At 34.9% G+C, this 72,089-nt stretch overlaps 6 protein-coding genes across 8 annotated transcripts; 3 read left to right on the plus strand and 3 right to left on the minus strand.

Annotated features, from left to right (window-relative positions):
• The first annotated feature begins 22,892 nt into the window (after positions 1-22,892).
• Positions 22,893-29,690, plus strand: LOC123883760. 2 transcript variants are annotated; one of them, XM_045932650.1, is made up of 12 exons: positions 22,893-23,239; positions 25,392-25,475; positions 26,541-26,638; positions 26,742-26,828; positions 26,925-27,081; positions 27,218-27,427; positions 27,875-27,993; positions 28,092-28,289; positions 28,418-28,508; positions 28,599-28,764; positions 29,096-29,203; positions 29,304-29,690. In XM_045932650.1, the coding sequence occupies exons 1-12, from the start codon at positions 23,201-23,203 to the stop codon at positions 29,411-29,413; spliced, it is 1,467 nt and encodes a 488-aa protein (XP_045788606.1). In that variant the 5' UTR covers positions 22,893-23,200; the 3' UTR covers positions 29,414-29,690. The 2 variants fall into 2 exon arrangements, with proteins under 2 accessions (XP_045788606.1, XP_045788607.1); XM_045932651.1 differs by lacking the exon at positions 25,392-25,475 and having other exon boundaries at positions 22,893-23,233.
• Positions 29,691-31,822: 2,132 nt separating this feature from the next.
• On the plus strand, positions 31,823-36,096 carry LOC123883761. Of its 2 annotated transcripts, none has more exons than XM_045932652.1 (9): positions 31,823-32,052; positions 33,406-33,503; positions 33,607-33,693; positions 33,791-33,947; positions 34,121-34,606; positions 34,877-35,019; positions 35,140-35,302; positions 35,460-35,550; positions 36,043-36,096. In XM_045932652.1, the coding sequence occupies exons 1-7, from the start codon at positions 31,903-31,905 to the stop codon at positions 35,282-35,284; spliced, it is 1,266 nt and encodes a 421-aa protein (XP_045788608.1). In that variant the 5' UTR covers positions 31,823-31,902; the 3' UTR covers positions 35,285-35,302; positions 35,460-35,550; positions 36,043-36,096. The 2 variants fall into 2 exon arrangements, with proteins under 2 accessions (XP_045788608.1, XP_045788609.1); XM_045932653.1 differs by lacking the exon at positions 36,043-36,096 and adding an exon at positions 35,645-35,696.
• A 4,570-nt stretch (positions 36,097-40,666) lies between these two features.
• LOC123886606 (auxin-responsive protein SAUR32-like) lies at positions 40,667-41,017 on the plus strand. The gene has a single exon (XM_045935910.1). It carries the CDS (start codon positions 40,667-40,669, stop codon positions 41,015-41,017), a length of 351 nt encoding a protein of 116 aa, XP_045791866.1.
• Positions 41,018-50,452: 9,435 nt separating this feature from the next.
• LOC123886607 lies at positions 50,453-53,719 on the minus strand (the record flags this gene model as incomplete). Its single annotated transcript, XM_045935911.1, has 2 exons — positions 53,712-53,719; positions 50,453-51,476 (listed from the first exon to the last, which is right to left on the minus strand). Coding segments are annotated over exons 1-2 (1,032 nt in total), but the record flags the coding sequence as incomplete, so codon positions are not given.
• A 3,099-nt stretch (positions 53,720-56,818) lies between these two features.
• On the minus strand, positions 56,819-58,324 carry LOC123883762. The gene is made up of 5 exons (XM_045932654.1): positions 58,186-58,324; positions 57,597-57,647; positions 57,458-57,499; positions 56,994-57,343; positions 56,819-56,913 (listed from the first exon to the last, which is right to left on the minus strand). The coding sequence occupies exons 1-4, from the start codon at positions 58,206-58,208 to the stop codon at positions 57,133-57,135; spliced, it is 327 nt and encodes a 108-aa protein (XP_045788610.1). The 5' UTR covers positions 58,209-58,324; the 3' UTR covers positions 56,819-56,913; positions 56,994-57,132.
• A 6,090-nt stretch (positions 58,325-64,414) lies between these two features.
• LOC123886608 lies at positions 64,415-65,596 on the minus strand. The gene has a single exon (XM_045935913.1). The coding sequence runs from the start codon at positions 65,594-65,596 to the stop codon at positions 64,415-64,417; it is 1,182 nt and encodes a 393-aa protein (XP_045791869.1).
• Positions 65,597-72,089: the final 6,493 nt, after the last annotated feature.

Genomic DNA, 72,089 nt, shown 5'->3' on the forward strand with positions numbered 1-72,089 from the left:
GTTTAGGAATGGAGGCTAGACACCTCCCCTCTCTTGGATCACCCAAGCTTATGCTTAACCACTCTCACCTTAGATTGAACGATGATTCTTGGCCTCTAACTCTTCTCCTTGCTTGTGTTCTTCTAGCCAAACCCTAGCTTAGCTTGTTCTTGCTCTTGCTTCTAAGCTCACAAATTCTAACTTCTCATGAACAAAATGAATTGTGAGACTATTCCTTAGTTTGACTTGCTACTTATACCACTCTCTATTGGATCATGAACCAAGCCCAATAGCCTAAGCCCATTAAGCTCTCACACGCCCCAAGCCCACTAACACGACAAAGGTTTCGCTCACAAACTTATGTTCGCGATAAATAATCATAGGTCGCGTAAATAAATATTTAACACTAACCTAAAATATATGCAAATATATAAAATATCGATTTACTAAAAATCGGGTCGTTACAGAAAGTCTTGATATATCCTTAATGAAGATTGAAAAGGTATCAGATCATCCTTTATGATTCTCAAGGAGCGTCTGAGCATTTGTGAAGAAAGAGGAGCGTGCCTAATCATTATATATACGAAGACCAAGCTCAAGACTATGTATCTCATTTGAAAAATATTAGTTCACATATTGAGTCTTTGTTGAGTCTTTTATTGTTTGATTGTAATTCTAGCTTGTGGATTCTATAACACGAGTTAAGAAGTAAGTTTATTATTTTAAGGTTACTCCTAAGCTTTGAAGTACGGAGTTTACCGTGTGTGATTCACTTAAAGCTTTTAAGCAAAAGTGAAGTGTTGTCTTGGCAAGTTGTCGCCACATCATTCTTAACATTGTATAATCAACACAGGTTGTGTTGTGTGAGTGGAAGTGAGATGGGATCTCATGTCTAGGAGTTCCTAGGCAGAAGTTGCATGAGTAGTGTCGAGGTTATAAGGCGTAAACCAGGGGTTTGCTGGAGGTCTTAGTGTAAGGCGTAAATCCTAGGGTTTGCTGGAGGTCTTAGTAACTAGAGCTATTAGTGGATTTCCTTCCTGGATTGGTATCCCCCAGAGTAGGCAGTTGGCTGAACTGGGTTAACAATTACTTGTGTCATTTATTTATTTTTCTGTCAGTTTTTATATGTTATATAAGATGTGCCAACAATAGAAAACAACATTGTTCACAAAGTAGTTGTTGGGACATCTTAGGCAACATCATTCTAGTGATACCAGAATTTCAAGTTTAATTTTAAAAAGGTTCACAATTCAAACCCCCCCTTCCTTGTGAAAAACTTTGCTACTTCAATTGGCATCAGAGCTCTACCTCTAAAGGTTGAGCATCTAACAAGTGCTTAGAGGAAAAAGATTCAGGAAGGAAGTATGTCAAAACCTGCAAAGTTTATCTCAGAAGGTGGATCATCAACTAGGCCACCATTATTTGAAGGGAATGACTACTACTATTGGAAAGACAAAATGGAGCTGTTCCTAAGATCACAAGACAATTACATGTGGTCAGTGGTTGAAAATGGAGAATACACACCTTTGGCAAAAGACTCCATCACTCCAAAGCCTCAAGCTGAATGGACAACCACTGAAGCAGATAGGGTACTCTTAAATACTAAAGCTCAACTATTTATTAAAAGTGCTTTGTGCAGGGAAGAATATGATAGAATCATGCAATGTAAAAATGCTAAAGAAATGTGGGAAACTCTCAAAACTCACCATGAAGGAACCAGTCGTGTCAAGGAGACAAGAATTGATATTGGTGTAAGAAAGTTTGAGTTATTTGAGATGAAAGAAGATGAATCCATTGATCAGATGTATGGACGATTCACCATCATCATAAATGAACTCAACTCTCTTGGAAAAACATATACCACACATGAAAGAGTAAGGAAGGTACTAAGATGTCTACCTAAAGAATGGAGGCATATAGTAACAGCCATCACAGAGTCAAAAACTCTCTCTGAAGTTAAAATGGAGGACTTAATTGGTTCTCTTAAAGCTCATGAAGCAATACTTCAAGAGGATAAATCTCCAAAGAAAAAGATGATTGCTTTGGACTCTCAAACAAAAGAATGTCTTCAGCAGAAAGAAATTCTTTTCAGCAAAGACTTGCTTGATGAAGATAATGAAGAAGAATTTGCTCTACTCTCAAGGAGAATTCAAAGACTCATGATGAGAAGAAATCAAATGAGAAGAACATTTCCAAATAAGAGAAATAGTGCAAAATCTGAAGTTGACATGAGCAAAATTCAATGCTATGAATGCAATCAATTTGGACACTACAAAAGTGATTGTCCAAAACTCAAAAAACCTTTTGCAAAGAAATCAATGATGGCAACCTGGGATGAATTAGATGAACTCCCAGAAGAAGAAGAGGAACAAGAAGCAAACGTATGCCTTATGACAAGATCAGAAACACAAGAGGTAAATGCTGAAAGTTGTTCTTCTTGTCAAAAAACTGAACATCTGTTTGATAATTTATTTTATGATAGCTTAAGTCTAAATAAAAAATATGATCAGCTTCAGGAAGAAGTAACCAAAATTTCCAAAGAAAAGGATGAATATAAAACTGAAAATAAGACATTAAAAGAGATAATCAAAAACATGGAAATTGCTCATAATAGAAAATTAGAAGAACTTAGAGAAAATCAGAAGGAACAAATCAATCCTAACATACAAATAGAAAATAGAATACTAAAGGAAAATATTTCAAAACTTGAAAATGACATAACCAAATTTGTAAAGTCTACTAAAACCTTTGAAAATATTCTAGGATCCCAAAAATGCAGTTCTAGCAAAACAGGCCTAGGTTTTGAAAATTATAACAATAAAAAATTATACAAGAAACTTTTTGTTCCAAATAAACCCATATTCAAATGTTCATATTGTCATAAGAAAGGACATCTTGAACCCTTTTGTTTTAGAAAATCTAGACAACAAAATTATCATAGGAAATATTTTTTAGAACGTTCTCAGAACAATCTTAAAAAATCAACCTTTAAACAAACATATAGGAATTCTTCTTACCAACATAAGAAGAATCATTATAACACTAACCATCAAGGACCCAGAAAAATATGGGTACCTAAAAACATGCTAAAAATAAATGCAGGAATGTCTTTTCACAGTCAAGAAGAAGCCATGGTACTTGGACAGTGGTTGCTCCAGACATATGACTGGAGATAGACAAAGCTTTCTTTCCTTTGAAAAGAAAGAAGGAGGATCAGTTACTTTTGGCAATAATGAGACAGCTACCATCAAAGGTAAAGGTACAATTGGTAAGATAAACTCTGCTAAAATTGAAAATGTCCATTATGTAGAAGGTCTTAAACATAACTTAATAAGCATTAGTCAATTATGTGACAATGGTTTTGAGGTTATATTTAAACCTGATACATGTGAAATCTGTTGGATATTTGAATTGGCTTAATTTTGCTAAAACAAATATACTAACAAGATGTTGGAAAACATGTTACAACATCATATTTATTCAAGGAAATCTCGCGCATTTATGAGAGCATCTGCTATATATGGAAATCCACTTAAAGAGCACGCTTAATGGAGATTTGATCTGATCAGGAGCTTTAAGGATAAGACAAACTTAATGGAATAGCTGGATGACTTATCCTATCTTATAAAGTCCTTTAAACACTTTTGGAAAGTCTTGATATATCCTTAATGAAAATTGAAAAAGTATCAGATCATCCTTTATGATTCTCAAGGAGCGTCTGAGCATTTGTGAAGAAAGAGGAGCGTGCCTAATCATTATATATACGAAGACCAAGCTCAAGACTAAGTATCTCATTGAAAAATATTCGTTCACATATTGAGTCTTTGTTGAGTCTTTTATTGTTTGATTGTAATTCTTGCTTGTGGATTCTATAACACGAGTTAAGAAGTAAGTTTATTATTTTAAGGTTACTCCTAAGCTTTGAAGTACGGAGTTTACCGTGTGTGATTCACTTGAAGCTTTTAAGCAAAAGTGAAGTGTTGTCTTGGCAAGTTGTCGCCACATCATTCCTAACATTGTATAATCAACACAGGTTGTGTTGTGTGAGTGGAAGTGAGATGGGATCTCATGTCTAGGAGTTCCTAGGCAGAAGTTGCATGAGTAGTGTCGAGGTTATAAGGCGTAAACTAGGGGTTTGCTGGAGGTCTTAGTGTAAGACGTAAATCCTAGGGTTTGCTGGAGGTCTTAGTAACTAGAGCTATTAGTGGATTTCCTTCCTGGATTGGTATCCCCCAGAGTAGGCAGTTGGCTGAACTGGGTTAACAATTACTTGTGTCATTTATTTATTTTCTGTCAGTTTTTTATATGTTATATAAGATGTGCCAACAATAGAAACAACGTTAATCATAAAGCAGTTGTTGGGACATCTTAGGCAACATCATTCTAGTGATACCAGAATTTCAATTGGCATCAGAGCAGGCACCCTGTTCTGTTATGTTGGGTGAGCTCCAGGGAAAGTACTTTCTGGTACAATGGATAAAGAAGGAGGGTCAGTGTCTAAACCTCCTTTACTGACAGGTCCTGAGAACTATGATTATTGGAAATCTCGTATGGAGGCTTTCATAAAATCAATTGACAGCAGGACATGGAAGGCTGTGTTACGTGGATGGGAACCACCAATGGTTCTTGACAAAGATGGCAATAAAACTGATGTCAAGAAGCCACATGATGAATGGACTAAAGATGAGGATGATCTGGCACTTGGCAACTCCAAAGCCTTGTATGCAATTTTCAATGGTGTGGATGCAAACATGTTCAGGCTTGTTAAGAGATGTATTACTGCTAAGCATGCCTGGGAAATTCTGAGAAAAGCTCATGAAGGAACATCAAAAGTTAAGCTATCTAAGCTTCAGATGCTCAAAACCAATTTTGAGAATCTCAGAATGAAGGAGGAAGAAACCATTCATGACTTTCAGATGAATGTGCTTGACTTTGCAAATTCGTTTGATGCACTTGGAAAACCTATCTCAGATGAGGAGCTAGTTGGAAAAATACTCAGATCTTTGCCTAAAAGATTTGATATGAAGGTGACAGCTATTGAGGAGGCTCATGATCTTTCAAGTCTAAATTTAGATGAACTCATAGGATCACTTCAGACCTATGAAATTGGCCTAAACAGGAGGAATGAAAAGAAAGATAAGAATCTAGCCTTTGCTTCAAAAAGTGCTGCTGATGATTTACAAATTGAATCTGAAGGTGAAGAAAGCTTAGCTGAGTCTATGGCTATGCTTGGGAGACAGTTCAACAAGTTGATGAAGAAAGTGGATCAAAGGCACAAGCCAAATGGTCGATTCAACAACAACAAACAGTCCAGCTTTCAGAAAAAGACAAATGAAGATGAAAGAGGAGTGAAATGCCATGAATGTGAAGGTTTTGGCCATATCAGACCTGAATGTCCAACCTTTCTAAAAAGGCAAAAGAAAAGTCTTGTGGTTTCATGGTCTGATACAGATTCAGAGGAGGAAGAATCTGCCAAATTTGTTAATGCTTTAACAGGAGTTTGTGTATCTGACTCAGAATCATGTGATGAGGAGGTAACTTATGAGGAACTAGCTGCTACTTACAAAGATCTTCATAATAGAAATATAGAAGTCTGCAAAGCATTGGAGAAACAAAAGAAGATCAATGGCAAACTGCAAGCTGAGAAAAACGACTTACTCATGAACATTAATAATCTCAACATTAAGGTTGAAGATCAGAGTAGTCAAATTCGACAGTTGGAAATGGAGAAGTCTAACCTCCTGTGTAAAGTTGCTGAACAAGGTGAAGAAGTGACCAAGTTAAATGTTGACTTGGATCAAGTCACAAAAGTGGCTAAAATGATGACCAAAGGTACTGATGCCTTTGAGGAGATGTTACAAAGACAAAACTACGGGAAACCTAAGCCCATTGGTTTTGAACATGAAAGAGTAAAGCAACAGATGAAGTTCAACAATGCCACTATACATACTCCAATCAACAACACGTTTGTGTCAGGAGGATTGTCGCAACATCTTATGGAACATCCTGTGCCCAGGTTCTATAACTGGACATGTCATCATTGTGGAAGGAAAGGACATATTAGGCCTTTCTGCTATAGGCTGTACGGATATCCAAGGAGAGTTCATCAAGAACTCTATACTCCTGTCTTTCCTAATGTTGCAACAAGACAGGAATGGAGAGAAAAGAAGAAGATCACAGGTCTAATAGCTCATACATCCTTGAGAGCTTCTTCAAGAGAAACCTGGTATTTTGATAGTGGTTGTTCTAGACACATGACAGGTGTTGAACACTATCTGGAAGATTTGAAGTCATATGCAACCAGCTTTGTGACCTTTGGAGATGGAGCCAAAGGAGAGATCAAGGGAGTTGGTAAACTTGCAAACCAGGGCTTACCAAAGCTAGATAATGTGCTGCTTGTAAAAGGTCTTAAAGCAAATCTAATCAGCATAAGCCAACTTTGTGATCAAGGCATGAAAGTTAACTTCACAAAAGTTGAATGCCTAGTTACAAATGAGCAAGGAGAGCTGTTGATGAAAGGAGTAAGGTCAAGAGACAACTGCTACCTCTGGATCCCTAAAGAAGAAGATGTACCAACATGTCTTATTAGCAAAGAAGATGAGGTAAAGTTGTGGCACCAAAAACTTGGCCACCTGCACCTCAAAGGCATGAAGAAGGCAATAGCTAAAGAGGCTATCAGAGGACTTCCAAAGCTCAAAATAGAGGAAGGAAGTATATGTGGAGAATGTCAAATAGGGAAGCAGACAAAGATGTCGCATCCAAAGTTGCAACATCTTACCACAACAAGGGTACTAGAATTGCTGCACATAGACCTGATGGGGCCAATGCAAGTGGAGAGCCTTGGAGGAAAAAGGTACGCGTTCGTCATGGTAGATGATTTTTCAAGGTTCACATGGATTGAATTTCTAAAAGACAAATCTGAAAGTTTTGATGCATTCAAAGAACTTTGTCTTCAACTCCAAAGAGAAAAGAATTCTGCTATTGTAAGGATACGAAGTGATCATGGTAAAGAGTTTGAGAATGCAAGCTTTCTTGAATTCTGCATCTCTGAAGGAATCAAGCATGAATTCTCAGCTCCAATCACACCTCAACAAAATGGTGTTGTTGAGAGGAAGAACAGGACAATACAAGAGTCAGCCAGAGTGATGTTGCATGCAAAACATCTTCCATATCAATTCTGGGCTGAGGCCATGCATACTGCCTGTTATATTCACAATCGTGTCACACTCAGAACTGGAACTTCTACTACACTATATGAACTGTGGAAAGGCAGAAAACCAACTGTCAAACACTTTCATGTGTTTGGAAGTAAGTGCTATATCCTATCTGATAGAGAGCACAGAAGAAAAATGGATCCTAAAAGTGAAGAAGGTTTGTTTCTTGGGTACTCAACAAACAGCAGGGCCTACAGAGTTTACAACCAGAGAACTAAGGTAATAGTTGAATCTATCAATGTTGTGATAGATGATCTAACACCTGCTAAAACATCTGATACTGAAGAAGATGTTGCAACAACTTTGCCAACATCTGAAGAAGCTGTAGCAGAAAAGGAATCAGATTCAGATGATGAATCAACCATTCCTACACCTCGACCTGTGAGTAAAGTTCCTTCAATAAGAATACAGAAGAACCATCCCAAGGATCTCATCATAGGAAATCCTAACCAGGGAATTGCTACAAGAAGGACAAATGAAGTAGTTACTAATTCATGTTTTGTCTCAAAGGTTGAGCCTAAAAATGTAAAAGAGGCTCTCACTGATGAGTTCTGGATAGAAGCCATGCAAGATGAATTAACTCAGTTTAGAAGAAGTGATGTGTGGGATCTTGTTCCTAGACCCAATGGTGTTAATGTCATAGGCACAAAATGGGTGTACAAGAACAAGTCAGATGAAAATGGTGTTGTAACAAGAAACAAGGCAAGGTTAGTGGCTCAAGGGTACACTCAGGTTGAAGGACTTGATTTTGATGAAACATTTGCGCCTGTAGCAAGACTAGAATCTATTAGGCTACTCCTTGGTATAGCATGCATCTTCAAATTTAAGCTGTACCAAATGGATGTCAAGAGTGCCTTTCTAAATGGGTACTTGCATGAAGAGGTTTATGTGGAGCAGCCAAAAGGTTTTGTAGATCCTGCCAATCCTGATCATGTGTACAAGCTGAAGAAGGCGCTTTATGGACTGAAACAAGCTCCAAGGGCTTGGTATGAGAGGCTGACGAATTTCCTTGTTAGTCAAGTATATAGAAAAGGAGGCCATGACAAGACCTTGTTTGTCAAAGAATAGGAAGAGAAGTTGATGATTGCCCAGATTTATGTTGATGACATAGTATTTGGTGGAATGTCTGAAAAGATGGTGCAACATTTTGTACAACAGATGCAATCAGAGTTTGAAATGAGTTTAGTAGGTGAGCTAACATACTTCCTTGGTCTGCAAGTAAAACAAATGGAAGACACCATATTTGTCTCTCAAAGCAAGTATGCGAAGAATATGATCAAGAAGTTTGGAATGGACACTGCAGCACACAAAAGAACAACAGCTGCTACTCATCTAAAGCTAACCAAAGATAAAAATGGCATTGATGTTGATCAAAGCCTATACAGGAGCATGATTGGCAGTCTATTGTACCTTACAGCCAGTAGACCAGACATCACCTTTGCTGTGGGTGTTTGTGCAAGATATCAAGCCAAGCCAAAGATGAGCCATCTTGTACAATTCAAAAGGATTCTGAAGTATATAAAGGGCACCAGTGATTATGGGATTCTGTACTCCCAGACAAAGAATTCAACTTTGGTAGGGTATTGTGATGCAGATTGGGCAGGAAGTGCTGATGATAGAAAGAGCACTTCAGGCGGTTGCTTCTTTTTGGGTGATAATTTAATCTCATGGTTCAGCAAGAAGCAGAATTGTGTGTCTCTATCTACTGCAGAGGCTGAATACATAGCTGCAGGAAGCAGTTGTTCCCAGCTGATGTGGATGAAACAGATGCTGAAAGAATATAATGTCGACCAAGATGTCATGACATTATATTGTGACAACTTGAGTGCAATCAATATATCAAAGAATCCAGTTCAACACTCAAGAACCAAACACATAGACATCAGGCATCATTTCATCAGAGACCTTGTTGAAGAAAATTGTGTGGAACTCAAGCACATTGGTACAAGTGAACAGCTAGCTGACATTTTTACAAAGGCGCTTGATGCTAATCAATTTGAATTTTTAAGGGGCAAATTGGGAATTTGCCTGCATGAAGAAGCATAGCAGTTACTGCAGTTGTGGCGTGCAAAAGGAAACCGTTTTCTCTCCCATCAATCAATGCACGCTAATTTAGGGAAATCATTACAAACTTCCCTTAAATATATCATCACACGCATTCAATTACTTTTCTTCTAAATTCTAGTCTTTGTCTGCAAACCCTATTCTCACACTTCTCTCATCAAAATCCATCTATCCATCTTCTCAACCTTCAAAAATCATCGTCCAAACATGTCTGAATCATCACAAACTACAATGTCCGGTCGTTCTACTCGATCAAAAGCAAAGATCGAACCCTCAAAAATCATCAAGGATGCTGTACCGGTTACAACTGTTCGTGCTTCCAAACCCAAAGTTCAATCATGTGTTGCTGAGAAGAAAGGGAAGGGAAAATCGGTTGAAAAGAAGAAAACTTCAAAAGTAAGTGATGCTATCTCTCCATCTGATAATAAATCTGAGAAAGGAACTTCTAAAAGGAATAGAAGGGATTATAAATCTAAGTTTGCTCTCTCTATGTCTGATTTGGTTTTTGAGTCGAATGTTAACACATCCGAGAAAACAACTGAAGTAGGATCTCAGAACCCTAAATCTGTGTCTGAAGTTGTTGAAACAATTATCTCAACAACTGGTAACCCTAGTCAAGAAAAATTGGGATCTGAAGCTGAAAAGAGAGATCTTAATTCTATGCCTGTTGAAACTGAGATAGAAGACACTCCTACAGAGGTTGAAACAGAAACTGCTAATAAATCACCAACAATTGCTGAGATGGTGGCTGAAAAATCAACCCCTGTTGTTACTGAAGAGGTTGTCATGCAAGATGTTGGGACATCCTTGAATGAGAATGAAGGTGATGAAACTGTTGAGGAAGAACCTGTGAAAGCTGCTACTGAAAAAGATGTTGAGACAACTGACACAACATCTGAGTCCACAGATGAAGAAACTGGAACTGCTGATGAGGGTACTTCTGATAATGAAGGGGACACTCAGTCTGAAGAAAGCAACCAGTCCATACCCACAGAAGAACCAGAGGTTGAAGCTGACAAATCTGTAGAACCTGAGAAAGAAAAAGAGAAAGATGTTGTTGATGTTGATGATTATGTCACCACCAAGACTGCTGAAAAATCAACTGGTGGTATAACTAAGAGATTAAGAAGCTGTACAGGGAAGCCTGTGCCCACTGCAACCAAGACTTCTACACCAAGAGTCAAAACAAAAGGTGTTGGACCAGTCAAAGGTTGGAGCAAAGTTCTCTCTCCTCCCAGCAAGAAGAAGGAAACCCTGAAGAGAAAGAAGGAGTCATCTAGTGACTCAGACTATGATGTTGCTAACATCTCATCTGCCAACCCTAAGAAAGCTACTGTGAAGAAGGCTCCTCAAGGTGTTGAAGAAGCCCCATGTGATAACATATCTTTCCATCGTGCTGCCTTTGCACTGAGATGGGACTATATTTACCAAAGGAGATTGGCTGTTGAAAGGGAACTGACCAAAGATGCTCTCAAATGTCAAGACATCTTTGACTACATCAAGGAAGCTGGTCTGATGAAGACAGTCTGTGACTTCAGTCCCTGCTATGAGCTGCTGGTGAAAGAGTTTCTTGTAAACATCCCTGAAGAATGTGATAATCCACTGAGCAAGGACTACCACAAAGTTTTTGTCAGAGGTAAATGTATCAATTTTTCTCCTGTTGTGATCAATAATTACTTAGGAAGATCTGTAGAACCTAAGGCTGAATTAGAGGTTGCCAATGATGTTGTAAGTGCTGAGATAACTGCTGGTAAGGTTAAGGTCTGGCCCACAAAGAAGCTGATACCCACTAGTAAGTTAAATGTCAAGTATGCCATCCTCAATAGGATAGGGTCAACAAATTGGGTGCCAACCAAGCATGCAACCAATGTTGCTACAAACCTGGGTAGATTTATATATGCTGTAGGAACCAAATTTGACTATGACTATGGAACCTTTATTTTTGACCAAACCATTAAGCATATTAGATCAACTGCTGTGAAGATGTCAATAGCATTTCCATCTTTGCTATGTGGAATTATCTTGGCCCAATATCCAGACATCAAAGTTGTGACTGACACACCTAAGAAGAGGGAATCTGGTTTTACTTTTCATCATAAGCTTTTTGGTAATCATAATGTTACTGACCATGTTGGAACATCTGCTGCTGGAGCTGATGTTATGACCAAAAAGGAGATCATTGCTGGTTTAAAGGTTCAATGTCAGGAGATAGATAAACAGCAGTCTGAGCTTGAGGAAAGGAAGAAAGTGTTCTTGCGGATGATTGAAGGCTTGGAAGCTGATGAGGTCCCTGTCAAAGCTAGTGCAAATGTGGCTGCTGCAGGTGAACAAAACAATGCAGATGAGGATGAAGGATATGATACTGCTACAGATGCGGATGAAGCTTCTGATAGCAGTGATGATGAATGATTTTGTAATCTTTTTATGTTTTACTGAACTTTGTTATTTGGTTTGTGGGTGTTTTGTGCCTTGGATTTAGCACCTTCTAAGTGCATGGTCTGTACTTTAAATTCTGCACTTTGGATATTTTACTTTCCTATTTTGGCACATGTTGTGGCTAAAAAGGGGGAGTAGCAGTAAGCAAGTATTCAGGGGGAGTAAAAATTTTACCCTGAGATGATGCACAAGCTGATGAATTCAGGGGGAGTTTGCTGCTGAATGGATGCTGCCCTGATCGGACGAACATGTGCTAGAAGATGTGCTCCCATATGTCACAACAACTTTGATGACATATGACATATGATATGATTAATCATTTGCTCTAAAACCACGTTTTATTTTGCTTGCTCGAGGCTATTTGATGATAACTCCGCTGCTGCTGCCTCTGATGCATATATTTTTCACTTATGTGAAATTTTGTTTAAATGATGCTCTAACATTCCTTCTTTTGTGTGACCATGGTGATTTGAAGGATTGCGCTTCTTAATCTCTCAAGGGTAATGGCCTGAAATTGTTTTAGCCAAAAATTGCCAAAGGGGGAGATTGTTGGATATTTGAATTGGCTTAATTTTGCTAAAACAAATATACTAACAAGATGTTGGAAAACATGTTACAACATCATATTTATTCAAGAAAATCTCGCGCATTTATGAGAGCATCTGCTATATATGGAAATCCACTTAAAGAGCACGCTTAATGGAGATTTGATCTGATCAGGAGCTTTAAGGATAAGACAAACTTAATGGAATAGCTGGATGACTTATCCTATCTTATAAAGTCCTTTAAACACTTTTGGAAAGTCTTGATATATCCTTAATGAAAATTGAAAAAGTATCAGATCATCCTTTATGATTCTCAAGGAGCGTCTGAGCATTTGTGAAGAAAGAGGAGCGTGCCTAATCATTATATATACGAAGACCAAGCTCAAGACTAAGTATCTCATTGAAAAATATTCGTTCACATATTGAGTCTTTGTTGAGTCTTTTATTGTTTGATTGTAATTCTTGCTTGTGGATTCTATAACACGAGTTAAGAAGTAAGTTTATTATTTTAAGGTTACTCCTAAGCTTTGAAGTACGGAGTTTACCGTGTGTGATTCACTTGAAGCTTTTAAGCAAAAGTGAAGTGTTGTCTTGGCAAGTTGTCGCCACATCATTCCTAACATTGTATAATCAACACAGGTTGTGTTGTGTGAGTGGAAGTGAGATGGGATCTCATGTCTAGGAGTTCCTAGGCAGAAGTTGCATGAGTAGTGTCGAGGTTATAAGGCGTAAACTAGGGGTTTGCTGGAGGTCTTAGTGTAAGACGTAAATCCTAGGGTTTGCTGGAGGTCTTAGTAACTAGAGCTATTAGTGGATTTCCTTCCTGGATTGGTATCCCCCAGAGTAGGCAGTTGGCTGAACTGGGTTAACAATTACTTGTGTCATTTATTTATTTTCTGTCAGTTTTTTATATGTTATATAAGATGTGCCAACAATAGAAACAACGTTAATCATAAAGCAGTTGTTGGGACATCTTAGGCAACATCATTCTAGTGATACCAGAATTTCAAAATCAAACACTCATCTTCTGACAAAATTCTTTTCAATGGATCAAGAAAGAAAAATGTTTATATCATATACTTAGATGAACTCCCTGATGAATCATGCTTTGTGTCTCTTGAAAAAGACAAGTGGATTTGGCACAAAAGGGCAGGACATATAAGTATGAAAACCATTTCAAAACTTTCTAAACTTGATCTAGTAAGAGGATTACCAAAGATAAGCTTTGATAATGATAAGTTATGTGAATCATGTGCAAGAGGAAAACAGGTAAAAAGTAGTTTTAAACTAAAAGAATTTATTTCAACCAAAAGACCTCTTGAACTACTTCACATAGACTTATTTGGACCAGTCAGAACCACAAGTCTTGGAGGTAAGAATTATGGTTTTGTTATTGTAGATGATTATTCCAGATTTACATGGGTGTTATTTTTAAAACATAAAGATGACTCTTTTGAAGCTTTCAAAAATTTTTGCTTAAAAGTTCAAAATGAAAGAGAAACAAAAATTATCTCCATAAGAAGTGATCATGGAGGTGAATTTGAAAATACTTTGTTTGAAACATTTTTTAATGAAAATGGTATCTCTCATAATTTTTCTTGTCCTAGAACTCCACAACAAAACGGAGTTGTAGAAAGAAAAAATAGAACTTTACAGGAAATGGCAAGAACTATGATAAATGAATCAAATGTGGAAAAGTATTTTTGGGCTGAAGCCATAAACACTACTTGCTATATTCTGAATAGAGTAACTATTAGGAAAGTTTTGAATAAAACACCTTATGAAATCTGGAAGAACAAAAAACCTAACATATCATATTTTCATATCTTTGGTTGTTACTGTTACATTCTTAACATTAGAGATAATCTGGGAAAGTTTGATTCAAAATCAGACAAAGGAATATTCTTAGGATATTCTTTAACTTCTAAAGCATATAGAATCTATAACTTGAGAATTCAAACCATAGAAGAAAGTATGCATGTAAAGTTTGATGAGTTTGAAGAACAAACAACTATAATTGCTGATGAGGAAGAAGAAACTACAAATCAGAAAAAGAAAACTGATGAACTAGAAGAATCCTCACAAGCTCCTCCAAGAACATGGAAAATGGTAAATTATCATCCACAAGATCAAATCATTGGGAGTACATCAGATGGTGTAAGAACAAGAAGAGCTTCTCAAAACAAAGAAAATAATTTAGCTATGATTTCTCAAATTGAACCAAAATCCATAAATGAAGCAATCATAGATGAATCATGGATTGAAGTTATGAAAGAAGAGCTTCTGCAATTTGAAAAAAATGAAGTTTGGAAGCTAGTACCTAAACCTCAAGAGAGTTTAATCATTGGTACTAAATGGGTTTTTAGGAATAAACTTGATGAAGAAGGAAAAGTTATAAGAAACAAGACAAGACTTGTGGCTCAAGGATATAATCAACAAGAAGGTATTGACTATGATGAAACTTTTGCACCAGTGGCCAGGTTAGAAGCAATTAGAATACTACTTGCATATGCATCTCATAAATGTTTAAAACTTTTTCAAATGGATGTCAAAAGTGCCTTTCTAAATGGATTTTTAAATGAAGAAGTCTATGTTCATCAACCACCTGGTTTTATTGACCAACATAGACCAGATCATGTTTTTAAACTAACTAAAGCTCTTTATGGGCTTAAGCAAGCTCCAAGAGCATGGTATGAAAGATTAAGCACATTCCTTTTAAACAATGGTTTTTCTAGAGGAAAAATAGATACCACTCTTTTTAGAAAGGAAAACAAAAAGGATCTGTTAGTAGTTCAAGTTTATGTTGATGATATCATCTTTGGAGCTACAAATGAAACAATGTGTGAAGAATTCTCAACCCTCATGCAAAGTGAATTTGAGATGAGTATGATGGGAGAACTTAGATTCTTTTTGGGTCTTCAAATCAAACAACTTGAAGAAGGAATCTTTATAAGTCAAGAAAAATATGTCAAAGATCTCCTCAAAAAGTTTAAGATGAATGAGGCTAAAATTATGCCTACACCAATGCATCCATCAACTAGTCTAGACAAAGATGAAAAAGGAAATGATGTATCTGAAAAGGAATATAGAGGAATGATTGGATCACTCCTTTATTTGACTGCAAGCAGACCAGACATTGTCTTCTCAGTAGGATTATGTGCAAGGTTTCAATCATCTCCAAAAGAATCACATCTCACTGCTGTCAAGAGAATTTTTAGATACTTGGTGGGAACACCAGATACTGGTCTGTGGTACAAAAAGGGTTTACATTTTGATCTCATAGCATATTGTGATGCTGACTATGCTGGGGATAAATTGGAAAGAAAAAGCACAAGTGGAGCATGTCAATTTCTTGGAGAAGCACTTGTAAGTTGGTGTTGCAGAAAACAAAATACCATAGCACTTTCAACAACTGAAGCAGAATATGTGTCTGCTGCAAATTGTTGCTCTCAAGTGATTTGGATCAAAAACCAACTTGAAGACTTCTCATTAAGGTACACAAATATTAAAATTTTATGTGATAATACTAGTGCTATCAATTTATCAAAAAACCCTATTCAGCATTCAAGATCAAAACATATTGAAATAAAACACCATTTCATTAGAGATCATGTTAATAAAAAGGAAGTTGAATTAACCTTTGTGGACACTGAAAATCAATTAGCAGATATTTTCACTAAACCATTAGTAGAAGAACGTTTTAATTTTATTAAAGAAAAATTAAACATAATAAAAAATCATGTTTAAAGAACAGTCTTAGAACGTTCTTTGTTTTAGGTCTAAAAAACACTTGCTCATTTTTTAATTGAAATTAAATATTTGAAGATAATAGGCTTAAGAAAACCGATTGTACTCCCTACATGATTTAATTTACTGTATTAATTAAGTAGTCAGTACAATTAGTGTAAGAAGCTAGTTAGGTTTTACTTAGAGTTCCAAGACAAATAGTGTACTCAAGTACACCTACTCCTCTTTTAGCTTTCTCAAGGCAATCTCTCTCCCTCTTATCTTCCTCTCCTTAAAATCATACTCAGTAACCGTTCCTCCATCACTCATCCACTTCCTTCAACAGTTTTCTCCTTCATTCTCTCGCAAAAAACTAAAATGGCTAGAACAAAAAACACCGGACGACTCCCTGCTCCCATTCCTCCACCAACTGCTGAAAATGAATCACCATCACTACCACCTGTTCCACCACCTTCTCCAATCTCTGAAACCATCTCTGAACGATTCACAACCGCTCCCAACTCTGATACGGAGATTAACCAACAAAATCCAACAAATTCCTCAGTGGAATTAGGAAACACTGAGAAGATTATTGCTGAAACAATCATGAAACTCTCTCAGGAAGATGTGTCAAAATCAATTCCTCAATCCTCTAATCCTGTTCCAAAACCCTTCATCGTTTACACAAAATCCAAATCCAAATCAACCAAAATTCCTCAAGTAAGAAGATCAGCTATACTGTTATCTGGTAGTGGAACTAAGAAACCTGTCATAGACAACACCATTTATGAAGTAAATGATAGTGACTCTGAAGAATTGGAAACCACCTCTCTCACTCGTCACACCAAACCTCTATCCCAAATTATTGAACCTACCAAATCAACTCAAACCACCAAATCTGCTCCTATCAAATTAAGAACTCCAAGCAAATCTTTCCTTGATCATTTGGAGAAATATGTTGCTGAAAAAGGAAAAACTTCAAGCTCTGAAGAAGAAGAAGCTGAGAAGAACCCAGGAGTTGATGGAGAAAAAGGAAAATCTCCAGAAATTGAAGAACCAACCCTAACCCAACTACTGCCTAAAAATATGGTAATTCCTCTCATTCATTACTCTGAAAGAGAAGACTTTGATTTATTCTGGAATATGAAACCTGTCCCTAGCTGTAGATACTATGACTTTGCAAACCTAGCTAGTGGGGGTATTGATGTGATGAAGCTTACTGAATCACAGGGTTGGACTCACCTGTTTAGAATGAGAGAAACTGTATACCCTAGAGTAGTTCAAGCTTTCTATTTCAATGCCAAAGTTGATCCTGAGAATGATCAAATTAAGTCAACCCTTATGAATGTTGAAATCAATATAACCCCTGAGATCTTAGGAAAGTATCTCAATCTACCCATTGATGGAGCCAAGTTGATTGGAGACACTTGGTACTCTGAAGCTCAAGTTAATAAGGAGGATTTAATTCAGGAAATGTTTGTTGCTGAAGGGGAAAAACTACCTCAACCACCTGCTTCTTACCTAAAAACTGAATACAAAGTGTTATTCAATATGGTCCAAAACCATATCTTTCCAAGAATAGGTACACGAGAGAAAGTTTATGATGGAGATTTAATGATCATGCATCATCTGGGAACTAGGAAAAAGTTGAACCTACCCTATGTTATCATTCACAACATGATAGAAGTTGCATCCTCTGGTTCTAAGAAAATTACACTACCTTATGGAATGCATCTGACTAAGGTCTTTAGAGAATGCAAAGTAGAGCTCAAGAAGGAAAAGAGTTTTAACAACTCTAAAGTATTTGATTTGAAAAACCTGTCTCAAATGAAGAAAGCAGCTGATGTACCTACTGTAGGTGAGAAAAGAAAGAGAGAAGTTTTTGAAGCTGACAAAAATTTATCTGCTACTGGTATTGCAGAACAGTCTGAGAACGTTCTCAACCTTGCTCCCTCTGCAAATCAAAGCTTGGAACCCACTCCAACAATTTATGTTCCATTTGTTGATCTTGATGTCTCACTTGGTTTTGACTCAAGCTTTGGGTTAAACATCCAACCTACCCTCTCCCAAAATGCTGCACATGTCCTTGAAGGATTGTCCATCAATCCAAGGTTCACCAACAAAGCCCTATTCTCTCCACCATACTATGATTCTCAATCCAGCTCTGATTTTCTTAAGAGCTTGCTTAAAATTCTGAGTCCTGAACCTTCCCAACTTCAAATTCCCTTGTACTCTGCTGGTAATTCATTACCCTCCTTTCCACCACACTTTGGCTCACTAAAATCCTTTTGCTCCTCTGGTCAAAACATTGAAGATTCTACTCCACATACTGATAATCCTGCTGCTGCTGGTCCTAGCACCAGACCTAAGAGAACCAAAATGGAAAAGGATGTTTCCAAAACCAAAAGAGAAACCACCAAGATTTTGGAAGCCATGATGCAGCAGAACAATCTGCTTATGCATATCATGCTTGAACAACAAAATTATCGCAACTGGCTCTGTGACCATGTTTGCCCTCTTCTCAATATTCCTCATCCTCCAGCTAATCCTCCTCCACACATTCCTGAGTTTCCTCAGCCAGAAAATGATCCATCCTCTGATGCTTCCAGCCCTACTGTGTCTCCCTAAAACTTTGCAGTCCCTCCATGTATTGTGTTTGCTTATTATACTGTGTTTAATTTGGAACTTTTGATGACTAGATATTGTAGGAAGTTTTAATCTTAGGATAGAACTTCTGGCATTATGTAATCTAAGTCTTAGGTATCTGATCTTTGTTGCTCTGAATCATCTTTTGATCCTAATCCTGCTGAACACATGATTTGTAATGCTTATTTAAAGTTTAAATGATTAAGTATGTGTTATGATTCAGATTTTTTTTATCTAGCTCAATTTTATCTTGATAATTTGAAATTGAATGCATAAATTGAGGGGGAGCTTTTTGATAAAAACACTAGTGCTTTCATCATTTGATTAAATCAGAAATCATTTTTAAAATCTAAATTAAAGAAGTTTGTCATCATCAAAAAGGGGGAGATTGTTGAGGCAAAATCCACTTTTGATGTTTTAAAGATTACAAACATCTTTAATTATATTTTAAATGATTCTGATCATTTTGTTATCTAACAAGTGCTTTTGAGTGGCATAAGATTAAATAGATTCTAACAAACTACTTGCAAAGTAAAAATCCTGCAAAGCTGTTTCAAGACCATTCTGAGAACATTCATAGCAGACAGACTGCAGTTTTGCCTATAAGCACGTTTTGGAATAAGTGCTTTCTGGTTTTTCAAGTCAACTAAGAACAAAACAAATAAGCACTTTACAATTGATTTTTGGACCAAATCACTACAGGAGATAATCTCTTTTGGGATCAACAACATGTGATGGAATTTAAGTATATGCTTTCCTAGTCATATATCATGAAGAAAACCGTGAGCTTGATCAATTGTGGTATTGGCCAACCAATGAATATATCTGATATAATATCATAGACCAATCACAATGGAACAACCAGATTTGAACTATGAGTTGTATTGTACTTATGCAAAGTACACAAATGGAACATTCTTCAATGTGGTGTCATAGAAGTACTTTTTGTCTCATATGCTCATGTACTATTCCAGCTGGTTTTATTCTCAAGCTAAGGCTACTACTGATCAGCCCTTAGAGCTATTTAACAGCTGCACACCACAAGGAAGGAAGGATGAAGGTTCATCTCATTTGCTGGTGCAGTCAAGACTGTTTCAAGACTAATGCAAGACTGATCCTGCACACAGTTTTTCAAAACCATTTCCAACTGTCATGAGTCCTTTTCTGAGCATCCAAACGGCTATATCTGATACATGACAGTGGAAGGAAGTAAGAAACAACTCATATGTACTTGGTAACAGCTCACACATATTTGGATCTTATGGATCAAAGCCAAATGGAAATCAAGACTGTTCCAAGACTGAACAGAGAATCTGCAAATTATGCAGAAGTTGTCTGCTGCATGTAGAGCACTGAGTAACAGCTCTATTTTGCCCTCTAACTGATATACTTGAATGCCAAGCTTCAATCTCAAGCAAGCATCTATAAAAGGCAATCAAGTCCAAGGGAAAGAGCAAGAGTTTTCAAGCAATTAAAGTGATAAAAATTTCATTCAATCTCTTTAGCTCTAAGTCCTTTTGAAGTCACTCTTTTGTAATACAATCTGAGTACAAACCTCTTTAGAGTGCTTTCATCTAAGCTTCTCTTTTATAGTGAGTCTGAAATTAAGCTTAGAAACAAATCATCTATATTGTAATTGCTCAAGTCAATACGTGACTATTGATTGAGTGTTGTTTGGTCAAGGTGACTAGGAAAGTTCAAAGCTCTAGGAGCTTTGGTAAGTTGTTGATCTTAGGTCAAGATCAAGGTGAATGTGTAAGTCTTGGATCTATAATATTTAAGTGATTCTAGTGGACAAACTCACAGGTGGTGGGGACTGGACGTAACCCAAAGATTAGGGGTGAACCAGGATAACTCTTTGTGTTTATCTTCTTTCCCTTAAACTTTTATTTTCTGCATCTGTTTTTACACAGCACAGATCATTCTTAGAACGATCTCACTGAGCACAAAATTAATTTTATTACTAACCTTTTATTTTGTGACTTAAGTTTAATTTTAAAAAGGTTCACAATTCAAACCCCCCCTTCCTTGTGAAAAACTTTGCTACTTCAAACTCTTATGCTTTCCCCCTTCTTGAACCTTTCCCTTTTCCTTTTTTTTAGCTGCATCCCTTCCCATTGGACGAGCAATGGAACCAACAGGACTTGAATCAGCAGCATCACCTTCACGAGCCCTCTTAGACCCACTAATGTCTGATCCAGTATTTCCACCAACTTGAGACATATATCTTGGTTGATCACGAACCTTGAGCCATTCTTGCATTAAATTGAAGCTACTATTTCCATTATCTCCATATACAACATGAGCTTTTTCCAGAACATCATTCTCCGACCACCCACTTTGCTACATACGCTTAGCAGCATCATATGCTCCTCTCCATCAACCAAGTTTGGTGTTGATATAGTTATAATGATTTTTACACGCAACGTGATTATGTGGAGTATCAAATGAGCAATGTGTGTTGCAATATTCTGCAATTTTCCCCCAAAATGTCTCTCCTTTTTGATTTCTTCCAATTATTTGTTCCATATTTAATCCATCCACTAAGAAGCACTAATTTTTGCTCAGTGGTCCATTTGACATTTTTCTTCTTACTTGGACGAATTTCCTCAACATTTTCTTCAGTATAAACATTAGCACCACTCACGTTTCCGAGCGTCATTTGAGTTGAAAATTCAGGAATTTCAGTGATTTGAACATTTGGATTTTGGTTTGAGAAACGAGGATTAGCATAATGGGTTGTTAGGGAAGAATGATGTCCATAATGCATCATGGATATGTATTGTGGTGGATAGTTTGGCACAATTGAAGACATACCAAACATAGGTGCAAAACCATAATTTGATGGATTCTGAGGTTGTGGTTGGTTGTTCACCGGAAAATTGATTGAACTTTGGCTATGAAATGAATAATTATTTGTGTTTTGGTTGTTAAACGAGGAATTATTTTCATCCATTTCACAAGGAAAAACTAGAGAAAGAAGTGTAAAAATGAGTTTTTTTTTTTATGTTAAAAGAATATCAAACCATACCTCTATTTATAGAGTTTTAAAAATTATGAATTTTGGAATTAAAAATAAAAATTGAAAAAAATATGCTATCCAATAATTGCCCTGAAAATATTAGAAATTTAGAATAAATAAAAATATACGCACCAAATCAAAATATGACATATATACACATTTAAAAAAAAAACGAAAAATCAAGACCCACCTCCCTCTTGAGCAAGTGCACCACACTTGCTAGAGGTGGCCTCTCAGCTTGCGCCACGTGTCGCATTACTTTCCCACTCTCCCACTTTCTCTCTTTCCCCCTTTTCTCTATTTTAAACTGGTTGAAAAATTTCATCTTCTCTCCCCTCCACGTCATTCAACCCAAATATTAAACCCCACCATTGTTGATAGTCAACCCTTGTTTTGGGGTTTAAACCCCACCATTGTATATAGTCTTATTGAGTAAACTTTACATGGGTTCCACTATTTTGAAATGGATCTCACATAAAGGGGTGAGATTGATGTGAATTTTTGGAGTCACCAGATGGGCCAAGGACGCCAATATCACTTGGGCCACGCTAGTCCATGGAATACCGGTCCATGTCGCATAGTAAGTAATGGTCCAATATGCCCTAAGGGATTGATATAACAAAAAAATATGACGAAAATATCCACCAATATTTTTCCACCAAATGAAAAGTTTTTTACTCGTAGTATATCCTTCAAAGTACAATCAACGGCTTTAAAACATTGTTTATGCATCATACGTGCTTCATCCCATATGATTAGCCATTCACAACGAATTAAATCAACTAATGGTTATGATGATTGTATCTCACATGTCGAGAACCCATGAACATTTATAGGGATTGCAAACCTTGAGTGTTCAGTTTTTCCTCCAGAAAAACTAGTAATACAACTATCCCACTTGACACCAAAAAAAAAAATCATTTCTAAAAAATAAACTTTAAATATATATAGAGAAAAGACATAACATATATTTATATGTCTTAACGACACACGTTAATATACAAAATAAATTTTATTTTTTTCAATATAAAAAATTTCTTTTAAAATCAAAATCTTTATTTTTTTTTTCAATATAAAAAAATTCTTTTAAATTTGTAAACAAAAAAAAAATTCTTTTAAATTTAAATTTTTTTGTTTTTTTTGAAAGAGCTTAATTTAAAGTTAAAAAAAAAAAGGTCATTAAATAGTTGCATATATACTTTGTCAAAAAAAAATAGTTGCATATATACGTATAAGCCTAATTTAGAATTTAGAATTTAGAATTGGAAAAGAAAAAGAAAATTCATTTCACTTCCTATTTGGCTCTCTGTACACCGAATCCGATCTATACTCTCCTTCATCTCAAATGCATTCTCTTCTCCATTCCAATTGTAACAGCCTTACATGCAAAATCATGTGGTTTTTTGAGTTTCAATGGGTAATTAATCAGAAGACTCAATGTAGAAGTTAGAAGAAGAAGTTGTGGGCTAAAGACTCATGATTAAATTAGGGTTTTTAATTGGGAACCAAATGGAGAAGATGGAATCAAGTAGAAATCAAGAGGAGATTTGATTCAGAGAAAATGATGCATGAAAGTTATCATTCCATCAAACCCCAAAGAGGTGCAGGTTCGTTACTGCTATTTTTGTGTAATTTTTAGGGTTTTAATGTTAGTAGAGGCACAATAGAGTAGTAATCTAAGTTTTCTTTACTTAGGATTAATTCTTATAATTATAGAACTATAGGAAAGCGATTAAAATATTAATCATAGTTGAAGAGTAATTAGATTGCAACTAGAATAATGCTCATAGACAATTTTCCCCATTGAGCATTAGTTCCCTTAGTTTGGAAACTTAACAAGATAATTTTTTTTTTTTTGAAAACTTGGTATCCGGCCTTAGGACCGACTAATCCAAGGAGACCAATCCCACCGCCCACTTGCGGGGCCCATTTAAAGCCATAGTTTTTTTGGCTCTGTATGGACTTAGCCCACCGAAATTGGCACAAGGGGGAATCGAACCTGAGACCTTGAGATGAGCATACTCCAAGGATCCAAGCCAACACCACTATACCAACCCCAAGTGGGTTCTTAACAAGATAATGTTAGTTCAAAACATTAGAACTAATTGAAAAGAGAATCAATTTTATTAATAGAAAATTGTTAATTGATTAGAGAATTGGAAATAATGCTCATAGATACCCTTTTTCCCCAATGAGCATAGTTTCCTTTTAATTTATAACTAAAGGAAAGATAAGAATGAACCTTTGTGGTTAGAGAATAATGACATATTATTGTGAATATAAATATGTTGAGATCAATAATTTATCGATCTAGAAAGTATTAGAATTGGTATAGGCATAAGTATGAAAAGTTTACAAGTGCAAAGAAATACGAATGGTGAGTAGATGTCCGCGATGATATTTCCATCTGGATAGGCAAGGCTTCTGAGAACGCTCACGCTCAGTTGACTTGTAGAGTAAAGTTGACAAGATAATAATACTTGTGTGTTCATCTTTTATTTATTACTGTTGAATAGAAACTGAACTAATTATCTTATTCTATTTTATCTGATGATAGGCAGTTAGAAAATCCGGGTATTCGTGTTAGAAGGGTTGAGGGTAGTTTGAGATTTTATCTCAACCCACACTATTTTTTTCTTCAGATAAGACAGGTACATCATTGACAGAAGCTTTGGCACGGAGAAAAACTTTTAGATATAGTTATCTTTATAATTGTAAACTATCTTGTATATAAATAAAATAGAGATGTTTGAGTTGTAATTATAGTTTAGATTATTTCATGTAATCCAGTACTAGATATAACATTCTGTAATAAAGGATTATTCTTTTTAATTTTTTTTTATCAGTGTCCATTTTTAACATTCGAGCACGACTTCCAGATAGTTGGGGCCGACTCTGTTCAGTTCTGTCTCATTTTTTTAGCGGATTAGGTGGGATGGACAAACTAGTGGTGGCAGACTCGAAATCTCAACCCACCTCACAAATAAAAACTAGATTAAACCGTTTCAATCCGTTTTACAAACCCTAATCAGAGTCCACTATGGAACTAGTTCTATGTAATTAATATTACAAAGAAACATCTATATTTTCATTATAATAAAAATTATATATTTACCATATAATCCAAAAAATAAAATCATTAAATATAATTAATATTACAAATAAAAAATCTATATTTTCATTCTAATAAAAAATCTATATTTACCATATAATCCAAAAAATAAAATCATTAAAAGTAAACAAAATTCCTTTTATTCCAAACCAAAAAGACACAACTTTTCATTTTCAAATTATATAAAAATTTCAATTTTGTTGACAAATATCCATATTAATTTTCAAAATATTCACCCTTCCCTCCTCCTCATCATAGAAGGAGGGAAACCGAAATTTTGAAACCCATTTTTTAGACTTATAGACTATGAAGCACGGACACTGACACGTCGACACCGATAATTTGAAAAAATGACACAATTCAATGTAATTATAAGTGTCAGTGTCGTGTCGGTGTTTGACACTGACGCCTGTCCGACACCGAGACACGCTTAATCCGAGGAGTGTTTATGAATAATCATTCTTTTTTCCTTAAAAAAAAAACCCATTCTTTTCGTATTCTTGACATATAATTTTTCACTTAACTTCAAAACCCATTTTGTTATTCTCTTCTCTCTGAAAACCCTAAAATCTCTTCTCTTCTCAACAATGGAAATTGGTTCTTCTTCGGTGCAATTGAATGTGAACGAGGTTGATGTCAACGGACAGAAATTGAATCGGAACAACAAATGTGGAGCCCGTGCTGTTAGAAACAGAATCTATGATCCTGAAAATGGCACAAGTTGTCACCAGGTTGATTTTTTAAGCTTCTATGATTTTTTCGTTTTTTTTTTTCCTTCTGATTTTTTGATTTGATATTGATTCAGCTTCTGGGGTTTCTGATGATAACATGTTATTGATTCAGCTTCTAGGGTTTCTGATGATAGCATGTTAATGTACATAAATTATATTTGTTTATTTATATATTCAATAAAGCTTATTCTTCGAGGTTATATGACACGACATTGACATATGTGGTTGCATTTGATTATTCTATTTTCTCAAATTATTGTCAATGTTGATGTGTCAATATTGAGTTCGATGTCTGTGTTTGTTTCAGTGCTTGATAGGTTTAGATTGTGGAGTAATTTCTGAAGTATTGATCATTGAACCGAGGAAGTAAAATTTTGAGTGTAGGAACCACACGATCAAATTACTGTTAGTGTCGTGTTTGATGTTTATGTCGGAGCTTCATAGGTTTAGATTGTGGAATAATTTCTAATGAACTGCCATTGTTTGATAATGTGGTAGTAGATAATGCGTTGAATTGAGGAAGTAAACTTGTGAGTTTGTAGTAAGACTGATCTTCTGATTTTCTTGTGAATTGGATTAATTGGGTTTAATGCTGTTTAATTAATGAGCTAAAATTGGTTGAAGTGTTGTGAGCATAAACAAGTGTTGTAATTTGTTTGCATTGAGTATGCTGTTAGCTCAACTCTAAGTAGTTCATAATTTGTTTGCATAAACAAAGTGTTGTAATTTGTTTACATCAAGTGTTGTTAGCTCAATTTCTTTATAGGTTTACTTTTTCTGTGTGTTTCTTGTTATCTGATTTTTTGTTCATGTGTTTTTTAATCTGAGATGTGGTAATTTTGAAGAGAAGACAATATGAACATGGGCATATGACTAGTTATGTGAATTATATAAAAAATGAGAAGTCTTTTTCAAAAAAAATGAGAAGTTTGTTGATAGGCTGTAGGATGGCAATGTTTTGAGGTTTAATTTGACTAGCTACAATATGTCTATGACTTTGATTCCAATTTTAATAATGTCATATTGATGCTAACGTGTTTGCTTGCTTGGTTTTCCACATTGAAGTGCCGACAAAAAAGAAATGTTTTTTGTGCTGCTTGTAAGAATCCAGGAGCTGGGAAGCCTTGCCTCCTTAAGTTCTGCCACAGCTGCCTCAAGAATAGGTTTGGTTCACCTTTTTATTTTTAATTTACTTTTATTTTCAGAATTATTCCATTTTATTTAAGAGTACAAGGGTTAGAATAATTTATTGTGTGTTGAATTCAGATATGGAGAAATAACACAAGAGGTAGATCTGTTGAGTGACTGGATGTGTCCTAAATGCCGTGGCATTTGTAACTGCAGTATCTGCATGTAAGTTGCGATTTGAATGTGTTTTTTTGAGTTTTGTATTGTGGTTTTCATTTTTTACCATTTTGTGTTGGTTCTGAAAAAAGAGTGACTTTGTAGGAAACAAAGGGGTCAACAACCCACTGGTCGACTAGCTCGTAAATCCAAGGCCCTCGGTTTTACCTCTGTTTCTGAAATGCTATGTAAGGAGTCTTCTGAAGGCTTGGAACTGAACAATGCAGCTGATTTGCCGATTAAGGAACATACTTCAGAAAAGGTGCGTGGGTTGATTTTCTCCCCATTTTAGTTAACTTTGTTTAATGGTTAACACATTGCCTCTTCTTCTCTGCAATTCGGACTAATGATGGAAGAAGCGAAAATGTGTTGACTTTTATATTTGTTTTGTACTACAGGAGCTTGTAGCGGGCCTATCAGGGGAACCTGATGGAATTAATGCTTTAAAGGATGAACATGTGAAATCCAAAAAAGTGAAGCGGGAAATTAAGGAAGAAATTCCTTTTCCCACTTGCATGGAGTTGACAACAATACTGGACATCGAGTTCACACAAGAAGATGTCGGGAATGTTTTGCAGTTTCTAGAATTCTGTAGAATATTTGAAAAGGTATGCCTTCATTATGAATATTAGAATATTATGAAATCTTTGTTTGAATTGCAATTTACTGCTGCATCTAATAGTTGACAAACTGAATATTTCAATTGTTACAAAATCTTTTAATGCTGTTGATGGTCACAAACCATAGCTTGTTTATTCAGTCAACAATTAATGTATGTTTTCTTTTAGGTTTCGTTTTGGTTTAGTGTAGGTCTAACTTAACTTCTTGATGTTGGAGTCTAAGATCAAATTAATAAATGTCATGATATAAAATTGGGACTACTCTTCATTTTATTAACATCATGTAATCTAAAAATCAATGTTATAGATTTATTTTGCAATTTGTAAATTCAGTTATTTATACCTTTAAATGAAATTAAACTCTCTAGACAATAATGGTGTTACTATAGGTGAAATAGTTTTGGTTTACCAAGTTTTCTCACATTTGTTAATTAGGCTCTTGATATCAAGAAAGAAGAACCCGGAGCTATTTTAAGGGCTTTGCGAAGTGGACAAAACACCTTAGTGGTTGAGTTCCAAACGAAGCTATTAAATTTGATAGATTCAGAACTTGAGTAAGTTTATCCCAAGCTGTTAAATTAAGGGTGCGAGGGATTTATTTTTTATAGTATGCTTGTAATAAACGTTCTTGTTTTGGATCATTTTGGTGTAGGTCTTCACCCAAAACTGCAAGTGATGGAAAAAATTCATGGCTGAAGGTTCTGGAGGAGTTAACTATTGCATCTGATCTTGTGCTAAAAGACTTTCCGGTTGATTGGCTTAAAAAAGGCAATAGTGGATATTGCGATTTGGACATGTCGAACAAGCTCAGCCTTCTGAACTTTATCTGCGATGAAGCTCTGGGCACACCTTAAGTATTTCAAGTTTAAAAAGAAAATTGTTTTGCTTATCTTTATAACTTTTGAATTTGTTTTTTATTCCTGTGCCTTCTCAATAATAATCTTTTAAGTGGTTGGGTGCTTGGATTGATATGTTCAGGAAGCTAAGGAAGTATATGGATGAACAAAATGAAATATTTGCTGAAGAAAAGAAAGCAGCAAAAACAAAGGTTGCTGAAGCTAAGGAAAAGGTAAAATGGTTTGTTTTTTGTTTCTAGATATGTCCTACTGCAAACAAATTGTCACATGGTGTTCATATTGTGGCGTTCATGTATCTATAGGAAAGAAGTCTTAAACAGAAGTTAAAAGATGAGATAGCAAAACCTGTGATATCAAATGAGGATAGCCTCTCAAATTCAGCACATGCTGCTCTACTTGCAAAGATTAAAAGTGAAGCAGCTGAAGCTCGCGCGGAGTTGATTGGGGCAAAGGGCACAATGCCTAAATGTATGTTTTGACATTTGATATTTTCAATTGCTCTAACTTTAAGTCAACTTCATCATTCATGCATAAATTTCTTCGATCTGAATATCTGATTAGTATTTAGGTGGTTGTGTTAAGTTGAAAAGATTTGAAAAGTTTTCTGTAACAGTAAAAAAACAGCACAGGAAAATGAAAAAAACTTGAATTTTGGTTTTTCTATGATTGAATTATAGACTGAGCATTTGCTTTCTTATCATCCAAACTGGACTTAATTTGGTACATGCACACTCAGTTAGAAATATAGAAACTATGTGAATATAGTGGTTGACATTTTTCTTTTCTTTGAACATTGTAGGGAACCAATGTTGTGAGCCATTGAGAATTGAGCGTGAGTACTTAGATAACAATGGCAAGGCATTATGGAAACTAAGAAGCTATAATGATGATGTTTTCTTGTTACAAGGTAATTTTTGAAACAAATTCATTTAATTTTTGTGAATGATACCATAAAAGATTGAGGCTATAACATGTTTACTAATTTACTAATACATATCATAATACAGATGTGAATATCAATGATGAAGATGCTTCTGAAGTTGACGAAAAATGGTTTGTGTATGCGCCAGAGCAGAAGGAAGAGGTTAACAAGTATATTTCTTCTAGGAGAGTTTGATTACCAATTACATGATAGGGTTATTTAAAGCTTGTAAATGTAAGAAGGGTTCCAATCTTTTGGTGATGGAGACAAGGGTCCTTAGTTTTCAATGTAATTAGTTTCAATTTGTAGCTGGTTTCTATTATTTTACTGTAATTTTTGAAATAATTAGGATGTTGATTGACCAAATATGGAGGTGTAATGTTTTTCAATCAACATTGGTTGCCATTAAAATTTTATTATATTGCTGGTTTCTCTTTGCACGATGATTCCATTTTGGCTAGCCAAAATATAATTTTAGTCTTTGATGTTTGATCTTTGAGACTTGATGTTTTCTCTTCGGGCCCCCGTGTTTCTTTTATACCCCCAAATATTCCAATTTTGCCCTTGATAAAAACTTCGGTTCGCAGAAACCGAATTTTTTTTAGTACAAATTCAGAGTAAAATTCGGTTTTTATAAACCGAAATTTGTTTTCAAGGCAAAAAAAGAACTTCGGTTTCTATAAATCGAAGTTTTTTGCAAGGGCAAAATTGGAAATTCAGGGGGTATAAAAGAAACACGGGGGGCCCGAAGAGAAAATATCTTGAGACTTTGACATAGAATGTATTTTGATCCTTCATCTTTGCAAAGTTACACATTCATCTTATTTTCCCAGTTGAAACCTCCACATAATTTTTAAAAAAATTATAATGAAGATTGTAGTGTTAATAAAAATGAAGACTCTCAATTACTCATGAATAACTTTATTTAATTCCCGTAAAATCAAAATCACTCAATTCCAATTTTCAATTCTTTCAATTATTCATGAATAACTTCATTTAATTCCAGTAAAATCAAAATCACTCAATTCCAATGTTCAATTCTTTAGGGAGAATTTATTCATGAGTAATTGAGAGTCTGCATTTTTGGTAAAAAAAAAAAACTCTCAATTACTCATGAATAACTTCATTTAATTCCCGTAAAATCAAAATCACTCATGAGTAATTGAGAGAATTTTTTTTTTGTCAAATAGCCTAGTGACTAGAAAATTCACCTTCAGGTGAATAAGTGCAGTGTCTCGAGTTCGAACCCGGACTCCTGCACATATAGTGCAATGTCCTTACCAACTGAGCTAAACTCACGTGAACTAATTGAAAGAATTTTTATAAATAAAATATCAATACCTACTACATCCTGGCCCGAAGCCCCTTAAGAAGATGGTCAATGTTATACTTAACTCCTACAAATGAAAAAAAATCGCTTGAGTGGGAAGAATCCACTTAATGTGCCCCACAGATTTTTCGATGTAGATTAATCATTGGTAACAACTATGAAAACTTCATACTATGGGTCTATTAGAATTAATTTTTTTTTGAACTTATGTAAACTAGTGGCCTCTGTGCCTGTCTGTGTGGTCCAATTTTTTTATTATGTTAAGTTGTGTAAAAGATTATATTATAGATTTTTTATATATATCTTTTTATGAATTTTGTTGAATAAATATAGAGAAGATGTGTAAACTAAAAGAATGGAACAAATGAATAAAAATGCTAGTGTGTAGTTGATTTTGGAAGTTAAAAAGAGTAGTTTGTTTTGTAAGTTATTAAAGAAAAGTGCGAATAAAAAATAAAATAAAAAACTGTTAAGGGTATTTTTGGGTTTTTTTAAAAAGGCTACACAAAAAAATATTTTGTCTTTATATACGGTATAAATAAATAAGTTTTTATGTATTTTTCTAAGTTTATTAAGGTTGTTTATGAAAAAATAGTTTATAAAAATACATTTTTTGTTAGTAAAAACTTATAAATTAACATAAAATATTTGGTTTTTATAAGCTGTTTTGCATAAACTAAAAAAAAATAAACTAATCCAAACAGAGCTTGTAAGTTGTAACTCATTTTTTTTTCTTCTAAAAGACAACATTTTATTTCTAAATTTCAAAAAAGCTCATAAAAAAGGGCTAATGCTACGGTGAACCGCCTTCACAAATAGTCCACCGTGGACAAGTCTCTACCGAATATGAATTTTACGAAATTCACTCTTGGATTGAAAGTTTATATCGTATAGATCATCCATAAATTTTTTAAAATTTTTTGAAAATAATTTGATATGTTATTGAGACCCATCAAGATTTACGTTATTTAATAAACCGTTAATCTTGATATGTCTTAATAACATATCAAATGATTTTCAATTTTTCTAAATTTTTCGGATGATCTATATGATATAAACTTTCAATCCAACGGTAGATTTTATAAAATTCGTATTCGTTATAATGTTATTCGTGACTGATCCACCATAGACCACTTGATGAAGTGATTCATATTAGAATTTACTTAAAAAAAAAGCGTTCCAAATTAGCAAATTCGAAATTTAAGCCGAAATCTGAAAATCAAATTCTCAAACGTTCATCTTCCCGCCAACACCGTAAAAGGAGGGTTTATATTCTCTCTCTTCATTTCCAATCCAAAGTCAAATTCTCTCTCTTTTTTCTTTTTCAATCTTCTTTGTTTGTGTTGCATCAACAATGGAACTCGATTCATCTTCTTCACTACAGCTCAATCAGAGCAATGTTGTTGATGCCACTGGAAACCAAGTTAGTCGTAACAACTCACGTGGAATTAGTGTTATTGGAAACAGAATCTATGATTCTGAAAATGGTAAATCTTGTCATCAGGTTCGTTTTCTAACCTTCTATGATAGTACTAGTAGTTCATAATTTCCCTATTCTGCTTGATTCTGCTCCTAGGGTTTCTGATTGTACATATTTTGTATATTTATTTGTTTACTTAACTTAATATATTTTATATTCAATTAATCATTTTTTTTAGTTCAGATCTATGTAGCACCAAAACCTCAATATTCCATTTTACCAGATTATTGCACGGGTCGATGATGCGATAGTCTAATGTTCGGTATTTGGATTTTAATGCAGTTTTACACTATAGCAGATTGAGTTCGTTGATTTGAGATCAGATTGCGTAGATTTTAAACTCAGTTTTAAACATAATTTAAAATTGAATGGTCCAGAACTTTTACAGTGTCCTGCAGAAACAGTAGGAAATCTAGTTTGTTCCGATTAATGATTATGCAGTAATTTCTAATGAACTGTCATTGTTTTGTGTTGGTGCTTGATAGGTTTAGATTGTAATTTCTAATTAGTTGTAATTGTGTAATCTGGTAATTGTAGATAATGTATTGAACAATATTCTTTGGATTTAGTTACATTTAATTATTCCATTTTCTCGAATTATTACCGGTGTAATGTGTTTGTGTTGCGATTTCCAATGAGCTGTCACTGTTTAATGTGGTAGTAGATAATATGTTGAAGTTAGGAAGTAAGATTACAAGCAAACAAAGATGTGTGTGTGTGTGACTTGTGAGTGAGTGTAGGAAGGAAACAAAAAATTTCAACAACCGTGCGCTTGATGTCGCTTCTACTTGGCATGGCACCCTCAAGAAGTGGGACATGAATTGTTTTTTGTGAATTTTATTACTGAAAAGATTGATCTTCTGTTTTTCTATGAATCTGATTATGGAGTTTAATTATTGGGCTAAAATTGGTGTTTGATTTATTGTGTTGTCATTATAAAAGGCTGTCGGAATTAGTTTGCATTGAGTATTTTGTTAGCTAACGACCCATATACGATTGCATACCTTTTTTTAAACCCAAATTTAATGTGAAGAATCAAATCATTTCTTTGATGGGTTGTAGGGTGACGATGTTTGAAGGTTTATTCTTTGTGTGGATTTCTTGTTTTTTGATGTTTTGTTATGTGTTTGTTTGTTATTCTGAGATATGTTGATTTTTGGAGAGAGCATAATTTGACCATAGGTATAGGAATTATTATGGAACATTGGGAATTATATGAAAAATGAGAACTTGGTTGATGGGTTGTTGTAACTGCAGGATGATAATGTTTTGAGGTTTAATTTGACTAGCTAGAAACTGTATATGTCTTTAATTTCCAGTTTTAATAAAGTTCATTTGATGCTAACATGTTTGTTTGCTTTGTTTTCCACATTGAAGTGCCGGCAAAAAACAAGAGATTTTTCTGCTGGTTGTAAGAATCCAAGAAATGGGAAGCCTTGTCTCATTAGGTTCTGCCATAAATGCCTCTTGAATAGGTCTGGTTCACCATTTTGTATTTTCAGAATTATTCTATTTTGTCAAGGATACGAAGGTAGATTAATTTATGGTGTGATTTTTATTTTTGTGTGTCGAATTTAGATATGGGGAAAAGGCTGAAGAGGTAGATCTATTGAATGATTGGAATTGTCCAAAGTGCAAAGGCATCTGCAACTGTAGTTTATGCATGTAAGTTGTGATTTGAAAATGTGTTTTGAATTTGGTGTTGTGATTTTCATTCTGTACCATTTTTTGTGTTTGTTCTGAAAGAAGAGTGACCTTGTAGGAAAAAAAGAGGTCAACAACCTACTGGTATAGTAGTTCATACAGCAAAGGCCTCTGGTTTTAACTCCGTGTCAGAAATGCTTAGCAAGAAGACTTCTGAAGGTTTGGAATTGAACAATTCTGCTGTCTTGCCTATTAAGGAAGCTACTTTGGAAAAGGTTTGTCGATTGATTTTCTTTCCGTTTTTTCTGTAGTTGACACATAAGTTAATTTGTTTGATGGTTAATAAGTTTCCTCTTCATGTATGCAATTCAAATTATATGACAGAAGCAAAAATGTGTTGATTTTCGTAGTTTTTATGGTTGATTTTCATATTTGATATATACTACAGGAGCTTGTTGTGCATCTATCAGAGGAACCTGGGGAGGAAAACTCATTAAGTGGAAAAAAAGTTTTAAAGGTGGAAAATGAGAAAACCAAGAAAATGAAGCGGGGACAGTTAAAGGAAATATCTAATGGCAACAGTGTGGATGATGCTTGCCAAAACAACAAATTGAAAAAGCCTAAACTTTGTAATGGTGTTTCAGATTGCAAAGTGAAAAGAAAAAGAAATGCAAATGCTGAAATGGAACCAAAAGTAGAAGAGAATCATGGCATGATTCGTGGTCAAATCGATGGCCCTGTTGTGATGGGTGGTGGTGACAATGCTAGTGCCAAGTCTCAAACAAATCCAATAGTTTTGCATGCACAAAAAATTAAGGAAGAGGTTCCTTTGCCCATTGGCATAGTGATGATAAATATATTAGACATTGAGTTTGCACCAGAAGATGTTGGGAATGTGTTGCAGTTTTTAGAATTCTGCAGAGTGTTTGGAAAGGTATGCGTTATTATGAATATTAGAATACAGTTTGTTGTTCATGCAATCTAAACATTAATATCAACTACTTACCAATAACAGACCTATCAGAACTACTTACCATTTTATTAATATCATGCAATCTAAACATCAACCCTTAGATTTACTTTGCAATATGTCATTATTTACTCATTCCTTTAAATTGAATTAAATTTTCTAGACATAATGTTTTTACATCCGTTCAAAGTTGCTTTATCAAGTTTTCTCACATTTGTTCCCATGTATAATTAGGCTCTTGATGTGAAGAAAGGAGAAGCTGGAGCTATTTTAAGAGCATTGATACGTAAGCAAAGTTTGCGACGTGGACAAAATAATTCAGTGGTTGAGTTCCAAATCAAGCTGTTGACTTTGATAGTATCTGAGTCAGAAACTGAGTGAGTCTGTTTATCCCATTTGACTTTTTTATTTATTTCACTTTTTTTAAGGGCGAGAGTATTTATTTTGTATAGTATGCTTATAATAAGCTTTTGCTATTTTTGATCACTTTGGTGTAGTTCTTCATCCTTAACTGCTAGCGATGGAAAAGATTCATGGTTGACACTTTTGAAGGACTTAATTACTGAATCTGATCTTGGACTAAAAGAATTTCCGTTGGATTGGCTTGATAAAAAAGCTTATCATTCTAAATTTTATCTGTGATGAAGCTCTAGGCACAATGTAAGTATTTCAAGTTTAAACAGGAAATTATTCTTAGAATTTTCCTGTTACTTCATTGTTTGCTTATCTTTGTTTTTTTTTTCTTCGCTTGTGTTCTCAATAATAAATAGTCTTTATCTTGTTTAAAGTGGTTGGCTAATTGCTTTTATATGCTCAGGAATCTAAGGAGTTATATTGATGATCAAAATGCAAAAATTGCTGAAGAAAAGAAAGCAGCAAAATCTAAGGTTGCTGAAGCTAAGGAAAAGGTAAGATGTCACAAGGTGCTTTCTTTTTTGTTTCTGAAATGGTGCAATTGCAAACTGATGCATGTTGTTCATATTGTGTACATGTTATCTACATGAAAGAAGTCTTAAGCAACAGTTGCAGGATGAGATGGCAAAAGCTGTTATATCAAATGGGGCTAGCCTCTCAATTTCAGAATGTGATGCTCTTGTTTCAAAAATTAAAAGTGAAGCAGCTAAAGCTCATTCTGAGTTGCTTGAGGCAAAAGGCACAATTCCTAAACGTATGTTGTGATGTTTATGAGTTTTTCATATGCTCTGACTTTAAATCAATTTCATGCATAAATGTCTTCAATATGATAGTAGTATTTAGGTGGTTGTATGTACTTGAAAACAATACCTAAATACCTAATTAGGGAAATATAGGAAATAGGTGATATGGTTACTCTTTGTTTTGTAAGAATTCAATGTTCTGCTATTGCAATGGTTGACCTTTATTTTCTTTTAACATTGTAGGGAACCAATGTTGTGATGCAGTGAGAATTGAGCCTGAGTACTTCGACAACAGTGATAAGGCATTCTGGCAATTAAGGAGCTGTAATGATGAATATGCTTTCTTGTTACGAGGTAATTCCTAAAACGAATTAGCTTAACTTTTGTGAATGATACTATTGAGATTCAGGCTCCAGCATGTTTACTAATTCATATCATCATTCAGATGTGACAATCCATGATGAAGGTGTCGTTGAACTTGAAGTTAATGAAAAATGGTTTGTTTATGAAGCTGAGCAGAAAGACGAGGTTAATAAGTACATTTCGTCTAGGAGAGATTGGTTTCCAATGCTTGTTTCAGTATAATTGTTTTAGAGATTGGTTGCCAATTACATGCCAGCTTGCTAGGGATATTTAAGGCTTGTAAAATGTAATGAAGGATCCCAATTACCTTAGCGGTGAATGTAGTTAGTAACTTTATCATCCCAGATGATGTAGGTATGTCTCTTGCATGATGATTCTATTTTGGTGAAGATATAACTTTAGTCCTTGATCTTTTACATAATTTACTTTGATCTTTTATCTTTTCAAAGTTAATACATGGAACATTTTACATAGTAGTTTGTTTACTTAATGAATTTTGCAGAAATGAACTTATAATATATTTTTTTTTGATAAATTATTTATAATAAAATCTAGCACAAATATATACACAATATATTCTACTCACTTGCAAATTGCAATTGTTCTAAACTTTTCTTTTTCAAATAATAATTAATGCACTTCAAAATTTCTGAAGAGAGTATAAGAAGAAAGAGATTACCCTCTCTCTCAGAAGCCTATATTATTTTATTTTATTATTTTATTTTTTCAATTTTTAGCCTCTTATATTTAACAAACATTACAATTAATGAGAAATATGCTATTATCCCTTCTTTGGCTTTCTCTTTCTTTACTCTTTTTTCTTCCTTATCCATGAAAAGCAACCACTTTTCTTGCTGCAAAGTTGTTCATCTTTCTTCTTATATTCAGCCAAAGTCTATGGTTCACAGGTAACTTAGGTTGTGCACCATGCACAAGTCACCGAAAACACTATAACTAATATAAATTTTACAAAATTTACCGTTGGATAGGAAATTTATATCGTATAGATCATCCATAATTTTTTTAAAAAAAATTAAAAATTATTTGATATGTTATTGAGACCCGTCAAAATTAACGATTTATGGATTTTTATTCAATACCGTTAATCTTGATAGGTCTCAATAACATATCAAATTATTTTTCAAAAAAATTTAAAAAATTTATGGATGATCTAAACAATATAAACTTTCCATCCAACGGTGAATTTTATAAAATTCATATTCGTTATAAAAATATCGAACACTTGTGCAACATGCAGTTAAGTGGTGCATGTTAGACAAAGCCCTTATATTCATGCATCACTACTCTCACTGTTTCTTCTCTTGTCTTCCATGTTTCCACCTGCACATGCATTAATTCGTACCTCACATCAATGATATGTTTCTAAGGGAATATTCCTTCGTAATTGGCTGGATTAGATTAAGTTCTTATGTTTCTATGTTTCTTTTATTTTGATTTATGTCCCGTAACTTTTAATTTTGTTACTATGTGGTGATTCTATTTTCATTCTACCCTTTTGAATTAGCATAAGCCATTCTTTGAATTTCTGGACTTATGTTTAGTAATTGGGTGAATTAGAATAGATTTATGCTTTCTTTAATTCCTTCCTTTTGAATTCTGGTTTGTGATTCTGATTGGTGATTTTGTACTTCGGAGTGCAATTTCGTTTTGTCTTGATCTGTTATAATTTGTGATTTTACATCCTGCAACTTTGCTTTGAAATATTGGTTTATGCATTTATGTTTTGAGTGTGTATATTTTGGATTGAAAAGTGGAAAGAAAATCAGAACTTCTAATCAGTGATTAAAACCATGAATTAGGTGATCTTCAATCACAAAATTAATACCTAATTGAATAGTAATCATAGGAAATTAATATTGGATTAATTTGGGACTGTTTTGGGTTGTTTGGAACTTAAGAATCAAGCCTTAACGGAGTTTTTAGGAGATTGTCAACACAGCTTGCTGCTGTTCTGCCCAGCAGTGGTTTGGGGTAGTTCACTAGGGTTTTCGGACGCGGTTTCGACGTTGGTTAGCTTCTGGTCATTACTTTAGTTTCGAAGAATTAATTTGAGCAATTAACAACCTGAGTGTTAGGATTGGTGAGGGTTTTTGAGTGACTTGTTCATTAGGAAAGTTGGTATTTTGATAAAATAATAATGGTCTAATTGTTAGTGTTTGTCAAAGAGATTGTATTTAGTTTTATCTTGTACCCTTAGTTGCACATCAAAGAGATTGTATTTAGTGTTTGTCAAAACAAAAGTAAAACAAACAAGAACAATAATAAGCTGTGAATATACTGCAACTTGGCAGCAATGACATCAAAGTCAAATGTCATATAAATGGCATTGAATTCACTAACCGAGAATTCTCAGCAGTTGCCATTGATCGTTAATGGCATTGGATTTTCACACTTTCACAACTGGGAATAAAAGAGAGGAGAATATGAGAATTCCTAGGTCACTTTTCTATGAATCAGTAAGTGAATGAATTAGTAACTAGCTTATGTCCTTTTGGGTAGTGGAGAGGCTTATAAGTTATAACCTTTTGGTTTTTGAAACTTTAGATTTGAGAATTATGAGCTTGAGAATTTTGATTTGAGAATTGTTGTCATGTTGATTTGTTGTTGTCGTGTTGACTTTGTTTGATAATTTGAGAATTTGTCTTTGGTGTAATGCATTCATCTATGTGTTAAGTCCTTTGTTGTCGTGCAGTGGAAGTCCGATGTGTTTTACTCGGCTTTCAAATTTGTTGTCGTACAGAGGAGTGTTTTCAGGAATATAATTCTGACCTCCGACCTTGGTACCACATGTGTATTAGGAAGTTTTGGGAATTTTGTGTCATAAAGTATATTTGTGATTTGATTTGATTTTGAAGTTTAGTTACTTTGCTATTTGTACTTGTTATCCTGTTTTATGTGATTCTTTTAACTAGCATTTACCGATCGTTACGTAATTATTTATTTAGTTACTTTGCTTGCATTCATCTCACTTAATGAATATTAGTGCTTACCCTGTTACGTTTTATTTGTTGGCTTGACCCTACGATGTGCAACCATAGATTTTCAGGTATAGGGTGAATCTTAGAATTTGTGGTGGAATGCTTTACTCGTACTTGAGGTTGGCATGTAGACGCCTCTTTTGATACTAGTAACATGGGGAAATTCATCTAGTTTTATTTTCAGCTTCTTTTATTTCATAAATACTTTAAGGGTCTTACTAACTAGTGTCCCCGGAGCACTAGTTAAGGAACCAAAAAAAGAAATAAAATAAAAGTTGTGCATGGAAAACATTAAAATATAGACTTTTGTTGTATTGACTACACTATTTCCAAGTAAAACTTTCTAAATTTGAATCCTTAACAAGTGCCCCTGGGGCACTATTTAACATTTGTCATACTTTAATTGGGAACTTTGATGTATTTCTTTTTTATTTTTATTTTATTTCAAACAGTACTTTAGTCCCTCTTTAAAAATAATTCAGACAATTATTATGAGTTTTCAGTTTAATCGGAGTTTATATTTCAGACAATTTATTTCATTTCGGCTGTGAGCTTTTAAGTAAATAGGAATCATGTTTTAGTTTTTAGTAAGTGACACTCTCTTTTGAAAACAATCATTTTTTTTTAATAATAATTGGTCGGGAAATGAGGTTGTTACAAAAGATATTAATGATCAAAATTGTGTTTTGACATACATGCAGTAGTCAAACTGCAATAATTCTTATATTTTGAGACGGTGAGAGTATAAAATAATAATAAATTAAACAACTTTAAAAATTAGGTTTAAAGATATAAGATATAACAAAAACAAAAAATGATTTAAAAAAAAAAAGCAAGCGGAGAGGCAATTCAGAGTTTCTTTCAATTATTAATGATATTATTTTTGTTACGTTATCTTGTGCAAACTTTTACATGCATTAAGTTTGTTTGGTTCAAAAAGAAAGAAAGAAAATGGCATTCTACTTTTAGTTTGTTGAGATATTTATGCAACATAAAAAAATAATGAATATAATATATTGAAAATTCGAAAAATATCAAAGAAAAATAAATTTATTGAAATAAGTTATGATAAAATTTAATTAGTTTGTTGAGATTTTTTATTTGTTAGATGAATAGTTTGTCGAAAGAGATATATGTTAAATTGAAAGAAGAAAATCTATTTAAAAATTTGAGAGAGATATAGTTCGTTGAAAAATAAATTTTTTATTTTTAAGTTTTACTTGATACCAATTGGCTATACTATTGATTGATTAAGATTAAGATAAAATGTGTTTAGAAAAACAAGATTAACTCTATATTCCAATATTTACGGATATATTTTGTTTTCTAATTAAGTATTTATCATGAGCAATATCCCAATATCTTTTCACCGACTTTTCTTAGCTTAACTCTATTAAATCTCTCTCACTATATAATCTTCTGATCCTTGCCCTTTCCTCTTTTGTTATTATACTACACTTGTTATTATTTTTCTTTAGGTTAATATTGCTTTTTTGGTCTAAGTTATGGGGATTAGTGGTAATCATCACCACCATTTGAGTTTTCACATTCCTCGGGTACTCAATTTTCATCACCACAATGAAAAGAATAAGAACATTCTTCCAAAAGGGTATTTGGCTGTGTTGGTTGGTCAAAACGAAGAGCAACAAAGGTTGGTGATCCCACTATTTTACGTCAACCATCCATTATTCATACAATTGTTGAAAACAACTGAAGAAGAAGAAGAATATGAATTCAAGCAGAATGGACTCTTCACCATTCCTTGCAAAATCGACAAGTTTCACGAGGTTCAACGACTGATTGATATGGAGAAATCTCATCATCACCGTCACCATGCTTGGTGTTTTAAAGTTTGATGAGCATATTATTATTACTAGATTAATTGAGCATATTATTATGTATATAACATGACACTTTTATGTGTTTTTTTCTTAGTTTTCTCCAATGATGTTGATATGATTTAGTAACAAAAATGTTGGATCTTGATTTTTAGATTATTTTTGGGTATAATTATTTGATATCAATGGAAATTTTTTAAAAGAGAATCATATTGTGATGTCAATAATTTTTTTTAATACGGCAAAAACATTATTATAAATATCTTGAATCTTGAGTCTAAGAATACTCAAACTCTCAGAAGGAATGGCAAAGAGACATTACTACAGAATTAATCATGCAAAAAGGTTGTATTTCTTTTTTGTCAAGTAGTCTAATGACTAGAATTCCCTATCAACTGATTTATAATGTGATGTTCCTATCAACTGAACTAAACTCACAGAGACAATTATATTTGCTTTTCGACCAATAGCTCTAAAAGATGCATATTTTCTAGTAGTAGTTTTATTAAATAAATCTTGCTTATAAGCCAAGTTATTTGTGCTTTCTTTTCTTTTTTTTGAACAAAATGGGGAAATATTATAAATAATGGGAAATGGTGCATGTAGTTCTCTACACAGAAACTATTTACCTAGTCGATCGAAAGGGTTATCAATACACCACTCATAAAACAAACATGATGAACTAATTTATTTAGCCAATAATCACTTCCAAGAAACAAATTTAATGCTATCAACAATCTCGTCATACGTCACTACCTTGCCCAAATCACCGCATGCGAAACCATATTTTTATCCTTTGTTCCTATTCGTGCCCAAAGCACATAAGCTCTCAAATATAGAAAAAACGGAATGAGGTAGAACCAAGGTTATCAAAACCGGACCGGACCGGCCGGTCGGAGCGTGAACCAGTCATGAAAACGGTTCGGTTATGAGCAAAAACCGGATAGGAAACCAACCGGCAAAAAAACGCGTGAACCGGTTTTGAACCGGCGAACCGGCCGGCACAGTCCAAGCGGTTCTGCAGACTTTTTCCTTTTTTTTAAAACAAGGCAAAACGACGTCGTTTTAACGTTTTTTTTTTAATAAAACAAAATTTGAAACAACACAACACGTCGTAGGAATAGGAAATATTTGTTTTTCATCGTAGGAATTGATTTTTTTTTAAGGTAGTCTAATGACTAGAATTCCCCATCAACTGATTTATAATGTGAAGTTCCTATCAACTGAACTAAACTCACAGAGACAATTATATTTGCTTTTCGACCAATAGCTCTAAAAGATGCATATTTTCTAGTAGTAGTTTTATTAAATAAATCTTGCTTATAAGCCAAGTTATTTGTGCTTTCTTTTCTTTTTTTGAACTGCAAAATGGGGATATATTATAAATAATGGGAAATGGTACATGAAACTATTTACCTAGACGATCGAAAGGGTTATCAATATATACATCATTCATAAAAGGCTTAACTACACATTTGGTCCCTTACGTTTATTTTAGGTTTCAATTTGGTCCCTTACGTTTAAAAAGTATCAATTTTGTCCCTTACGTTTATTTTAAGTTTCAAGTTAGTCCTTTCCGTTAGTTTTGTCACTAACACCGTTTGAACAGTACACGTGTCAGCGTGTCCAAGTGCCACGTGTCAGTCCACGTATGCAAATTGACTGCCACATGTGACAAAATTGACGGAAATGACCAACTTGAAACCTAAAATAAACGTAAGGGACCAAATTGATACTTTTTAAACGTAAGGGACCAAATTGAAACCTAAAATAAACGTAAGGGACCAAATGTGTAGTTAAGCCTTCATAAAACAAACATGATGAACTAATTTATTTAGCCAATAATCCACTACAAGAAAATCTCAATTTAACAACGAAATTAAAAGATATTTATTGGCGGTTTTGACCCTCAATAAATTACTGGCGACCTAAACCCTCAATAACTAAAAAAAATCGCCAAAAAAAAAAAAAGCAGTAATATTAAATTTAGTGGCGGCCTAAACCGCCAATAAATAGTCCATAATTAAGGGGAAGGGAACCATTCCACTTAATGGCGGCTAAAACCCCCAATTAATTGTCTGTAAAAAAGATTTATAAAGAAATTTAGTAATGGCCGCCAATAATTATCGTTTCTCTTGGTCTCTTTCTCAGTTTTAAATCTCACCAGTTTCACAATACTGCTTAATTTGCTTATTTTACTTAGAAAACAAAAGCTTAACTATTTAGTGCTTCCAGATCTATTGTTCCACTTCCTTGAACTTTTTTGGCTACAAGATGTAAAATCCCACCCTTGAACTTTCTCATTCTCTTTCCAGATCTATTTCTCATTCTCTTCAACAATTCAATTTCAATTTTCATTGCCCCAGTTTCACATGTGAAAAAAATTAGCTTTTTTTTTTTTACGGTATGTTTGTGAAGAAATGAGTGTGAACGTGAAAATCAGATCTATGTTGCTTCTTCACCATCCTAATTCAAAATTCATGAACACCATTTCTCATATCTATTTCTAATCCTATGTCAAAAAAGATTTGGCTCTGATTCAAAAAGAAAACAAGGGTCACTTAATGTGAAATTGAGTTATGTTCTTGATTAAAAAACAAACCTTTCCATACAATAAGGAGATTTTCTTGAAAACTTAGGGTGGTGAGAAAATCTCAGATAACTTTGTAAGGTTTTTGGGTGGATAATTGCTCTTGTTCATTAGAGTTTTTTATCCCATAAAGTCCAAAAGTAAAATCACAATAATAATGAAAAAAAACCAATGAAGTAAATTAATAATAAAAAAATTAGTCATAACAGTCTATTGTATTGTACCGACTATAATATTAATAGGTGTTCATTTGTCTTTTCTTTTCAGCTATTTACTGGCTGTTCTAGGCACCTGTAAGGCTGTAATTAAAAAGTTGCATCGTTCACAATTTAGTGGCGGTCTTGGCCGCCAATAAGTTTTGAATTTATGGTGGCTTTGGCCGCCAATAAATTTCGTCATTCTAGTTTGTGGTGGTTCTGGCCGCCAGTAAATTTACCAACGAGTAATTTTCTGGCATACTTGGCCGCCAGTAAATAAACATTTTTTGGCGGTTTTGAGCACTTTGTGAGAGTTTTTGGCCCCCAATAAATGTTGTTTTTCTTGTAGTGATCACTTCCAAGGAACAAATTTAATGCTATCAACAATCTCGTCATACGTCACTACCTTACCCAAAAAAATCCTATCATTCCTTAGACCGTCACAATGTCCAAATCACCGCATGTCAAACCATATTTTTATCCTTTGTTCCTATTCGTGCCCAAAACACATAAGCTCTCAAATAGAGAAAAAAACGGAATGAGGTAGAACCAAGGTTATCAAAACCGGACCGGACCGGCCGGTCTGACCGGTCGGAGTGTGAACCGGTCATGAAAACGGTTCGGTTATGAGCAAAAACCGAATAGGAAACCAACCGGCAAAAAACACGTGAACCGGTTTTGAACCGGGTTGAACCGGCCGACACAGTCCAAGCGGTTCTGCAGAGTTTTTCCTTTTTTTAAAAAAACAAGGCAAAACGACGTCGTTTTAACGTTTTTTTTTTAAAAAAAAATCTGAAACAAAACAACACGTCGTAGGAATAAGAAAGATTTGTTTTTCATCGTAGGAATTGATTTTTTTGAAGGCAGTATGTTGTCAATTGATGTTATGGTGCTATTTTGCGTTATTGAATTTAGTTTGTTATATAATTTCTAATTTTATTTTATTTTGACTTGTGATATTTTATCTTTTTAATGTGTGAAATTGTGAAATATTGAGCAATTATTCATATATTTTTATTTATATATTAATTAAAATATATATTTAATTAAAAACTGTTCGACACCGGTTGAACCTGGTCCGACCAATTGAACCTTGAACCAGTGAGCTCACCGGTTCGATGACCGGTCCAGTTCCGACAACCTTGGGTAGAACCATATCAACCCCAAACCCTATTGATGCTTTCTTACTATAGTATTGTTTTATGGAAAATGCTAACTAGTGCCCCCGGGGCACTAGTTAAGGATACTAATTATAGTAAAATTACATTGAAACTTGTGTAGTCAATGTTTGTAAAGTATAAAAAGTGTCATTTTCCAATGCAAAAATTGCTTTTTTTGTATCCTTAAGGGGCACTAGTTAGCATAACCCTTGTTTTATTATCCAATTATTCAGTATACTCCTTCATATCCTATATACATCAACTTTACGATAAATTTAAAAGATAAATTTTTTCTTATATAGAATCGGAGGAATACAACCACTTTCAATACACTTCTTATTATTTTTCCTTTTGGTTAATATTCCTTTTTTTCGTTCTTAGTTATGGGGATTAGCGGTAATTATCACCACCATTTGAGTTTTCATTTGCACATTTCCCGACTCAATTTTTCATCACCATCAGTTAGCTTTTCTATTTTCGATTTATCTCATGACACATTCCTTTTTTCTGCCAAACCTAGATAATAAAAAGGTTAATTTTAGAAGTATAATAATTTTGTTTGTGCTAAAAATAGTTTAGCAAAAATTCTTTTATTTGCAGTCAAAGTTTGAATAAGAACTAGTTTAAAGAATTGTGCAATCGCACATGGTGTAACACCCTAACCCATACTACCCTTAAAAACGTAATTTTAAAAACTTTTCAACAAGTGTAAAGGCAGAGTGCCACGCGGTAATTAAAACACAAGCATACACACAGAGCGTCATGAAGTTTAACATGAAAAGCAACAGCGGATTCAATCAAACCAAGCATGCATATATATACATATATATATACATAAGCCATATTCATCCCTAAGGATGTCACTTATACAAGAACTAGCATATCAAAAAGGTAACACCGATATACGATGTAAGCCAAGCGAAATCCCCGACTCGATGTTACATTACCAGAGCATTTACTATTTACAACCTCTAGTCAAAAGCTAGTACTAAAAGGAGAAATCTATGCTAAGTCTCCTCACCAAAAGGTACTTCAACACCAAGCTAAAACAGCAGTCTAAACGTCGGCACAGTCCTCAGCCTGAATATCTGAACCCCCAAAGGTCCAGCAAATAACACAAAGCAGAGAGTTAGAAAACATAACCGCATATCATACGAGTATAAGAAAGGTCTTACACTTTCGAACTACATCATACATATTCTAACTCACGTCAAAACATCGCACTAAACAATTATCAATTAATAAAGTTCAACACAATTCAACCAAATAAATGTCACATACCATTTATCAAATATATGCTCATTTACCCTAAGGTATCTAATGCCAATTAATTCACTGTCATGCCATCCCTAGACATAACTAAATGCATGTGGTACCAAGGTGTCACACCAACGGTGGACCAAGAACAGTTTTATATCTTGCTGGATATGTCGGAACTTACCGAACCATCTTATCTCCCTTGGATAAGCCAACACAGTTTTATATCCTGTTGGATAGCAACTCCGGACTCATGGATTCATCTAATCCGATCCTCGGCTTCATTATGGACTCATAATCCATTTTCGTTATTGGAACCCAAGTTTCCAATGTTCACATACAATTATGAATGCATGTATGCATACACATATCAACCATATGATATTCTCTAGCTCGAAGCTACTCTTTTATGAATGCGGGAACACAATCCTAACACATTCACTTAACATTACAATTTAATGCCAAAACATCACATTGCTCATTTTAAGCTACAACTTATTGCATACACGTTTATCAATCATATAACGATTAACAATAAGCATTAACAGTATCAACATGTATCAACAATCATGTAAGGTTACCCTTAAACCATGTTACAAGTGCCTAATCACACTTACAAACATCAACAAAAATTGCTGTCACAGAGGCCTTCGCTAAGCGAAGCCTCAGCGAGACATGGCGAACCTCACCAGGAAGTCACCTGCTCATGGCGAGCATTGGCGAGCTTCAGCGAACTATTCGCTGAGCGAAGGCTTAGCGAGCCTACGCGAACTACACCAGGGAATCACCTGCTCATGGCGAGCATTGGCGAACACGTTCGCTACAGCGAACTCCTGGTCACTTAGCGAACTATACCAGAAAAATATCTGTTCTTGAGTTTCAATAAGGCGGTTTAACATTGAATCAACTCAAAAATTCATTCAAACATGTTATAAATTCTTATAAACAGCTATTTCAAGCATATATGGTATCAAGGAACATTAATCATCCCTTCCAAACATCCAAATACCTCAAACAATCAAAATCATGCCAATTTCTTGGGTTTTAAGCAACTTTCATAAACTTTTTCAACATGATCCAAACACATGCATATTTTTCATGAAATCAAGCTAGTGATTAACACATACAAAGTGATGATGAAGAACATCACACTCACATACAAAAGCTTAATCAAAAGTCTAAAAGAAATTGAGTGGGAGAGTTCGGGAATGGAGACATAGACAATCTCCCCTCTCCTTGCCACTCAAGAATCATGAATTCTAATCTCTTACCTTAAGCAAAGATGATGATCCAAGCCTTTCCTCTCCTCTCTTGCTCGTGATTCTCCTAGCCAAAACCCTAGCTTAGCTTTGCTCTTGCTCTTACTCACTCAAAACTCAAAGAAATGAATTGTGATACTATTCATGTGTTTGACTTGCTACTTATACTACTTTCCATGGTCATGAACCAAGCCCAATTGGCTTAGGCCCAATGCCTCTCACGCCCATTAAGCCCAAAACAAAGGTTCTCGCGTCTAATAACTTACGCTCGGCTAAATAATTATTCGCCGCTCAATAAAATAATAAAAGCCAATTAATAAATAAAATAACATTTAATAAAATATACGAATACGAAAAATGGGTCGTTACAATCCTACCCCCCTTAAAAGAATTTCGCCCTCGAAATTACCTAGAAACAGATCGTGATAAGAATCTCTCATCTTGCTTTCCAGCTCCCACGTTGCATTCTCTCCAGCCGGTCCTCCCCACACGACTTTCACGGATGCAATCTCTTTGTTTCTCAACCTTTTCACTTCTCTTCCTTCGATTCGCAAAGGCACAGTCTCGACGGTCAAGTCATCCCTCACTTGAACATCGTCCGATTCAATCACGTGTGTCGGATCAGACACATACTTGCGCAACTGTGATACATGGAAAACATCGTGCAAATTCGCCAATGATGGCGGTAATGCAATCCTATACGCAACTTTCCCAACTCGCTTCAAAATCTCAAACGGCCCAATAAACCTCGACGTCAACTTCCTTGACTTCAACGCACGTCCTACTCCAGTAGTTGATGTAACTCGTAGGAATACATGATCCCCTTCTTGGAATTCAATGTCCTTCCTCCTCTTATCATGATAACTCTTCTGTCGACTCTAAGACGCTTTCATCTTCTCACGAATCATCCGAATCTTCTCTGTTGTTTCTTGTACAATCTCTGGTCCAAGAATTGCACCTTCTCCAGTTTCATACCAACACAGAGGTGTCCTACACCTTCTCCCATACAAAGCCTCAAACGGTGCCATTCCGATACTAGAATGGTAACTGTTGTTGTATGTAAACTCTACCAACGGCAAACAAGAATCCCAATTCACGTTTTGCTCCAAAACACAAGCCCTCAACAAATCCTCTAAGGATTGTATCGTCCTCTCCGACTGACCATCTGTCTGAGGATGATAAGCTGAACTCAACCTCAACTTCGTTCCTAAAGCTTCTTGCAAGCTTTCCCAAAATCTGGAAGTAAATCTCGGATCTCTATCCGAAATAATACTTGTTGGAATACCATGTAGCTTCACAATCTGCTCCACATAAATCTCGGCCAACTTAGGCACCAAAGTACCTTTCCTGATAGCAATGAAGTGAGCACACTTCGTCAGACGATCTACCACTACCCAAATCACCTCGTTACCTTTCTTGGTCTTCGGTAAACCTCCCACAAAATCCATTGCAATGCTATCCCATTTCCATTCTGGTATAAACATTGGTTGTAACAAACCAAACGGCTTCTGATGTTCGATCTTCGATTTCTGACAAGTTAAGCAGGAATAAACAAATTCAGAAATTTGCCTCTTCATTCCCGGCCACCAAAATAACTTCCTCAAATCCTGATACATCTTGGTTACTCCAGGATGAATACTCAAACCACTTCTGTGACCTTCTTCCATGATCATTCTCTTCAATTCGGGTACATCCGGTACACAAGCTCTTCCGTGAAATCTCATGACTCCACTTTCGTCAATCTTGATATTGGTCTCCTTGCCTTCATTGATGAGTACCATCTTCTCCATCAATTTCTTATCCGATTTCTGACGTTCTTTAATATCTTCAAGAAAAGGATTCGTCAATCTTAACATTCCAAGCTTCACACTTGAAGAAGTAACCTCACACACAAGACTCAAGTCTCGGAATTCTTCAATCAACTCTAACTCTCTCACCATCAATGATGACATATGCAAAGTTTTCCTACTTAATGCATCGGCCACCACATTGGCTTTTCCGGGGTGATAACTCAATTCAAAATCGTAGTCCTTTAAGAATTCGAGCCATCTTCGTTGCCTCATATTCAACTCCTTCTGGTCGAATAAGTATTTCAGACTCTTGTGATCACTAAACACTTCAAACCTCGATCCATACAAGTAGTGTCTCCACACTTTCAAAGCAAACACCACTGCGGCTAACTCCAAATCATGCGTTGGATAGTTCCTCTCGTGAACCTTCAGTTGTCTTGAAGCATATGCTACCACATTACCCCCTTGCATAAGCACTCCGCCAAGTCCTAACTTCGAAGCATCGCAATACACGACGAACGACTCTTTGGCATCAGGTAAAATCAACACGGGTGCAGTAGTCAATCTTCTCTTGAGCTCTTGGAAGCTCTTCTCACAAATACCATCCCAAAAAAACGCTTGATCTTTCCTCGTCAACTTGGTTAACGGCAAAGCCAACTTCGAAAAACCTTCGATGAATCTTCTATAATAACCGGCTAAACCAAGGAAACTTCTAATCTCTGAAACAGATTCCGGCGTTCCCCACTGTGACACAGCGTCAACCTTCGCAGGATCTACCGCGATTCCTCCACTTGAAATTATATGCCCTAGGAAACTCACCTCTTTCATCCAAAATTCACACTTTGACAACTTGGCATACAACTTCTTCTCCTTCAAGACTTGCAAAACAATCCTCAAGTGCTCTTCGTGCTCTTCCTCGGATTTTGAGTAAATCAAAATGTCGTCGATGAACACCACCACGAATCTATCCAAAAATGAATGGAAAATTCGGTTCATATACTCCATGAAAACTCCAGGTGCATTGGTCACACCAAACGGCATAACTGAATACTCGTAGTGCCCATACCTCGTCCTGAATGCAGTCTTAGGTATGTCTTCCGTCTTCACTCTAATCTGATGGTATCCAGATCTCAAATCGATCTTACTAAACACGCAAGCTCCAACTAGTTGATCCATCAAATCATCTATCCTCGGAAGTGGATATTTATTCTTGATCGTCACTTTGTTCAACTGACGATAGTCTATACATAATCTCATGCTCCCATCTTTCTTCTTCACAAGCAATACCGGCGCTCCCCATGGCGAAACACTCGGTCGAACAAACCTCTTCTCAAGCAGCTCTTCAAGTTGCTTCTTCAATTCATTCAACTCAGACGCTGACATTCGATACGGCGCCATCGATATCGGGCTAGTTCCAGGTACTAGGTCGATAGAAAACTCTACCTCTCGCTTTGGAGGCACGTCAGATATATCATCCGGAAACACATCTGGGAATTCACAAACGATCGGTAACTCTTCTATCTTAACTCCTCCTTCGAGTTTCAATGATGCAAACATCATGAACATCTCGACATGTTCTTTCAACGCTTCCGATACTTCCTTCCCGCTCATCAAATGCAAGTTCTCCTCCGGCTTCGGAAAAACAACGGCCTTCCCACGACAGTTGATATGAATTCGGTTGAAGATTAACCAATTCATACCAAAAATTACATCCATACCACTAAGTGGAATACACACTAAATCCATACCAAAGTGCCTACCAAAAATGGTTACGGGGCAATTACGACATACTTGTCGGGTAATCACTGAACCATTAGCAGGAGTTTCTATTTCCATCCTACCCGTCATATCCGTTAAAGGAATACTAAGACGCTTCGCACAATCCAAAGAAATAAAAGAATGCGTCGCTCCCGTATCTATAATCGCAATTAAAGGAGTGTTATAGATGAAACACGTACCTCTAATGAGATTGTCCTCAAGGCTAGCATCCTCTCCACTCAAAGCAAACACCTTGCCCATCACCTTCTTGGGCTTCTTACAAGTCGGACTCTTGTGGCCTTCTTCACCACAATTGAAACACACCACTTTTACTCTGCAAGCTTCGGTCTTGTGGCCCAGCTTTCCACAATTCTTACACCTATCTCCCTTCTTCGGGCAATCATAAGACATATGACCCCGTTCTCCACAATTGTAACAATTCTCATTCACCGGCTTCTTACCACCACTTGTATTCCCTTTACCGCGGTTGTCATAAGGTTTTCCGCGCTCTTGCCCTTTCCCTTTTCGGTCGTTCACAGCTTTGTAGTAGTTCACCTTTGCCCTACCATCTTCATCACAGATCCTACTCTTGTTCACAAGGGTCGCAAAATCCCTTATCTGTGAAAATCCAATCATATGCTTAATGTCTGGACGTAGACCACTTTCAAACTTCACGCACTTGTCGTTCTCTGCTTCCAAAGTGTTGTAATGCGGACTAAACGCACACAAAGTCTCAAACTTGACGGCATAGTCAGCTACCGTCATATTTCCCTGTTTCAACTCCATGAATTCCACCACTTTCTTGTTCTTCACATCAATAGGAAAATACTTAACCAAAAATTCTCTTTTAAACATTGCCCATGGTATAGCCATACCACCGGGTCCTAGCCTCAACTTGGCGTTCTTCCACCACACGTTCGCTTCCTCACGCAACACATATGTCCCAAGGGTTGTCTTCCCTTCCTCGGAACAATCCATTGCTTCAAAAATTATTTCAAGTTCCTCCAGCCACTTGTGAGCTCCATCCGGGTTGTAACCTCCGGTAAATGTTGGCGGTTTCTGCTTCATGAACCTTTCCAACCTCATCTCTACCTCTCTTCCAGGTTGATGATCTCTAACCACTATGTTGGTGAGTGCGGCCAAAGCCTCCGCAATCTGGGCATTCGTTCTTGCAGCAGCCATGATTCCTGAACGAATCACAACTAGACGTTAGAAAGTACTAACAGTGTTCCCTACACATGCTCATACGGGGAAAAGAAAAGTCCTAATTGGTTCACACGAACCGACCTGCTCTGATACCACTATTGTAACACCCTAACCCATACTACCCTTAAAAACGTAATTTTAAAAACTTTTCAACAAGTGTAAAGGCAGAGTGCCACGCGGTAATTAAAACACAAGCATACACACAGAGCGTCATGAAGTTTAACATGAAAAGCAACAGCGGATTCAATCAAACCAAGCATGCATATATATACATATATATATACATAAGCCATATTCATCCCTAAGGATGTCACTTATACAAGAACTAGCATATCAAAAAGGTAACACCGATATACGATGTAAGCCAAGCGAAATCCCCGACTCGATGTTACATTACCAGAGCATTTACTATTTACAACCTCTAGTCAAAAGCTAGTACTAAAAGGAGAAATCTATGCTAAGTCTCCTCACCAAAAGGTACTTCAACACCAAGCTAAAACAGCAGTCTAAACGTCGGCACAGTCCTCAGCCTGAATATCTGAACCCCCAAAGGTCCAGCAAATAACACAAAGCAGAGAGTTAGAAAACATAACCGCATATCATACGAGTATAAGAAAGGTCTTACACTTTCGAACTACATCATACATATTCTAACTCACGTCAAAACATCGCACTAAACAATTATCAATTAATAAAGTTCAACACAATTCAACCAAATAAATGTCACATACCATTTATCAAATATATGCTCATTTACCCTAAGGTATCTAATGCCAATTAATTCACTGTCATGCCATCCCTAGACATAACTAAATGCATGTGGTACCAAGGTGTCACACCAACGGTGGACCAAGAACAGTTTTATATCTTGCTGGATATGTCGGAACTTACCGAACCATCTTATCTCCCTTGGATAAGCCAACACAGTTTTATATCCTGTTGGATAGCAACTCCGGACTCATGGATTCATCTAATCCGATCCTCGGCTTCATTATGGACTCATAATCCATTTTCGTTATTGGAACCCAAGTTTCCAATGTTCACATACAATTATGAATGCATGTATGCATACACATATCAACCATATGATATTCTCTAGCTCGAAGCTACTCTTTTATGAATGCGGGAACACAATCCTAACACATTCACTTAACATTACAATTTAATGCCAAAACATCACATTGCTCATTTTAAGCTACAACTTATTGCATACACGTTTATCAATCATATAACGATTAACAATAAGCATTAACAGTATCAACATGTATCAACAATCATGTAAGGTTACCCTTAAACCATGTTACAAGTGCCTAATCACACTTACAAACATCAACAAAAATTGCTGTCACAGAGGCCTTCGCTAAGCGAATCCTCAGCGAGACATGGCGAACCTCACCAGGAAGTCACCTGCTCATGGCGAGCATTGGCGAGCTTCAGCGAACTATTCGCTGAGCGAAGGCTTAGCGAGCCTACGCGAACTACACCAGGGAATCACCTGCTCATGGCGAGCATTGGCGAACACGTTCGCTACAGCGAACTCCTGGTCGCTTAGCGAACTATACCAGAAAAATATCTGTTCTTGAGTTTCAATAAGGCGGTTTAACATTGAATCAACTCAAAAATTCATTCAAACATGTTATAAATTCTTATAAACAGCTATTTCAAGCATATATGGTATCAAGGAACATTAATCATCCCTTCCAAACATCCAAATACCTCAAACAATCAAAATCATGCCAATTTCTTGGGTTTTAAGCAACTTTCATAAACTTTTTCAACATGATCCAAACACATGCATATTTTTCATGAAATCAAGCTAGTGATTAACACATACAAAGTGATGATGAAGAACATCACACTCACATACAAAAGCTTAATCAAAAGTCTAAAAGAAATTGAGTGGGAGAGTTCGGGAATGGAGACATAGACAATCTCCCCTCTCCTTGCCACTCAAGAATCATGAATTCTAATCTCTTACCTTAAGCAAAGATGATGATCCAAGCCTTTCCTCTCCTCTCTTGCTCGTGATTCTCCTAGCCAAAACCCTAGCTTAGCTTTGCTCTTGCTCTTACTCACTCAAAACTCAAAGAAATGAATTGTGATACTATTCATGTGTTTGACTTGCTACTTATACTACTTTCCATGGTCATGAACCAAGCCCAATTGGCTTAGGCCCAATGCCTCTCACGCCCATTAAGCCCAAAACAAAGGTTCTCGCGTCTAATAACTTACGCTCGGCTAAATAATTATTCGCCGCTCAATAAAATAATAAAAGCCAATTAATAAATAAAATAACATTTAATAAAATATACGAATACGAAAAATGGGTCGTTACACATGGTCCATTGACTTTTATTCGATATTTAAGTTTGTCATTATATTAAGGTAGAAAATATATTTAGAATTGAATATTTGAAAAATTGTTATATAATATTGTTAAAATATAAGTGAAATTATTGCGTTCTTTCTTGTAAACTTATTTATTCAATTTTTATGTTTCAGTGAAAAATAATGGTCCCGTGTATATTTTTAATAAAACATTAAAAAAATTAGGGTAAATAGGGTTTTACCCCCCTGCAAAATAGTCGAGTTTTGCATTACCCCCTGCAATAATTTTTTTTGTGATTACCCCCTGTAATATGAAGATTCCCTCAATTACCCCCCTAAGTTGCCAACTAGATATGAAATCTTTATTTTCGATGATGTGGCACGCATATGTGGATTTTATTTTTATTTTAATTTATTTTTATTGTTATAATGATTCCAAATCTTTTTTATTTTAAAAAAAAAATTAAAAAAATCTGCAACAACATTGAAATGAGTTCACCAAAAATTCATCTTCTTTCATCTTCTTCTTCATCATCTTCATCACAATTGTCATTAGTTCATCACATAAACCCAGAAAAATCCATTGAAATGCAGTTCCCAGAAAAACTCTCACTCACAAAAATATCACCTTAAAACTTAAACCCAAAAATTAAAACTTGAACATAGAAAAACTCATTCCTTAAAACACATCCAAACAGATCAAAATAGAGAGAGAGAGAGAGAGAGAGATAGAGAGCAGTTTTTGCAATTCAATCAAACACGGATGCTTCTAACTCAATTATCGATCTCTAAGAAAGCAGCTTTTCCAATTATCGATCCACTTCCGCCCCTCCACCGTCTGCAAAAATGAAACCAAGAAGCGAACTCATACAACTTTGTTCCGCCGCTATGCACCGGGTAGCCAAAACCGTCGATGAAGTCGCCGCATATGACGAACTAAGCATCACAAAGTTCAACGGAATCGCTATTCTTTAAGAGTAGGCAGAAGAAGAAAGAAGAGGTTTTGGGCATGGTGTGATTTTCCAGATGTATGATTTTGAGAGCAAAAGTTTCATTTGGATTTGAGTTTGAATTTTGAGTAATGGAGCACAAGGCTACTGTTCGTACATAGTTTGGGTTGTTAATTTGTTATTGAAGAAGAAACATAAGAATTAAGAAAAGATGGGGTAAAGGGTGTGAGAGGGATAAGAGTTAAAGATGAAGATGTTGTTATTTGTTCTTCCTAATCTTTCTTTTTTTGTTGTTGCAGATTTTTTTTATATATAAAAATAATTTGAAATCATTATAACAATAAAAATAAATTAAAATTGAAATAAAATCCACATATGCGTGCCACATCATCGAAAATAAAGATTCCACATCTAGTTGGCAACTTAGGGGGGTAATTGAGGGAATCTTCATATTACAGGGGGTAATCACAAAAAAAAATATTGCAGGGGGTAATGCAAAACTTGGTTATTTTGCAGGGGGTAAAACCCTATTTACCCAAAAAATTATTAGGAACTAGTGGCTAGACAGGGCGCGTTCCACACCTGTCTGTATCTATTATGCAAACTTATGTAAAAAAAAAGTCTTATGTTCTTGTGAGTTTGTTAATAAAATATTTTTTGTGTTAAAAAAAAGACATGTCTTATATGAGTTTGTTAATAAAAGATTTTCGTTGCTAAAAAAAAGTCAAGGGTATTGTTGATATTATGAAAAGTCTACACCAAAAATTTTTATATCCTCTTTATATACAGGTATAGACTATGCAAACTTATGTAAAAAAAAAAATGACTTATGTTTTGGTGAGATTGTGTTATCTCGAATTTTTGACCTTATGAATTTAATAACATGCAACATGACACTTTTATGTATTTTTTTTTTCTTAGTCTTCTCCGATGATGTTGATATGATTTAGTAACAAAAATGTTGGATCTTTATTTTTAGATTATGTTTGGGTATAATTATTTGATATCATTGGAAATTTTATGAAAGAGAATCATATTATGATGTCAATAACTTTTTTTAATACGGCAAAAACATTATTATAAACTAGTAATAACGTTATGCCGATAATTTTTGAAGTCACACTTTGCGATATCAAATTTAATAAAAATTATTGCATTTACACACTAATTTTAAAATAATCAGAATTTCCACCAAGTTAACAGAATTATTGCATTTACACACTAATTTCAAAATAATTACAATTTAACATTAAACGAAAAAGATTTCATTAAATAAACAGCAGGATTACATTAGTATAATCCAAAAAAACAATAAGTTAGTGAACCTCAATTAACATATTGAAACTTCAAAACATTGAGATATAATATTCAAGCATAAATTGAAGCTAATAGAGATAAAAAAAAACTTGAATCAGCAACCTGAAATAAAAGAAAAGATGTAATTAAAAGTTGGTTGTAGAAGTAAGTTACGGTTAAATTAAATATGAGGCATGACTTACTATTCAAATATTATGGAAAACCTCTTTGTAGACAACATTAGTTGTTGAAGTTTTTGGTATTTTTTTGTCATCATGAATCAAAATCTTGATTCCTTTTTTGCTTTTGACTCTTGAAACTGCAACATAAATCTGTCCATGACTAAAAACATCTTTTGGCAAGAAAAGACCAAAACACTTCAAATGATGTAGAAGATAAGACATCAACAACCTTTGAGTCAACAACCACAAGTTCAAAGCTCTCTTTACCATCTTTTACAACCTGCCATATGTCCTTCACTTTGACAGCTATCTTCCAAAGTTCCTTGGTGTTGTTGATGTCTTTGAGCATAGTTGCTGCTCTCAACATTGAGCTGTTTGAAAGATAATGACAAACCATTAACATTTTCTCAAAGACAATACAATCAAACAAACCATTAAAGCATGTATTGTGTTTTAAGGCTGGAAAAAAGTCTAAAAAATGTTACCTTGGTTGAGAAAGTTGTGTGATTGGTTCTTTTCCCTTAGAGCTGTTTCGAGTTAAAAATCAAAATATAAATGAATCAATAACCACTAAAGCATGATAAGGTTGAGTGTTTGATGATAGAAAAAAAATTAAAAAAATACCTCTTTTGACAAAGTTGTGTCATTGGTGGAGTTGTTTCAATACCGTTTGAGCTGTCTCCATATTCGAGTAAAAATTAAAATCAATCAAGAACAATGGATGAACAAATATCAAGAACTGAAAAGATTTTGTTGTTTATATACAATGACCCAATAGAACTGAAAAGATCAGGATAAGTCTAACAGAATTTTTTTTAAAAAAATGCCAAAAAATCAGGATAAGTTTAACAGAATTATTTTAAAAAAAATACCAAAAAATCAGGATAAGTTTGAGTGTTCGATCTTGTTGAAAAAAAACATGAATCAATCACATTAGGAAAAAAAACAGTGGAAAGAAATCGTGAACAGTGGAAAGAAATAAATCATGTTGTGCATTTGAAGACTACAAACCATGAATCACACAACTTCATGTTGTGCATTTGAAGACTACAAAATCGTGAACAGTGGAAAGAAATAAATCACAAAATCAAAATTTTTTTGGTTTGTTGCTTCAAAAACACAATTTTTTTGCGTGAAACCACAAACCAAATTTGATTCTGAAACCAGATTCAAATTTTTTTGCGTGAAAAAAAAAGATTGATAAAGTTTTTACCTCTCTTCGTTATTTTCTTTCATTGTTGAATTGAAGTTGTTGGTCACAAAGAAATTTGATGAGTTGATGAGGGAAGTGTTGAGAAAAAGAGAGAAAGAGGTGAAGTTGTCAGTGTTGGAGTGTGAAGTGAGATAAAGATCTCATGTTGTGATTTGAGTTATTTGAGAATATGATAAAAGTGACTTTTTCCTTTGTAAATTCAAAACCGTCCTTTTTGATTATACAATGTCCATGGCTTATACGGCTTAGTTACACAAACCGATTTTTTCAATGAAAATGACATATATGGCTTCATGGCTTAGTTAGAATGTAAAATCCGGTTACATAAAACACTTTTCACTCACAAATGTTTCAAATGGTTTATATGGCTTAGTTTGATTTGAAAAGAAGTGTACTTCTAGTTCAATCATCAATTTTTTGGACATCAATTACCCTTATTTTGGACACATGGCAGCACCTTAAATAAGGGTAATATAAACTTATCCAGAACAATTAACTTTCTTATATAGATTAGTTATCTTGACTCTTGAGTATAAGACATACTCAAACTCTCAAAAGGAAAGGCAAAGAAAGAGACCAATTACCACGAGGCTATGGCACAAAACAGAGTTCAATTTTTAGCCTATATGCATAATGCATTTTCATGATATAGAACCTTTACATCGTCCACAAGAACATTAATATCCCTTGAGACATTGTTAAAAATCTTATTGTTTCGGGCATTCCAAAATAACCACAAAGTCGTGTGATAAATCAACAACAAATTAACCCTTCCTTCCTTTAGCGTTTCTTTCCTCCTCAAAAAAATTACAAGAACAAGATAAATAAAATCGGCGCATATTCTTTTCTCTATTTATTTTTTTTTTGTCAAGTAAATTTAGTAGTTAGAAATTTCACCAATCATCTTAAGGTGGATAAATGGGATAACCAAGGTTCAAACCCCGCCCTACATATGAAATGCAATGTCTCTATCAACTGAGTTAAGCTTAAGGAATTATTTTTCTCTATTCTAAAAAGGGAGAAACATATGTCGGAAAATTATAAGAAAATGATGTATTAGTATCCAAAAACAACATATTTTGAGAAATATTTTAGTTTTTTTTCTTTTGGCCTTCACCACCGGTTTAATTTGGTACGGGGTCAGTTCTGACATCAAGTGGTTTCAGCCCTCTCCCGATCGCAGTAGAAATTAACAACATATTTATCACAAATATAAAATCCACAATTGACAGATAATCTTTTGCAGTAAACAGAAATATAAAATCTCCATAATAAAATTAACAAATCATTAGTTGGTTCAGTGGTGATTAGCGCTAAACTTGATAGGAAGGATCATGGTTCGATCCCCCGCAACTGCGATCAGGAGGGGGCTGAAACCACTAATGTCTGATCTCCGAACCAGATTAAACTGATGGTTAAAAAAAAAAAAAAAATTCACAATAAAACTAGGAAGAAACAATTGGAGCCGTCAAATTGTACTCTCACCAAAAACATTTGTTATGCCCCTTCGATTTGTGGTAGAAACAACATCGTCACAAGAAAACCAAATACCGGTGAATTTAACTGGGGCGTAGTCAACAACGATTATGCACGAGATGAACATCCTAACCAGATGTGTTTCAAGGTGTGGATAGTATGACAAACGTGTCAGCAAAGCCAATCAATCGGGATGTTATGCTGAAAATTCCAACGTTGTCCGTTGGAAATCATTTGGTTTTATAGATTTTTCATTTCTTTTGTGCTTAAATTACTGTTGTCGGATTATTCGATGCACAAGATTAGTGCAGCAGAGGAAGCTGCAAACAACATGGCTGCATACTGAGGATCCAGATCAATTCAAATGCATAAAATTCAATCTCAGATTGGCTGACATAGCCTTACATCTTAGTCTCTACATCAATCTCATATAGAGCTTGACATTTTTTTTCTTTTAAATAGAGAGGACTAAGATTTTCATATAATACTACATAGCAAGCATAACATCATTTAAACACATAAATTTCAAACAAAACTTAAAAAAGCATATCTGCTAAGCATCATCAAATCTTGCATTAACTCATAGAGAAAAATGAAAAAGAAATATCGACATTGTCAAACCAGGGTAAAAGTTAAATGAAGTTTTTAAGAAGAGAATGAGAGTTTTCACCTCTATGTGTGCGTTTGATTCGTAAAACAGCAAGAACTGAACATAACAGAATAAAATAATACAGGACAGGACAAAACTGTACCGGAAAGATATAGGGCAATAATATTTTTATATTCGAAAATAAAATGGATATTTTTGTATTTTTTATAGTTGTACCGTGGACAAAAAGTTATCTTCTGGTTTAGTGAGGGACAAAAAATCTTGTTTTTGTCCTGCCTCTTGCCGCCTAATTCGTCCAGTCTCATAACCAGTTTCAAATCAAACAGGGTACAACAAAAGTTGTCAGTCCAGTCCCCTGTTTTTTTAGCAAATCAAACGCAAAATGACTCAAGAAGACAACCAAATTTTATATCAGTAATGGTAAAAAGTCCATACTACAGGTTAAATTCCCATTAGTGTAGCAAATTTAAATCCCTTTTTTTCTTTTATTCTTTTGCATGTTTGATGGGTTGTTGGGTACTTTAGGAGGTTCTCATGATAGTTGTTGTCTGTGTCTTTGTTTTTGAGGGATATGTGGTGTGTAGAGCTTTAAGTTGTTTGAACCTTTGTAGTGTATGATTTAAACATAGTTTTAATTGTGGATTTTTTATTCATTTTTTATTTAACAACAAATAAGGAAAAAAAATTCAAAAGAAAGTCAGGTTCAAAACACCCATCAAATTCTAATTCCTCATGCACTTGATGAATGTAGAAACATAAAATTGGATCCATCTATGAAAAAACAAAATTGGGATTTGATTTTGAAATGCTTCCTAAATATCAAGAATGAGATGCAAAATAGCATGAAAGATTAATGGTTAATTGATTCTTTAGTTATATAGAGAGATTTAAAATGAAAAAATCTTTCGATATTTCCCAAAGATATCAGGTGTATAGAATATTTCTTTTGATAATTTGAGGGTATTTATCCACCAACCAATAAGAACAAGTCACATAAATAAATATACATGTGATATCCACAATTAACTTTTAACCAAATTTTATTTAATCATATTAATATGACTTGTTTTCTTGGCTAAATACGCTCAAATTATCAAAAGACAGTGTAGAAAAAATCATATATATTTAAGGCTACAAATTAAAATTACACATATCATGCCCCCATTATTCAAGATTTCTGGCTCCGTCACTGAGTCCAATCCCCTATTTTTTTTGCAGATCAAACGTAAAATGACTCAAGAAGACAACCAAATTTTATATCAGTAATGGTAAAAAAGTCCATACTACAGGTTAAATTCCCATTACATGCATACCGAAATTACTCTACAAGGTTATAATATCCAAAAGAAATTAAGGTAATATATCTCTCAAAATGTACCTAAAAACAAGCCGTTCAAGCATATGCACTGTTTAACACAATGTACTCACATAAAATACTGAACATGGGTAAAATGCCAAGAAGAGTTTATAAAGAAAAATCACTGATAATTAAACCTGACTCGACTATATTCATATCAATTGGCCAACAGGGGAAATAAAAAGCAAGATAACAATATGTAAAAAACTTAACTGCTATGTAAGACCTACACTGACTCGTTGCATAATCTAAGTATCCAACTGCTAAGTATTTTATATAATTGTGATGCACTAATCCAAAACTATAAGTCCAACTTCAATATTAATGTATTAGAGATCTTCATAAGTGTGCAGCCAACATTATGGCTGTATTTGTCCATGATTATACTACGACTTTAAACCTATAGAAATCTCAACCTTTCAACCCTTGATGACTCCAAGCTAGTGATAACCCCCTTTAACTAAGTATTGCAGTTAGTTCAATATGGTTCTTAACTAAGTATTGTAGTTGGCCCCCCGTTTCCAGATCTGTAACGCGGAGTATGAACCGTTTTCGATCAGGCTTGGCTCGGGTCATCTGGGTTTGTATTCTTTGGTTCGGATTTGGTTCACATCCACCACCTCCGGCGCGACGGTGGTTGTCTATCGGCTCTCTTACGGTGTTTGTTCTGTTTGGTTCAATTCCAGCAATTTGCAGTGGTCTGGTTTTTGGCTCGAAAGGGTCGTTTATGCCTGTTGTGTTTTGTCATAGGGTTCTAGTACGTTAATTTGTCCATGTTGACAGTCAGTTCATTCGCCATTTCATACCTCAACTAATGTCACACATCATTTTTTTGCTATTTGGTTTTGCACCCATACGCGGGTTCGCTGGGTAGTACTCGATGTGTCTGTGTTTGTTGTGGTTTTTACCCATTAGGATTAGTTCTAAAACCACTTGTAGTTGGAATTAATTGTAATATCTTTAATTACTACATTTTCATGTGGCTAACTGGGTCAGGTTGATGTCCCCCCATTTGTTGTTAAACAGTGCCCCTGAGCCACTGTTTAAGGAAGAATAAATTAAATGGGTCCCACTTCTTTAACCTTGGTAGAAGTAAAATAATTAAATAAAAAAATATTATATAGCAATTTTTTTTTTGCGAAAAGTAAACAGTAAACACAGCTTTGTTGAGCCTTTGCAGAAAAATCGTTTCTTTTCTGTTGACAAAAGAGATCGGACGCCGGCAAGTAGATCAGAGCAGTTTGAATGTGTGGTCGGCGACATGCACAAACAATGGATTAGCCAGATCCATTGTCACTCGGAGCTTATCTGTGAAAAAATGAACTAATCACCGGAAAACCGGAGAATCGCCGCACCGGAGAGTCATGACTGAGAAAATGAAGAAATAAATGGCTATTAACAAGCTTGATGAGTTGCTGGAAAATCCTTGCTTCGTTCATAGTTGTTGTCTTGTAAGTTGGTATGAAAGGTGGAAAGAGAAAAACAGTACCAGTAAAAAGAAAGAGATGAGCGTTACATATTCTTTTAATATATTTTAATTAACATTTATCTGCATCTCTCTTCAATCAAGGCAAAATAAGTGGGACCCATTCACTCTTAGAAGAAAAACATTTATCTGCATCTCTCTTCATATATTTTGTTTAGCATTTGCCTTTATTTTATGATTAATATATTTGGGATAGGGCAGAGGGTTTCTCTACTCTCCTTTTGCTTAAAAAAAAAAAAAAAACTATATGAGATTTAATCTAATTTTCCTTGTATTATGGATAGGTTGTTGTTGTTGGTACTTGATTCTAATTTCTAACAAACCAATTAAAAAGCACAAATGGAACAACCAAACTGCAGCGAACCACAACACAGTAGACTTGGCATGAAAAATTACAAACCTGAGTTCGTAACAGTACAGCAAAAGCAATGCAACAGAAACATAATTATGCAGAATCGTACAAACCAGAATATTGCGCACACAGCTGTAGCGAACAAATCAGACTCGCAGACATCGAGAAACGCAACATGCATAATGTGCTTATGCAGAAACAGAACATGCAGAATTTACTACTTAATAGTACTAAAGGCCAAAAATTAGTAACATGTCCAGAGATTAAATTCCGGTTACACGCATCCAGAAATTGCTCTATCAGGTTATACATGCCCAAGTCACATGTCAATATCAAAAAGTTGTTAAGGAAAACAAAATACATCACACCAGAAGAGAAAAGCGAAAAAGAAAATACTTTGACATTATTAATATACTAAAGAAAATAATACTACTAACTGCTAAGGATTAAAAATAGTTGTAGAACTTGTAGTCCACAAATCAACAAACATAACTGCAGCTTCAATATTGATGTATTACATGACATGTCTTCGAAATTTCACGGCTACCATTTCCCAGCTACCGTAATTATGGTTGTATTGTCCATAATTATTTGGACTTCCAGTAATTTCAAAGAAATCATATTTACAACTAAAACTATAACCACTTTAAATCCAATAACATATTCAGGTATAGGTGAATATATGCAATAGACTATTGGACTAAACAATCATGGAAGGAGAAATGACATTACAGAAAGAAGTATTGCATGCTAAAAATGCATGAAAATTCAACTTATACATGTAGTACAGGCAAACTAGTTGAGGTTAAGACTGATAAACAATAGGATTTTGAAGAAATGCCAATCAAAACAAAACCAACATATGTCAAAGTAAGAAAAGCTAAACAAATTTCAAAGACAATATGGAACAAGAATAACATATTAAGTCTAAAAGACCTAAATATCTAATCATGACATGCATGTCTTGTCCGCAGTATATGCATGATTGAGTTTTTCCTCATACAAATTTAATAAATAAGAGGACTCGTTCTTAAAACGTTTTTTAAGCATATCACGAAACAACTTCTCGGGCAGTACAAATGGATGCGTTAAGCTTCCATTCTTATGAAACAAACCTTTATTGAGAAGAAATTGCACAACAGCAGCCCTCGGAATGATCCTTTTTTCCAAACTTAGTGACAAAATATATGGTACTTTGGCAATGGCCATAGCATCCCAACCCATCTGATTGACCCAAAAGCTCATCACTAAATTTATTTTGTCAATGGATGTTAACATACAATAAGGTTTCTTTCTAAATGCTTCAACAGCATCTTCATCAGACCAACCCCATTTCTTCAAGGCATCAACTTTCTCCTTCCACAAGGTTTTGGTTACAGTTGCTTTAGCAGTCAATGCTACGGAAAAAATTACTTTCGAAGGATTAAACCCCAAAACCTTTACTTCATCCACAAATTTCAGCAAGTCACGGAACAGGAATACCCGACTCCGGATCTGAAGCAATCTTGCAATGTTTGAGTTGGCCACTCCATTTTCAAGCAGCATTGTGATGTTACGTGACACACCTTGGTCACAAAGTAAAATTGGATTGCCAATTACACAATCAATAGTTTTCTTGTCTGATTGCAAGAATCCATAAAGCAATTCATAGTTTGGGATAATAAAATTCTTCAAGCTTGGAGACAAGATTTTGGGATTTTTACTGACAAGGTTAACAATATCAGATTTAGAAGCACCTTTGGAAAGAAAAAATTGAAACTTTGGCAACACCCTTTTGGAGGGATTGCATGAAAGCAACCCTGGTGACTTCTGAATGGTATCACGTAATTGGGAATCTGAGAAACCATAGTTTCTAAAGAAGTTGAGAACTAAATCAGGGTTTTGGGAAGTTTTGAAACACACTTTGTAAGTGGAGCAGAGTTTGGAAGCAAATTGTGGTGAGAATTCAAAATTGCGGATGAGGTAGGAGACAGGAAATGGGGTTGAATCGGAAGTGTTTGTGCAGTAACGAAGAGAAAATTGCGATGGGTAACGGTGGAAAAGAGGGTTAGGGTTTGGGGATTGTAATGTTAATCCCTTGAGATAATAATAGATTAGGGTTTTGTGGCGCCATGAATTCAATTTGAACATATTGAAAGCAATAGCGAAAATGGTTTCAAAATCGAAATGTGAAAGAGAAGAATAAAACTATTTATGTTACCTTAAATCTATTCATGTCGGTGGTGGACGGCGAATCAAGGCGGCGGTGCGACGGAAGTGCAATTTCCGATGTTTTGGCGGTGCGACGGAAGTGCAATTTCCGATGTTTTGGCGGTGCGAATCACGGCTTATAAACGTACCAATGAACTCAATTGAAACCTGGAAGAAAAAGAAGGAGTAATTCTTCCTTTGTTTTGGCCGAACAAGACATATGTATATATATTTTCACTCTCATTTTAAATATAAGTAATAAAAAAATAGATTCATTCTTGAACAAAAAAAAAAGATTCATTAATAAATTTTAAACACAGTTTTTTTAGAGTGCCGATCGTGGACAGTGCTGATTGAAGAAAACGAGAATAAGTTCACGACACTAGAAAAATTGTTTAAAATTTAAATAAAATTAATAATCAGGAATAAGTGGGTCCGCCCCTTAAGGCCCTTTTTACAGCTCTAGGTTTGGCTGACATATTAAAAAAATTGATCATTTCAATCCAATTTTATGCGGTTTAATTTTGATCTCTTTTTGGATGTATATCCAAACAAAATTATATATTGTAAATTTTTTAATTAAATATTAATATTATAAAACACTATAAAATAATAGTTTGAGTTTTTTAAAGAAATAAATAATGGATTTGGTGGAATATATATGCGATTTTGTTCGATTTGGATCGGTTTTGAAAAATCAATTCAAAATTCAATTCGATCTAGCGATTTTCACAAAATGACATCCAAATGCATCCAAAATTATTCGGTTTTGTTTATCAGTTTATGGTTTTTATTTGAATTGGTTTGAATTTGAACACCCCTAACATCCGAGCCAACCCAAATATAATTCAGACCTTAATTGGACAATTTTTTTTTGGATAAAGCGTAATTTGAAAATTAACTCGTTAAATTTGATTCATGAATCAAGTGAGCTGCAAATTATATTCGTTAAGTAATTTAGTTAAATTTGAGCTAAATATATTAGAAATTGGAAGTTCAAGAGTATTTTAAGGATATTCTCAATTCTAATGAAGAAAAAAATATTATTTTTTTATATTTATCAGTATATTTATGTAAGTCTGAACTTTGTATATGTGTTTATCTTTTAAAATATTTTATACTCAAATTCATTTTTTTTTAATTCAATATACTATATCTTTTAAAAAATTAAAAGTTGTGATGACAAGAATTTATATGATGTTTTTAGTATTATTTTAGATTAGTTTTTAATAGCTTTAGTAGTAATTGAAGATTAAATGCAAGCAAAAATCTGGAGATGTGAAGTTACTTGACCAAGAAGCAAGAAAAAGTGGAAAATACACAAAAAAATGAGCAAAAAAGGAAGAAATTCACCTTATATAGTACCCACGAAGCAGCACGATGAATCTGTTTTATTTTCGAAGAAATTTGATAAATGCCAGTTGTCGTGACACGATCTGCCTACGATGTGAAATTCCTGAAACCATCATAGCTACGATAGATACGATGGAGCACGAGAAAAAACCCAAGTCTGCTAAGAAAACTATAAATAGAGCCATCATCCTTCACAATTATTCATTCCAAAATATTCAGAGTTATTCAAAAGTTAAGAGAACTCTAAGGAGGAGGCAAAGAAGGCAAATGAGCTCTCAAGGCATAAGGTTAACCTTTATGCTTATTCTTTCTTATTGTTCTTGTTATGGTATTTAGTAGCTAAATACTTCTAGTTTAAGTCGAGTAGCTGAACTCTCTTATGAATGTTTGAGTTCATGATATTTTGTCGAGATAACCTTTGTCGAACTAAGATATGTTAATTTGTGTTCGTAAGAAATCCAAATAAATTACAATATCCATCATCTTAGAGCCTTTAATTGCTTTTGTCTACACGTCAAACCAATTTTTCTATTGGCGTATAGTATTTCTTTATAGAGCAACGTTTTCGTTAATTTGATACTCATATTGACTTCTGATCTAACTAAGTTTTGTATCCGAGTCAATTTATGTCATAGATTGAATTCCAATTAATTTGATTAGTTAGGCATCTGGTTGAATTAATATACATCGAATTACGACCTATAATCAATTTTGTCTACAGATCAACTCAAGTTTCATGTTGTTTATGTTTTTTTAGGGTCTTGCTAAACAGTGCCACCGAGGCACTCTTTAAGCATTCAATTTAAAGAAATAATTTTGATCTGACCTATTTCCTGATTTTATTTTTTGTTTGATTTGAAACATGAAATTAATTATGTATTTTTTTGTTGGAACAAAATTGATTTAAGAATGTTTGCCCCTAAATCTATTAAGGTTTTGATGATAACAAAGTATTAATAAACAATTGGAAGGACTACAAATTTAATTTAAGTGCAGATATTAGCTTCAGATAAGCTCTGAGTGAAGCTCAGAAGATATGTATTCAGAAGTTTACAAGCGCTCAGAAGATGTTGAACTTCAGAAGTTACAACCTTCAGATGATGAAGTCATCAGAACTTCTTAAGTTTCTAAAGCTTCATCAACCTCTGAAGATCTTCTTGAAGTCTGTGAAGATTCTCTTTTGCAAGTCAACTCTTCTACCAATGAAGAAAAGGACCTTTCAAGCTTGATCAGAACAGCTACTCTCATTTTGTCTGTCCACTCTTGAGAACGTGGGTCATCAGACTTGTTAGCTGAATAAGGAAAGTCTTCTCTGCACATGGTCATAGTGTCTGAAACTCTTACTCAGTTTTAGAAACAACCAACTGCATCAAGACAAGCTGCTTGAAGACAAAAGGTTATCTACTTCAACGGTCATCTTTATGCAACGACTCTTTTCTAGTTGTATATATACTAGAAGGATCAATTGTATTAAATAAGAATTTACATTAAGGATCATACTGCGCTCAAACTCTGAACCGTGAATACAAGCTCTGAACCTCTGAACTAGTGTTGTTGCACTCGTAGTCCAAATACTTTGTATTCATTGTATTTGCTCTTTAAGGTTCTCTTAAGAGCGGTTGTATTCTTTCAATTACTTTATTATCTCTAGTACTTGAAGAAACTTAAGCTTGTGTGCTTAAGTGTGAAGTCTTAAGCTTGTGTGCTTGAGCATTGTTAAGAAGTCTCTTGCTTGTGTTCTTGAGCATTTGTAATCTTGTGTGATTATAGTGAAATCCCTTGGAAGTGCAAGGGGACTGGACTACTCTCGTTTTGTGAGAGGAACCAGTATAAATTGCTTGTGTGCTTTCTCTCTCTTTATCTTGTTATTATTCTGTTACTTATCCGCTGCTAACTTAGTTAAGTTAAGAACCTTGAAAAAGTTTTAACTTGGCTAAAACACAATTCAACCCCCCCCCCCCCCTTCTTGTGTTTTCACACCTTCAATTGGTATCTAGAGCACTGGTCTGTTACTTTCACTTAACAATGAGACAGTAAAGATCTTGTGAGAACACTATGTCTGGAGGAGACGATAGTAGCACTAGAACAACCGGTGAAGTTGGTGAGGCCAGTGGTGCTGGTGGTGGTCCTAGAAATGCCTTTGGTTTTGACTACTTGAGTAATGAATCACATGAACATAGTGGCAATAGAAAAGCCCCTATATTCAATGGTGATGCATCATTATTTGAGTGGTGGAAGGAAAGGCTGTACAGCAATATTATTGCTATTGATCATGAGTTGTGGGATTTGGTTGAGCTGGGAGTAACTTTTGAAAACTTAAATGAACATGGAAGATTGTCCATTGAGCATAGAAAGTTACTCACACCAGCTAACTTAAAAACCTACACTAAGCATCATAGAGTAAAGGACATTGTTGTTGGTGCTATTAGACATGAAGATTATGTCAGAATAGAAGACAAGTCTACTGCTAAATCTATCTTTGACTCTATGTGTGCTACCTATGATGGTAATGAAAAGGTTCAAGAGGCTAAGGCTAGTCTCTTGATAAGGCAATATGAACTATTCACTATGCAACAAGATGAAAACATTGAGACTATGTTTACAAGGTTTCAAATCCTTGTATCTGGTCTTAAAGCTCTTAAGAGGAGTTATTCCACCTATGACCATGTTCAGAAGATTCTGAGAAGTCTTCCTATTGCCTGGAGACCTAAGGTCACTGCAATAGAAGAAGCTCAAAATCTCAAGACTCTGAGTCTTGAGGCTCTGATAAGCAATCTCAGAAATCATGAGATGGTTCTGAATGCTGATTCAGAAGCTAAGAAGAAGTCCAAGTCTGTGGCTTTACAGTCAACTAGGACTCCTTCTAAAGCTCTTAAGACTCAGCTTCTTGACTTTGAAGAGGAATCTTCTGCAGATGGCCAAGAGGAGGAAATGGGTGAAGATGAGTTTGCTTTATTCACCAAGTTTCAGCAATGGAACAGGTTTAACAAAAGAAATTTCAGAGAAAACAGCTCCAGAAATTTTGTCAGCAAAAAGGATGATCAGAAGAACTGCTTCAACTGTAAGAAGCCAGGACACTTTATTGCTGACTGTCCAGAAATGTCTGCTAAAGACAAAAGCAAAAGATACAGCTCAAAGAAGCAACAATTTAAGAGCAAATTGAAAAAGAGTCTGATGGCTACTTTTGAAGAGCTATCATCTGAGGAAGAAGTTGAGGAAGAGGAAGAGGCAAATCTAGCCCTGATGGCTTCAACTGACTCAGATGCAGACTCAGAGGATGAATCAGAATCAGATTCAGAAGTAACAGATGAGGTATTTTCTGACTGTTCTAAATCTCAACTTATAACTGCACTTAACAAGGCCATTGAGAAACATCTCAGAGTGTTAAGTAAACAAAAAGTTTTACAAGAAAAGCTTAACACTCAGACTGAACAGACAGAACATTTTCAAGGTCTATATCAAGAAACTCTGAATAGAGTGAATGACTTTGAAAAGGGTTGTGCTGTGTGTCACAAACCTATTGATGAGCAGGAAATAGCTCTTCAACAGTTTGTGCATCTCAACCTTGGGAAGAGCAAAGCTGCTAATAGAATTTATAATGTTTTGAGACATAGAGGAGAAGGACTTGGCTATGAATATGGTAGAACATATTCAAAGCTGAAGACCTTTGCCAAAAAGGTTGGAAAATCTTGGGTTTATTATGTTGTTCCACCAAGTGAAGAAGGAAAGAATCCTGGTACTTTTGAAAATGAGGATGATGATCTGAGAGATTTAGAAGCTGACAGCTCAGAGGAACCAAGCTCCTCAGGATCTGGAAAGAAAAGTTCAGAAGATAGAAGCTGTTCAGAACCTGAGAACATTAGTTCAGAAGTTCTGAAGACTTCAAAATCTGAGACTTCAAATTCTGGACCCAAAGGAACTTCAGTACCTGAAGCTAGTCAATCAAAAAACTCAGAAGTTTTTAAAAGAAAAAATTCAAACTCCAAACCTCAGATGCAGTACAGGACTCAGATTATTTATGATTCTAGAGTCAGTAGATATAATCAATCAGAACATAGGATTTGTGATAAATACAAACCCTGGAATCATAAATAATCCAAATCCTGGAATAATAACAGATCTCAAACGAAGAAAAGGTTTCAAAAAGGTTATTATTCCAAACCAAGATCTTTCTCTAACATTCAACAACATAGTAAGCATTTGTGGATTAACAAGCGTGGACCCAGAAGATGGGTACCAAAAGCTGAAATAATGTACCATTCAGATTTACCAACTAGGAAAGGATATGTCCTACCTATAGCATGGAAACAAGTCCTATGCAAAGGAAGAAGGGCTTATGTCCTAGACAAATGGCTGACAAGTTCTCAAGTTAACAATCAGAACTTGAGAAATGAAGAGGAAGAATACTGGGATGACTTTATCATTAACTGTGATGAAGAGTTCTACCGCAATGATTAAAGTTGTTTCTCATACAGCCTGCCACTCAAAGAAGTATCATGAATCACTCATGGTATCTGGATAGTGGATGTTCAAGGCATATGACTGGTGACAAACAACTATTTTCTAAGCTGACTATGAAAGAAGGAGGATCTGTTGGCTTTGGAGGTAATCAAAAAGGAAAGATAATAGGTACAGGTACAGTAGGTAATTCTTCCCTATCTATTAATGATGTTTGGTTAGTAGATGGACTCAAACATAACCTATTGAGCATAAGTCAATTTTGCGACAATGGTTATGTAGTTGTCTTTAATAAGGAATCATGTACTGTGTCTAAACAATCTGATAACTCCATTGTATTCAAAGGTCTGAGAAAGAACAATGTTTATAAAATTAATCTTTTTGACTTGAATGAACAAAAAGTGATGTGTCTTTTGACCTTGAGTGAAGAAAAATGGATCTGGCATAAGAGGTTAGGCCATGCTAACTGGAGGTTAATCTCTAAGCTTAGCAAGCTTGACCTTGTCAGAGGTTTACCTAAAATCAAATTTCACTCAAACACACTTTGTGGTTCTTGTCAAAAAGGAAAGATTACAAAATCTTCTTTTAAACCTAAGAGCATTGTTTCTACCTCAAGACCATT

This window comes from Trifolium pratense, linkage group LG5 (assembly GCF_020283565.1).
Source record: "Trifolium pratense cultivar HEN17-A07 linkage group LG5, ARS_RC_1.1, whole genome shotgun sequence".
NCBI classification, from domain to species: domain Eukaryota; kingdom Viridiplantae; phylum Streptophyta; class Magnoliopsida; order Fabales; family Fabaceae; genus Trifolium; species Trifolium pratense.

What these genes read in the sequence shown, in the direction of transcription:
- LOC123883760 (XM_045932650.1), top strand. Translation starts at nt 23,201, where the DNA reads ATGAAAGTTATCATTCCATCAAACCCCAAAGAGGTGCAG. An exon ending in CAAACCCCAAAGAGGTGCAG is followed by an intron (nt 23,240 to 25,391) that starts GTTCGTTACTGC and finishes GTCAACGGACAG; the next exon opens with AAATTGAATCGGAACAACAA. An exon ending in ATGGCACAAGTTGTCACCAG is followed by an intron (nt 25,476 to 26,540) that starts GTTGATTTTTTA and finishes TCCACATTGAAG; the next exon opens with TGCCGACAAAAAAGAAATGT.
- LOC123883761 (XM_045932652.1), top strand. Translation starts at nt 31,903, where the DNA reads ATGGAACTCGATTCATCTTCTTCACTACAGCTCAATCAGAGCAATGTT. An exon ending in ATGGTAAATCTTGTCATCAG is followed by an intron (nt 32,053 to 33,405) that starts GTTCGTTTTCTA and finishes TCCACATTGAAG; the next exon opens with TGCCGGCAAAAAACAAGAGA. An exon ending in TCTGCAGAGTGTTTGGAAAG is followed by an intron (nt 34,607 to 34,876) that starts GTATGCGTTATT and finishes ATGTATAATTAG; the next exon opens with GCTCTTGATGTGAAGAAAGG.
- LOC123886606 (XM_045935910.1), top strand. Translation starts at nt 40,667, where the DNA reads ATGGGGATTAGTGGTAATCATCACCACCATTTGAGTTTTCACATTCCT.
- LOC123883762 (XM_045932654.1), bottom strand. Translation starts at nt 58,208, where the DNA reads ATGAAAGAAAATAACGAAGAGAG. An exon ending in ACACAACTTTGTCAAAAGAG is followed by an intron (nt 57,500 to 57,596) that starts GTATTTTTTTAA and finishes AACTCGAAACAG; the next exon opens with CTCTAAGGGAAAAGAACCAA. An exon ending in ACACAACTTTCTCAACCAAG is followed by an intron (nt 57,344 to 57,457) that starts GTAACATTTTTT and finishes TCTTTCAAACAG; the next exon opens with CTCAATGTTGAGAGCAGCAA.
- LOC123886608 (XM_045935913.1), bottom strand. Translation starts at nt 65,596, where the DNA reads ATGTTCAAATTGAATTCATGGCGCCACAAAACCCTAATCTATTATTAT.